This window comes from Dipodomys spectabilis, unplaced genomic scaffold, assembly GCF_019054845.1.
Source record: "Dipodomys spectabilis isolate Male_0828 unplaced genomic scaffold, ASM1905484v1 ptg000141l, whole genome shotgun sequence".
Classification (NCBI taxonomy): Eukaryota; Metazoa; Chordata; class Mammalia; order Rodentia; family Heteromyidae; genus Dipodomys; species Dipodomys spectabilis.
Genome location: NW_024870818.1, coordinates 4,404,241 through 4,465,188, shown reverse-complemented (window position 1 = coordinate 4,465,188; position 60,948 = coordinate 4,404,241). Strand labels below are relative to the sequence as shown.

At 40.8% G+C, this 60,948-nt stretch overlaps 2 protein-coding genes across 4 annotated transcripts; one reads left to right on the top strand and one right to left on the bottom strand.

The window, feature by feature from the left end:
- Nucleotides 1-1,182: 1,182 nt before the first annotated feature.
- Tmem17 (transmembrane protein 17) lies at nt 1,183-7,538 on the bottom strand. Its single transcript, XM_042691218.1, has 4 exons — nt 7,324-7,538; nt 3,410-3,513; nt 3,180-3,293; nt 1,183-1,878 (listed from the first exon to the last, which is right to left on the bottom strand). The coding sequence occupies exons 1-4, from the start codon at nt 7,421-7,423 to the stop codon at nt 1,600-1,602; spliced, it is 597 nt and encodes a 198-aa protein (XP_042547152.1). The 5' UTR covers nt 7,424-7,538; the 3' UTR covers nt 1,183-1,599.
- Nucleotides 7,539-20,815: 13,277 nt separating this feature from the next.
- LOC122117470 (endogenous retrovirus group K member 5 Gag polyprotein-like) lies at nt 20,816-24,598 on the top strand. Of its 3 annotated transcripts, none has more exons than XR_006149168.1 (3): nt 20,816-21,053; nt 22,026-23,794; nt 24,475-24,598. XR_006149168.1 is itself a non-coding variant. In XM_042691217.1 (3 exons), exons 2-3 carry the CDS (start codon nt 22,195-22,197, stop codon nt 23,716-23,718), a joined length of 1,446 nt encoding a protein of 481 aa, XP_042547151.1. In that variant the 5' UTR covers nt 20,816-21,053; nt 22,026-22,194; the 3' UTR covers nt 23,719-24,598. The 3 variants fall into 3 exon arrangements, 2 of the variants coding, with proteins under 2 accessions (XP_042547151.1, XP_042547150.1); XM_042691217.1 differs by having other exon boundaries at nt 22,026-23,635; nt 23,714-24,598; XM_042691216.1 differs by having other exon boundaries at nt 22,026-24,598.
- The last annotated feature ends 36,350 nt before the right edge of the window (nt 24,599-60,948 follow it).

The window sequence follows — 60,948 nt, the reverse complement described above, 5'->3', positions numbered from 1 at the left end:
TTGCCTAGCACGCATGAGCCCTGGCTTTGATTCCCTAGTACCACACATATAGAAAAAGCCAGAAGTGGAGCTGCAGCTCAAGTGGTAGAGTGCTAGCCTTGAGCAAAAACAGAAACTTAGGGACATTGACCAGGCCCAGAGTGCAAGCCCCCAGGACTGGCAAAAAAATAAATTACATAAAAAAATAATAGCAGAAATAAGTGAACACAACAGTTAGGACAGGTGTGACTGGAAAGTGAGAGTTTTAGATAATGACTAGGTCTGGATACATGGTTCAAGTGGTAGAACACCTTGAGTTCTAGCTCTACTTCTCTGCGCGCGCGCACACACACACACACACACACACACACACACACACACACACGTGTACACACACACGTGTGCACAGGCACATAAACCTTACCCCCATCCAAGTAAGGTGAAGCATAGAGATCCTAAGGTGAGCATGAATTTCAGAAAGAGAAAATTGGAGGGAAAGATTTGTAATGTTGCTGCAACTATTCCCTCAGTAAAACACGTTACTTAAAAAATATCTATGTACCTATAGGAAAGAATACCCTAGAGAAAAATATGTCCCTAAAGATAATCCAATAATTGTTTCAAAATAATGTTCAGATATACTCAAGCAACTTTGTTCTCAACCACATTTCCTTAAATAGATTCCTTTATTTACAAGGGAACATCTCATTTTGGAGGAGGAGTAGAGTCCCTTTGGCCATGTTAGCTGTGTGTCTTAATAGGTACGTGGGTTTTCAAATCAGCCTCATGTGAATTTAGTAGGTATGTTACACTTCTTCAGAGAACAGTGACCTAGTAGATGAGATCACAAGGGTCTATTTAATGTGCCGACTAATTACCTACTACAAATATTAGAGAAGCATCTCTAATATATTTTTTTCTCTTCTCTTGAATTGCTTTAATAGAAATCCATAGTCAAAAGGATTACACAAGACAAAAATGGCTTGTGGCTGATTTTTTTAAACATAAATAGCTTATACTTTATTGTCAAAATTTGCACATCACCACCATCACAAATACTGAACTTGATTTTATGAAAGTTACAATTCTAAGGCAAGATAATACTATGAACATCCACCTGGTCTTCTTTTCTTCAGTGTAACAGCCAAGACTTGGGTTAGAACCTAACCCAAGCAGACATGAAAATTTGGTCTCTTAGTTTTTAAACAGTCTAATACACATGCATATGGACTAGGAAGCATTTCTGTGTGCTTCAAGAAACTTGGTCAGATATGGATAACCGACAAGTTTAAAAGACATACATACATGTCTAGTTACAGATTCTAACTCAGTACAGTACAGTAAAACAAGTAAGCTGCGACTTTTACATACTTGAAAAAGTTGACAATATCAAAAAGCAGATTCAAGATCAGGCAGACAACATCTAGGTTTTAGGAATACTTCACACCTTTCACAAGCCATATGACGCCTTACCATTGTGCAACCTGGGAATTTCAGAGCTAGAAAGCATAATCTTAAAATAATTGCTTTGTCTCTTTTCTTACACTGGATCCCTGATGTTTTCCTAGCTCTTGCAGTCTTCTACAATCATCTTTCAGATTTTCACCCAAGGGCATTGAATCATATCTCTTCTACACATGACCTTATCCTTCTCATGTCTCCCCTGTTTGCAGAGAGCTGGTCAAAGTCCTGGAGATGGAAACGAACTGCCAACTGATTGACCATTTTCCTCAAGGTAAGAAATGCAGAAATAACTTGGAAAGTAAGGAAGATAGTGAAGATGATATGTATTGCTTTTTCCAAGGGCAGATTAGTTAGGCCTTCATTTAAGAGCAAGAACAGAATTAAAGGCAGCTGTAGTAGAAGGCTCAAAAGCCAAAAGCCAGCCAACTCGGGAACCTGCAGTGATAACACATAAGGATAGTAAGATCAGTAAAATGTAGTTTTTTTGTTTATATACACAAACAAGTACCTAGTACTACTATGGATCAATATTATAGGTTTTAGGAGTAAGCCAAAAGGAATATGACACAATCATTTCCCTTAAAGGCCTTAGTCTAGACAAGAAAAGTAAATCCTAGCTACTCAGGAGGCTGAGATCTGAGGATGGCGGTTCAAAGCCAGCCCGGGCAGGAAAGTCTATGAGACTTATCTCCAGTTAATCACCAGAAAACCAGAAGCAGTGCCTGTGGCTCAAGTGGTAGAGCGCTCGCCTTGAGCTGAAGAGCTGAGGGACAGTGCCCAGGCCCAGAGTTCAAGCCCCACAACTGACAAAAAAAAAAAGTAAATGGGAAAACAGTCCTAGAACAGCATACTTCAGTAAATAATTAAATGCACCATTTAGAGGTACAGACCAAATGTTACTAGAACTAACAGTATTAGGGCAGGTGAAAGACTTCAAGGATATATACAGGCTCTTAAAAGTGGTGCAGAAGAAGACGGAAGAAGGTTAAGTAACCAAATGTGAAGCAAGTATGATTGGGAATCAACATAACCTGGCCTGGAGAGTTGGGTTAAGACATGGCAAGAAATTTTTTTAATGCTGTAAGATATGGTAAAGGAGCCAATTTAAACCCTAGAAAGCCACAGAAATATTCTAATATTCTAGAAATTATAGATGGCTAGGCAGCATGATGATTCAGAAAACATGGGCCTAGATTAAAAAAAAGTGTAATAATTCCCCTTCTACTTCTCAGTAAGGATCCAAAGAGACATGATGAATTAGTCAAATATTTTCAAGACTGCTAAGAGGGAAAACTATCAGTTATTGTATACTGACTCTGTTTTGGTTCTTTATATAATGATTTTACTTCATCTCTACAAACTTGGGAAATAAATATTATTTTCCTTATACATGAGGAAACCTGAGCTCAAGAGATTAAACAAATAGACTGCAGTGGGAGAAATGGTCAAGTTGGAGCTAGACCTTAAACTCAGGCCTGTGTCTTTCTACCACACTCACTGCCTTGTACCTGAACAGACCTTACTGCAGGGCAAAGGAAAGTTGTGTGGGGAGGGAGAGGGAGAAAACAAGGGAGGGGATAACAATGTCTGACAAGAAATGTACTCATTACCTTACTTATGTAGCTGTAACCCCTCTGACATCACCCTTACAATAAAACAAAATTAAAAACAAACAAAAAAGCAAAAACCTTACTGCATTAATGCATTGGATTGAAAGGAAGGGAAGAAGAGCCTACCTTCTCCTGTAGGTTGCCCATGTAGCCCAGGTACAACCGGATGGCTTCAATTAAGGTGATTAGGATGATAACAGTGATCACAATGAATTTGTAGTAATCAGGCAAGACTGAATACTAAAACAAACAAAAAAAAAGCAAACCATGATTGTAAACTCTTACATCTAGTAACACTCTAGCACAGACAAAAAGAAAAAAGAACTGCTGCTGACAGTTAGGAAGGACAGACTCACCTTCATGTGAAGCATCATAAGGCAGCTCACCCACCAAAGTGGGAAGAAGTAAGTGTTAAAGTAAAGTGACATCTGCAGTGCCAAACTGGAGACCATTTCATTATCTACAGAAGAGACCAGAGAACAAATTCTTAATTCTGGTTGATATCCTATAAATATTTCATTCCCAGAGAATTAATAACTAATATTGGTGTGATAATTTCAGGCCACTTATAAAAACAACAGTGAAAAGAATATTCATCCTAATATCTTTTTGTTTAAATATTGGTTATCTGGAACTATGCTTCATATTTTTCAATTACTTATTTTACCATTTCAGTCCATTTCAGTATGCTGACTTTTTTTTTTTGCAAACTACTGGTATAGATTGAATGTGGAATGTCAATATGAATCCTGTTGAACAACTGCCTCCTTCATAGACTTCTTAAAAGAGCCTATAAAATCAATGTATAAAATATATAAAACCAAATCTTTTATAGGTTAGTAATTGTTCATAAAAAATTTAAAATTTATAAAGTTTTATAAAAATCTCCTATAAACCTTGTATAAAATTATAAATACAGCCTTCTTTTCAGAAAATCCTGTCCTACTTAGTACCCAATGCAATGATACCTTTCCATAATTCTTTCTTGATCATATCCTCTAACTCCAGAAAAAATTTTCTTTTCCCTCCAGGTACTTACCACTTTCAACTATGTAAGTGCTGACAAAAAACCCAAAAGAACAAAAAAGCCCATATTTCCCTCACCAAGACACAAGCTGGTACATTGAAAAGACTGTAGGCTTTGGAGTCTAAATAAACCTGGAAGCCAGATTTGTGATAAATTATATTATTAATGTGTGTGTGTGTGTGTGTGTGTGTGTGTGTGTGTGTACCAGTACTGGGGGTTGAACTGAGGACCTCTTGCTCTGACAGCTGGCTCTACCACTTGAACCATGTCTCTACTAATAGTTTTTTTTGCCAGTTAATTGGAAATAAGAGTTTGGTGAGTGTGTATGTCTAGGCTTGCTCTAACATTTCATTCTCAAGGATTAATACTAAGGATTTTAGGTATCAGTACCAAGGATATACAGTCACATGAAAGAGCCAATGGTACTTGGCCACGATAAATTATTTAATCTTTTTGAGGCTTAACTTCATCATATGTGAAATGGGAACACTAAGACTACTTCACAGGCTGCTCATAAAGGTTAGGGATATTATAAATTATTTCTCCCATAGTACTGTGGCATCCAGAGTTGACACTAAATAGTATTAGTCCACTTTCCTTCTCATCTGTGTCCACTTATACTCTTATGTAAGCACAGACCATTTCCAATCAGATTTAAGACCCTCCTATCACTAATAACTTGATTTATACATTGTGAATACTAAATACACATAAACAGAACTTGTGAAAGCACACTGTCATAGGACATGACCTTTGCCATTGTGATGAGTTCCAATTATTGAACACCGACTACATAATACCTTTTGCTTTTACTTAAGGGCCCTCAATTAAGAACCAGATTTTAAAGGTATAGTACTATAAAACACATCCTAAATGCAACTAAATTCTGAAGAGTAGATATACATTTTAACATTCTCTAAATGTAAGATTTTACAAAGACTTTAACATTGTTGTTGATAGCATTATTGCTGTTGTTGTTATTTTGGTTGGTCTTGGGGCCTGGGCGCCTGTCCCTGAGCTCTTTTGCTCAATGCACTCTATCACTTTGAACCACAGGACCACTTCCAGTTTTCTGGTGGTTTACTGGTGGTTTATTAAAGAGTCTTCCTGCCCTGGCTGGCTTTCAACTACATTCCTCAGATCTCAGCCACCTAAGTAGCGAGGATTATAGGTGTGAGCTACCAGCACTCAGCAAGACTTTAACATTTAAAAAATAATTTTAAAATTATCTTTAAGAAGCTGTACATAGAGGTTTCAATTCAATATACCCATTTGAGTACAATATATCTTGAAGATAATTTTTAATTTTTTTCTACAGCTAAGTCTTTTTAGCTATCACAATAATTTTAAAATGTAAGAAATAATCATGGTCTTTCATGATTATTATCATCTATTTTTCCTGAACTAAGTTATTAAATTGCCAATGATAAAGCAATGAATTCTTAAAATGTTTAACCTGGAGACAACTTACCATCCTAGAATTTTTTTTAATCCATAATGGTATAATTTGTGGTCAGCTGTAGATATGAGAATGACATAAGCTTGTCACTGCAGTATAAATAAATCTACTTTAAAAAATGTGGGGAAATAATGATAAATTGGTTAAACTAAACATGGTAGTACTTTAGGGGCAGAAATTATACTCAAAAATTTGCCCAGGAGGTTAAGGCAACACAGTTAATAAAAACCCAACTGAGTGAGGGTGGCTCATGCCTATAATCCTAGTTATATTGGAGGCTGAGATCTGAGGATCAAGGTTCCAAGCCAGCCTAGCCAGGAAAAGTCTATGGGACTCTTATCTCCAGTTAACCACTAAAAAGCTAGAAGTGGAGCTGTGACTCAAATGGTAGAGCGTTAGTCTTCTGCCAAAAGGTTCAGGGACAGTGTCCAGTCCTTGAATTCAGGTCCCAAGACTGGCACAAAAAGAAACCCCAACAACCAAAACTGTTAGGGATGAAGTTCAGTGATAGAGCACTTACCTAGCATGAGGGTTCAAATTACACAAAAATTCAAGTTGAGTTCTATGTACATAATTTAAATTAAAACATCAAGGTAGTTGGGCAAACTACTGGCCAACAATGTTCTTGAACTGATAGCTAAAAACATGGTTTTCTCATGGTTAGATGATTGAATAATGTTTTGTGACATATCCGAACCCTATGAAATTCATATTTTGGTGTCTGTAGCTACAGCTTTACTGGAACAGGGCCATGTCCATGCAAGCACTACAAGTACTGTCTATGGCAGTAGCCACATACAACCTATGAAATGTAAAATATTATCTGGCTTTTCCAGTAAACATGTACTGACCCTGTACAACAGGTATCATCAGAGTTTAGTGCCTATAAAGCCTCATTTTAAGAGTCAGAAATATAGAAACCTAATCGTTGACATTTTTCTCGGTGCATCATCCTAAATCCATAATGAAAAAAAGCCTACATCTGAGGATACGCAAATGATCAAGGAGCAAAAATGGGGACTTTTTCCTCTGTCCACTTAACAAACAAAACAAAAACTCCTCACAGCCAACCTTTTCCGAAAGGAAAACAATTCAATGACTGAAAACCATATGTGTTTGGCTGACAGTGTGCTATCATGACGACTTAGGAGGCAAAGGCGTTTTGGAGCAAACTGTATTATCACTTGTCATCATGCTGAAGGTGGTGTCCGGGTTTTTTGTTACTAGATTTAGGAGAAGAATTGTATCTAGACCTGGGAGAAGAAGGCAGGCGGGGGAAGTGTGGATGCAGGTTCTCATACATGGCAGCTGTCCCTGGATATGGACAGAGGTTGAAAGTGACTCGGGAAATGGTCTCTGCTGGAAAACAGCTCCAGGGGAAACGTGGTTCCGGCTGGGAGAACAGAACGGGTGACGCCGTTTCACTGGGGAGGGGACGGGAGGCCAGGAACGGGAGACTCTTCCTGCGGACTCCACCCCGGACGGCAAAGCCAGGGCAGGCCTTGGCGGATGGCTGCGCTGCAGAGGACGCTCTTTATGTTGGTTATTTGCGTCTCCTCGCAGGCAGCGCTGGGCCTCACGGGGCGGAAAGGCTGGCACGTCCTCCGGCGCTGCGCTGGCAGGGGGCCGGCCCAGTGCACCCGACCAGCCCAGGCCGGGCTCCAGATCCCTCCTTGGGCCGAGTTCTCCGCACTGCGGAGACGGGGCTGAGGCCGAAACCGCCATTTTAGGTTCGGGCAAGACATGAACGTTCCAAAACCCGTGCGTGGGCCTGGGCCACTCACCGGGACCCTCATGGTGCTCCGGCTCCGTCCGGCTGGAGTCGCTGAACACCGTCCGGCTGAAGTTTCCCAGGCGCTGGCGCACAGGGTCTGGCAGCTCCATGCCTGAGCCCCCTGTCCCCCTCGACCCCCGGCAGAGACGCTGGCGGTTCTGCGGATTCCACACAGACGCCCGCTCGGCTGGTTTCCACGGCAACCACGGCAACGCCGCGGGCGCGCGTCTGCCCCGAGTTCGCGTGCACGCGCCGGCAGGGGAGGGGCGGGGGGCGTCGGGAGCGGCAGAGCGGTGCTCCGATGCCTGGAGCCTGCGGAACGGCAGATCCCCTGTCCCGTGTTAGGCCCCACCGTCTTAAAAATAAAATAATAAACTGCGTGGGGTTTACTATTAGTGGGAATGCACGTTGATGCAACATGTTTAAAAGAGGGAAATGTAGACCAAAAGCACAGCTTAAAGACTGTTGGCGACCCCACTCCCCGGCTCCTCTTCTATGGAGGCGGAGGATTAATAAAGGAAGGAGATGATTTAAAATAGCAATGGCAGTTCCTTCTAGGTGGAAGGATTGTGAATGATTTAAAATACTTTGTATCAATATTTTCCATCTTTCAAGGAAAATATATTAAATATGTATCACTTGGAAGGCAGGGGCAGGAGGATCCTAAATTCAAGGCCGCTTGGGTTGCATAGTGAACTCCAAGCCAGCTTGGATTACATTGCAACACCTTGCAAAAATTAAAATAATGTCAGGTGCCAGTGGCTCACACCTTTAATCCTTGCTCCTCGGGGCACTCGGATCTGAGGACTATGGTTGGGGAGACAAAGCTGTGAGACTCTCATCTCCAGGTCAGCAGTGAAAAGCTGCAAGTGAGGGGTGGCGCGCGTGTGTGCGCACACACACACACACACACACACACACACACTAACCTCATCTATAGTTGATAAGGATTTTCTAGGCTGGAGTAGCCATAAGTGGTGATATTTTAGTGAAGCATGCATGCATTCATGTTGAGTGTATGAGTGTATACTTAGGAGTAGAATTACTGGGTCCATTACTGTAACAGCCAGCTTTAATAGATGCTGCTAAGAGGTTTTCAAAGTGAAGGTACCAACTCCAGCCATACATGAGCATTCCTGTTACTTGTGCTCCGCCAGCACTTGTGATTTCCCTTTTCCTTTTAGCCTTTCTATGGTTGTGTAGCAAATGGCATCATCTTTTTACAGTCAAAAGGAAAACCACACAGGATTATATAAATATCATCAGGAAGGTATGGGAAGAAATAGATATGTGGCTGGAATTTAAAAGTAATTCAGCGAACGTTGGATACACTTCTACTTACTTTTCAGGTGCTATACTAGGCTAATTAGGGATGTGGTTCCTCTTCACCAAGCTCAGCCCAGTGAGAGAGTGACTGACACAGAGGCGGTAAGTACGGTACCCTGCATGGAGCTCTAATAGAAGAACATGGATGAAGAAGCAATTAATTCTAGTTGGGGACATTAGGGAAAAGCTGGCTTTTTACTCTCTCATTTCAAGATGGGTCTCAGGCCTGCATCTGCAAAAAGGTTCTAAGCACACTTCTGAAGCTGACTGAGGTGTCCTCCTCTGTAATGAACAAACATCTTGTTGCTTTGGGCACACAATTAGTCTCTCTGTTGCATGACTGTCTAATTACATGTCTGTCTCTATTACTACTATACAAGCTCTTTGAGGTCAGAGGTAGACTTCATCTTTTTTTTTTTGGGCCCGGTCATGGGGCCTGAATTCTGAGCCTGGGTGCTGTCCCTCAGCTCTTCAGCTTAAGGCTAGCACTCTACCACTTGAGCCACAGTGCCACTTCCAGCTTTTTTCTTATGTGGTGCTGAGGAATCAAATCCAGGGCCTTGAGCATGCAAGGCAAGTGCTCTACCACTGAGCCACCTTCCCAGCCCTAAGACTTCATCTTTTGATACCTAGCCTAGACTTAGAGCTAGGTGATTACTGAATGGACAATGGGAAGAAAAGGCCTAATGACCACTCCCACAGCTTATTGGATAGTGCAAGGATTTACCCAGCCTTTGTGTAAGGTATACTCTGAACAGCACTGAATTATAGCAGCCAAAGGTAAATAGGGCTGGGGCGTCACTCAAATGGTAGAGTGGCTGTTTAGCAAGCATAAGACCTTGAGCCGCCAAAAAAAAAAAAAAAAAAAGCCCCATTACTAGTAAAAAAAAAAAAAAATTAAAATTAAATAATATGCAGTTTAAAGCAACTAAGAGTCATCTTTTAGCTATCAGTGAACGAAGAGCTGGTCACTGGTGGCTCACACCTAGTCTACTCAGGAGGCTGAGATTTGAGGATGGAGGTTCAGAGCTAGTCCAGGCAGAAGGCAAAGACTCCATAGTCACCAGCAAAAAGCAGGCAGGAGATGTGGCTTACGTATTAGAACACAAGCCAAAGGAGTAAGCCAAGCAAGCATGAGACACCCACCTCATCCCAGTTCAAACCTATGTACCACAAAAAATACATAAGTAAATTAATGAAAAAAAGAGGCAATGGTGATGTAACAATAAGTTAAAGGACAGAATTTAAGAGGAAGGCAATGTGCTTGGGAAATAGTTGTGTCTTATGGATTCATAAATGATAGAAAGGGCTTCTGTTCTTAAAGTATTTAAAGTCATGCAGAGCATTCCATGCAAGATTCGTACCTAGTTCTACAAAGTTAACCTGTTTAGTTTTTATACCAATGTTAATGTTAAGGATAATTGCTATTCCTTCAACTAATTGCTTAATGTGTTTCATTGGGGTTTAGTTACATTTATGGTTCGCTTATTTATCTTCAGAAAAAAATGGAGGCTCATATGATGACTCATTTTGCTTTAACAAGAGGCAGAGTTGTTTGGTATTATTATTATTATTATTTTAACCAGTGCCAGGGCTTGAACTCAGGGTTTGGGCACGTCCCCTGAACGTCTTTATGCTCAAGTCTAGTATACTACCACTTGAGCCACAGTGTCATGTCTGGCCTTTTCTGAGTAGTTCATTGGAGAGAAGAGTCTCACTGACTTTCTTGCCTAAGCTGGCTTTAAACTGTGGTCCTCATATCTCAGCCTCCTGAGAGTAGTTAGGATTATAGGTGTGAGCCACCAGTACCCAGCTGGTATTATGTGAAAAAAACTGATTCAGTGAATTATTTAAATTACTCCTTGGCATAGTGAAAATATAAAATCTCTCCATTTGATACTAATAGTTGAGAAATAATACCTTATGAGAGTATGTCACTCAGTTTATTGCTTAAAACTGATCTATGAAAAATTTCTAAGAATGTAGATAAATGATATATTTTGGGTATAATATCTTCAAATATGGTTCCACATCAAAATTCACGTTAAATTTTTTAATTCTAAATTACCTGGAAGGTAATCTATAATCTTCCATTGTCAACAGATAATCAAAGCTTTTTGAATCCCTCATACAATATATTCTATTCACAGTACTTTTCAAAGGTTTATAAGAAAGCACCAGGCTATGAATTACAGAGAAAGACAAATCTCATGAAAGGAAGTTTTATATTATAGTAAGTGATATTTCAAGGCTGACTTTAATATTTTGCCTTAAAAGTCACCCCATTGAGTATTTTTATTAGAAAAATCCTTTCCCTGTTAAAATGCTATTTATATTCTAGCTTTTGGTTGTGTGGCATTTCTTGTGTCAGCCTACCATACTGTCCTCTGCTGCGCCAGGCAGCTGCTCTGTGCATCACATATGAGGGAGAGAGCAGTGTCAAGCCGAGGGAGAAAGATCAGAAACACAAAACCCTTATGGACACCTCAGACCTGCTGAGTAATTTGTGATTCTGAGTAGAAGTGAATGGTTATTTTATTGAATAAGTTCCATTTTTAGTAGCAACAGTCTTACTCTACTAAGGTATGTGTAAAGCATAAATTATGTCCCCTTTTATGGCAGAATATTTATTTATTTGTTTGTCAGTCATGGGGCTTCAACTCAGGGTGCTGTCCCTGAGCTTTTTTTGTTCAAGGCTAGTGCTGTACCACTTTGAGCCACAGCCCTACTTCTGGCTTTTTTGGCACTTAACTGGAGATAAGCATCTCACACACTTTCCTAGCCAGGCAGGCTTTGAAGACCCTCAGATTTCAGCCTCCTGAGTAGCTAGTATTACAAGCATGAGCCACCAGTGCCCAATAAAATTGATCCTCATTATTTACTCTGGCTTTTTGGTAGTTTATTGGAGATGAGTCTCACCAACTTTCCTGCTCAGGCTGGCTTTGAATTACAATCCTCCGATTTTGGCCTCCTGAGTAGCTAGGATTACAGGTGTGAGCCACTGGGGCCTGACCACTGCACTAACTATGGATGGTTTATTCCTTGTTCCCATTGGCTGGTCTTAAATTGTGGTTCTGTGCCTTTTGTCTTCAGTGAGTTGAATTTTCATATTGCTTAGTGATGTTCAATTTTCTTCCGTAATCACATCAATGTTGCAAGGACATAAATGTTCTAAATGGATAGGCTAGTCTGAAAAGTGTACATACATGTAAAGAGTTCAAATAAATTTGAATTATTATATATGTGTATGTGACATTATTGGAAATGATCTTTACAACTTTGGTGTGGGGAGGAGGTGGGGGAAAGAAAGGATAGTAGGAAATAAAGGAGAGAGTAACAGTGTTCGAAAAGAAATGTACTCATTACCTTACTCTGTACCGCATCTTTACAATAAAATGAAATTTAAAAAAATCGAATGAGGTACATACTAGTTTATGTGCTTTGATATATTTTGGATTCAAAAAATCTTGTGTATTATCTCTCCAAATGTTTCTTCCTCCATTTTCTTTTTTACTTTCTGTTTTTGGAATTTCATATTTAAAATTGAACGTTTTGTGGCAACACATATCTCTTCAGCTTTAAGAATGTGTTTTCTCTCTTTCCCCCACTCTCCATGCTTGGTCTGTGAGTATATTTAGCAGTACAACTGTTGCTTCGTTGGCAGGGCATACTTACTGAGAACAAATCATGTCACTCTAACCTTCGTTTTCTGCTTCGTCAGAATTAGCCCCGTGGTGAAAGTAGTCACATCAATCAGTCACTGAGGATTTCTTTCTGGATGAAAACTCCTCCCACCCCCCTACGCAGGGAAGCAGTGTTAGGCTGTCTTTTGCATAGAGGTGACCCAGCCCAGGAGTCCTCTCCCTGATTCCGAGTAGGATAGTCTAGGAAAAATCCTATCGTTAATTTCAAAAGGAGAGTAAACAAATCCTGAATCAGAAGCCTTTACCATAGGCCGCAACAGAGACACAAGAGAAGACTTTTTCCACAACTGCCTAGCCGTTCCTGGAAGCTGTTTAGTGCTAGTACAAAATGTATCATCTTACAAGAAATCTTATTTCTGAAGGTGGTTTGAATGAGTCTGTTCTTTACACTCAAAAGGGAAATATATGTCTTAGCTTTAGCAAAATATTTCATTAAAACATGTAATACTTTATGTATATTTTTGAGAAATTTTCACTTCTTGCTGTGACTATGTATAATAGTCCTTTTGACTTTATTCTATTGAACACTCATCATCACTTCTGTTGAAGGCATACTTTATCAAATTTACTGAAGAAAATCATTTTGTTTAACCAGATCTTATAGGCTGTAACAATGGTTAAATCTAGTAAAATAACACAATAGACAATTTTGATTACAAAAATATTTTCATTTTTAAATATTTAGAAAGTTATTGGAAAAAGTAATTTTGTACTTAATAGTCTATTTCTTGTGAAAATAACTATGATTATAGTATTACTTTTTAAAGCATTAAAACCTATTTTTAATTTTTTAAGTTTTTTAAGGCTGATATTTATTTGGAAACAAACTATAATAAGAGACAATAATCTTCTTACAAAATAATTATTATTCTAGTACAACATATTCATTTGACTAATACCTTCTCAGAATAATACTATAATTCTAAATTTATTTTTGCTTAAAAATTATAAAGTTTTTCAAACCATTAAATTCTTTCAATTGCATTATTATACAGTGTGGGTTATTAAACAATATGTTGTTATACAGAGGAAATTAAAATGATTTCCCCTCTTTTCCTGCCTTTAAGATTACTGTGAACAATCTGTTTTTTGTTTGTTTGTTTTGTTTTTTGTGCCACTCCTGGGGCTAGAACTGAGAGCCTATACATTGTCCTTGAGCTTCTTTAGCTCAAGCCTAGTGTTTTACCATTTAAGCCATAGCTTCACTTATGCTTTTTTGGTAGCTAGGATTACAGGTGTGAGCCATCAGCGCCCAGCTAAAGATTTTCATTTTTCGGAAGTTAAGGCTATCCATTTGATTGCTTTTGCCTTTTTGAAGATATCTTCAAACTGTATAACTATTTTATCTTTTTACCTTAGCTAATTAATACTTAATATAAATATGCAAAAGTCTGGCTCATAGGTTCAGATTACCAATTAGTAACCTCTGAATGAGGCAGTTATGATGGTGCCAGCAAACTGCGTTGGCTGCCAAAAAACTACTCAGATGTTGGGTTTTGTTGACAGAGGTTAAGGTCCAGAGGCAGGGAGGCCACAGTCCTGGCCTACTGACAAAAGGATTGAGCCTGACAGAATATTTGATTTAGATATGCTGTGGTTATTCATTTTGTTTGCTAATATTTGACCAATTGTCAGGGAGAGCTTGTGTGGTGAAAATAATCCCTCATCTTCAAGACAGAGAAGACATGTTTTCATAGCAGAATAAAGCACATTCAAACATAAAGCTTCAGTAGTTTTTGTTTAGACTTCTAAGATAGCTTCAGAGATTGTCTAATGCAAATTTTACAGGCATTACATCTTCTCAGAAAAACCTCTATGCTTTTCATAATGTCAACTCAATTTCCAAGATGTATAGTGCAGGCTTAACAAGTTAAATTTTCATGAAGTAGGGATTACAAATACAAAATTTAACACTAGATACCTTCGTGGTAAAAAAATAACAAAGACATCAGGCTCTGGTGGCCCACACCTGTAATCCTAGCTACTCAGGAGGCTGAGATCTGAGGACTGCAATTCAAAGCCAGGCAGGAAAGTTCATAAGGCTCTTATCTCCAATTAACCACCAGAAAACCAGAAATGTAGCTGTAGTTTAAGTGGTAGAGTTCTAGCTCTGAGCACAAAATATCAGGACAGAGCCCACACTCTGAGTTCAAGCCCTCACAGAAACAAAACAAAATTCAAGTAAACAAAAAAGAAGAGAAGCAAGCCTGCACCTGTGCCTCTCTTTTATTCAACATTTTAAGAAAAGAAAAAGAAATAAACAATGTAAGAATAAGAAATGAAGTAGTAAAGTGTCATTATTCAAAATCAGAATTTCATATGCCTCAACTTCTTAGTGCTCATTTAGGCAATTTCATTAGCCATATATGTCACATTTCAAGAGTGTTAGGCAGAAATAAACTGTAAAAGTTTTTTTTTTTTTTTGTCGGTCGTGGAGCTTGAACTCTGGGCCTGAGTGCTGTCCCTCAGCTCTTCAGCTCAAGGCTAGCGCTCTACCACTTTAGCCACAGCACCACTTCCAAAACTGTAAAAGTTTTGTAGGAAAATAATCATGGTAAAAATGAAAGGACATTAAAAACCTAAAATAATAGAAGATTTGGAAATATTTGAGCTGGTAAAAAGATTCACAGAACGGGGGCTATGGCAAAAACAACAACAAAAAAAACAAAATAAAAACAAATTAGCTTGCCTAAAATTATATCTCTATCTATCATCTATCTATATGGCACTTGAATATATATATTCAACAGAAGTAGGCAAGAGGAAGAGAGAAAGAGTGCTTGCCTTGCATGCATGAGGCCCTGGGTTCAATTCCTCAGCACCACATAAGCAGAAAAAACTGGTAGTGGCACTGTGGCTCAAGTGGTAGCCTTGAGCTGAAGAGCTGAGGGACAGTGCCTAGGCCCAGAGTTCAGACCCCACAACCAACAAAAATTGTGGCAGATACCTTAAGAGTAGAAAATTCACTGTTACTGGAAGTTTTCCGTCAAAGGCTGAGGGACCATGTGGTAGGATTGCTGTAAAAACAGAACTCATATTACCTGCCAACCCACCATGTTCCTTTACTAAGCCATGCACTAGCTCATTCAATCTTGACAACACAATGAGGAATGTTTTATTTCATCTTCATTTAGCAAGTCAAGCAGAAGATTCACACAGAAAACCTGAGTTCAGGCTTACACTGTTTCCAAGGCTCTTACTCTTAGTTGATAAACCAAATTATTCAAAAAGGATGGCTAACTTCTGCCACCTTCAAGATTTCTTCCAACTCTCTGGTTGTATGATTGTATGGGAGAAAGGGGTTAATATAAACTATAAATTTTGTTGACAATGCCAGGTGGCTCTTACTTCAGCATCTAATCTTTCAGTTAAGAATAAAAATGATTGAAATCTACCCATCATTTCTAAATTAGAAAATGGGTTGGATATTCACATACCTACCAGGGTACAAACAATGGCTTCAATCCCATTACAGATGCTCCGGGGGCTCTGGCAATAAGAGTAAGCATGTAAATACCAAATGTGGTATGTCTTACCAAATCAAATATCAGCACTTTCTAAGCAATGGGTTTTGGTTTTCTTTGTTCTGCTAAGCAAAGCCAGAAGTTGATGTTGGGCTCCATTTATATCATATCTTAGTAAAATGGCTATGTTTAGCAGTTTTAAATGTTACATCACAGACTTATAAGTTATTTCATGACAGTAACAGAATATGTTTTAAATTTGCAGTTAGGTGTGTATGAATTTCTTTCTAATATAAACTAGATTAAATAATACATAGAAGTAATGTGTGTGTAAGAGATAAGTACAAAGATTGGCTAAACGCCATTGTTATTAAGCAGGAAAGGCATACACACTGAGAGTTTTAACAAATTATAAATGCCAGGAAGAAAATAATATGGCTGTGTTTGAAAAGATCAAGCTATTTACTTGATGGACTCTGCCAGGGCAAAGTTACAGCTGTGGCCCTGCTTTCAGATCATTTAAACAGGCTTTTCTTTATGTCACTGGCACTTTGGTCATATCCACAGGGCTTTGCCATCAGTAAACAGTAATTATTTTGTGAGAAGCAGCTCCAGTGTTAACACCACCACCACAAATGAATCAACATAAACACATATTAGTTCAGATGTTTCTTATTTTTTTTCAGTCTACCAACATCAGCAGGCTTATTAAAAGAATCGAAGAAAATACTACAGCTTTTAACTTAAGAATTACAAACAGTGCTATAAACTCTACATATATGTGTTTGCATATACATCTACTTGAAACTTCATTTTAATGTGTTTTAGTGACCCTCTATTAATATTCCCATAATTTTTGTATTTGAACAATTCTCTATTAACATTTCATGTATTTTATTATCTCTGTATTTATTTACTTGAGGAAACAGAGTAGTATGAAGAGTGAGAGTTTGGTTTTAATCATCCTTACCTTACCAACTTACATTGCTTCACTGAGACTCAATATCTTCACTTATAATAATACCTGTTCAACTGTTGCTTATTGTACTGATGAAAGGAAATAATGAACACAAAAATATTTGTAAACTGTTAAGCAGCCACACCCAGGTCGATTCCAAAGGTTCACATCTTTTGGTTTGATCTTTGGTAGAAACTCAAAAGATCTTCGAACTATCTGTCAAGTACAGTTACAAGTACAGTTACCCCTCACAATGATGGGTTCCATATCCATAGATTCAGCCAATTATGAATTAAAAATATTTGGAAAAAATGAGCTCAATAAAACACAATACAAACTTTTTTCTTTTTCTTCTACATCACACAGAACAATAATGTAGCATTTACATTGTATTAGGTATTGTAAAAATCTGGAGATGATGTAAGGTGTGCAGAAGAATGTATGTAGGTTGTATGTAATTTTATATAAGGGTATTGAACATCCTCAGGTTTTTATGTCCACTGGGGTGGGTGGAGATATGTCCTGTGGATATTGATGGATGGCTACACCAAATGAAATAAATATGAAAATGAATATTCATGGGGATCAAGGAAAATATTTCATTTAGCTCTATTCTGTTTTTCCTTATTTTAGCTTTCATGGTGAGTTATGCAGGCTATGGGTCATCGAGTCCATCAGCTATTCAATACTATGGGAAAAATACCTGAGAGAATGACTTAAGGGATTGATCTTGGCTCCTGGTTTCAGTCCATTACTGACAAGAGGGTGTGGTAGCATAGAGCAGCTCATATCACGGCAACTAGCAGGCAGCACCGGAAGGAATTCTTGGGCTCCCTGGCTTTATTCCTTTCTCCCCTTTATTCCATCTAGCTCCCCATCCTATAGAATGGTACTGCCCCCATTCAGAGCATATCTTTCCCTCCAGTTTAGTTAATCCTCTTTGGAAAAGCCATTACAGACACACCCAGAGGTGTACCTTACTAATCTCTTGGGTACTTCTCAACCCAACTAATTTAAAAATCAAGATTAACCATCATGATCATGTTTATTTTAGTGAAAAAAAATCAATCACTGTGGTTGTTTTTGTAGTTGTTGGTTTAGTGATCCAAGAAACACTAGAAGCAAATTGTTGGCCCTGTGGGGGAAGGGAAAGAAGCAGTGAGCACTTTCCTGCCTATCACAAAAGACAAACTGAGAAAAATGTAACAAATTTACTTGAGTATAATTTTATGTGATGTAAGAGTGTTCTGATGGAAGGCCCCAAAGACATATACAAGTCTGTTTTTATACTTAGATTTGATGCTATGTGGATAGCTGTGTAAAAATATAATTGTACAAAAAAATGTATGAGCTAATACTAACAGAGTGGAGAAATACAGAAAGGCTTGTCTGTTTAGATTTTTCTTGGCCTCAGATTTTTCTTTGCAGCATTCCTTCCTCCTGTGTATGTGGCAAGACCCCTTCTGAAATGAGAGCCTTATGATATATTACTGGACAAACAGATTAAACAATTTCTTTATGTCCATCTCTAAGACAGAAAAGTAGGGAAGATGGGCTTCATGACTTGCTTTGGGGAAGAGAAACTAGTTTCCTAGTTTGCCTTGGAAAGATGAAAGGAAAATAAGAGACAGGAGGAAAGGAGGTGTGTGTGTGTGTGTGTGTGTGTGTGTGTGTGTGAGAGAGAGAGAGACAGACAGACAGACAGACAGACAGAGACAGAAACAGAAACAGAAACAGAAACAGGGAGACAGAGGGGGGAGAGGGAGTGAGAGATACTGCTTTTTGAGGTTTGCTTCTGAAGGCTTTGCTTTGGAGCCCAATGATTGCTAAAAGGAGAAGACATATGTCTTTGGGATTTGGTTCACTTTTTTTTTTTTGGGGGGGGGGTCCAGTCGTGGGCCTGAACTCTGGGCCTGGGCGCTGTCCCTCAGCTCTTCAGCTCAAAGCTAGCACTCTACCACTTGAGCCACAGTGCCACTTCCGGCTTTTTCTTTTTGCTTATGTGGTGCTGAGGAATCGAACTCAGGGCCTCAGGCATGCAAGGCAAGCGCTCTACCACTGAGCCACCTTCCCAGCCCCCTTGGTTCATATTTAATGAAATGATTAACTATAATTAACCAGTGCATGTACTCCGTTCCTGATCTATGTTAATCTTTGAAAATTTAAGGGGGTGAGATGTGGCTTGGCGATTATTTTGAGGTTTCCTTTCTCAGAGGTTATTTGGCACTTTGGTCCTACAGGAATAGGTAGAGTAGCAAAACATAAAATTTCTGAAGTGTTTTCTTTGTGTTGTTGTGTTGTTGGTCTTGGGGCCTGAGCATTGTCCCTCAGTGTTTCAGCTCAAGGCTAGCACTCTATCGCTTGAACCATAGTGCCACTTCTGGCTTTTTCTGCTTATGGGGTGCTGAGGAATCAAACTCAGGGCCTCATGCATGCAAGGCAAGCAATCTATGACTGAGCCACCTTCCCAGTCCTCTGAAGTATTTTCTTGCTTGAAACCTTCTGGAAGGTCATCCCAGACTTCTGGGATACTTTCGTCAACGGGAGGGCGCCCCAGAAAACTCAGACTCCAGGCCCGGAGATGCAATAAGCAAGAGGAGTTTATTTGGCATTTGCCCAAACGGGCTCTCTGTCCTAGGCAGACAGGAAGCCCCGAGCAGCGGTTACAGGCATTTTTAAAGGCAGGAACCCCAAGATTTACACAAAACACAAGGCGTCTGGTAATTAGAGGTCACTATACACTCTAGCAATCATTTTTTACTACAGGGAGAAGTTTATAACACTCTTTGTAATAAAACAATTGGCACGGATGCTCAAACGGAGATAGTCACTCTGGGAGATAAGGGTCAGGGAGTTTACAGAATTACAGGCTTGTGATTGATTAACATTTTGCCTAGTTTGCTGGACTTGCCAGGTGGTCCTTATCTTGGGTCCTTATCTTGGGTCCCTATCTTGGGTCCCTATCTTGAGTCCCTATCTTGGGTCCCATTTGGCCACTTAGGGAATTTTCAAACAGGAACCAGAAAAACATACCTGTCTTTATCTATGACCACAAACCTTGTCCCAGGGGCTGGCATCTGGGCTCCGAGACTTCTTACTCAATTCCTTATTTCATGTGCAGAAGGGAGGGGGGTTAGTGCTAGGGCGAGCAAGTTTACAAGAGCAAAACCAGCAGTTAGCAATTGTAAAATGTAACTCTAATTTTTAATTTTTCAACATGACACTGGTTGGGGTGGGGAGCAAGTGGCAGAAAAATGATCTCGACTTTTTTTTCACAAGGTGACTAAAATTTCAAATTGGCCTCTTTACAACAAGTTAGTTGGATTTTTCTTCCTCTTGTTTTTAAATAAAAGGAAACACTGATTGTTTGAAAGCTTTGGAGAGGGACACTGGGATGGAATACTGTTTCAGATTTGAATGGCATGACCCTGATCTGTGCTTATAGGTCTCTGACAAAAGTTTTCAAGCCTGAAACCTTGAGGGATATCGTTCCTGGATTAGCTATGTGGGCAAGGGCAGGCAGGGGCCGAGGAGGAGGCTGGAGAAGGCTGCTTTCCTAGTTAGAGAATGAACCATGCATTTGTGTTACTTTTCTGTGATAGCCAAACTGCTTTAATTCAGCCTATGATTTGTAGAGGAAAAGGAAAAGTTTTAATTCTAACTACACAGACCTGTATGAGAAAAGCATTAGTGTGGCTTGGTTCATATCTCTGTATATCTTTGACAAGTTTACAAGAATTCCTTCCATTAGTATGAAGTTTTAGCATTTTTAAAGCTCCTAATGAAAGCGGTAAGGATCCGGACAGCCGCCATTACAGGAAGGCAGATGATTGCCCCCGAGTGACCTAGGGCTAAGAATTTCAGTTCCTAGAAAAACCACATAATGTTCCACCCAACCCATTCTTTAGAGCCCAGGGCGAAACTTGCCCTGCATACTGTTGGCCCAGGTGTGCCTCAAGAACAAGGACCCATAAAAAGAGAACAAATATTTTTCTGTAAAGGTCAACCAATCACGTAACGGCTTGTGTGGCAACCCCCTAAACTTGTTTGTTCAATACTATACAAGCTGTGCTGATTTTGTGCTCGGGCCTCTTAGAGTCACGGGTTACAGTGCGCAGAGGACCAAGCTCAAGCTTGCAATAAACGTCTCTTTGCTGTTTGCATCGATCGTGGTCTCTGGTGGTCTGTGAGGGGGCATCCGAAACTGGGTACTTCATCTGGGAGCTGTTGGGGATGCCCCTGCCCCAAGCCCACCCAGACGCCTGATCAGCAAGTCATCTAGCTGCTGGTAAGTAGGGGTGCAGCTGCTTCAGGCTGAGTGTCTCGTGTCTGACTGGCAAGTAGGGTTTTGTGACTGGCAAGAAACCTTGGCGGTCGTGCTATGGTCGCAAGCGGCCGGTGGAAGACGTTCCCTGGACCCCCGAGGGGAAGCCACCTCCCGGGTGGGGACCCCGGGCCTCCCCGGGATTGAGGGTGGACTCCAGATTTGCCTTTGGGCACCGACCCTTAGGTAGTCCTGGCGCGCATGCTGTCTGTGTCTCGTCTGCGTTTGTCGTTCTGATGTGGCGCCTCTTTTCCTTGTTCATCTTTCTGTAAGGTCCATTCCTGGACGGCGAACAGACCTCACCCAGTACCTGCGTTACCTAGGCAACTGGGATACCTGGAAGAGGTCACATCCGCATCCGCTGAGGTCACATCTTAACTTGATGTGGCCACACCTTTCTCCGCCCATACCCTACATAAGGCCTAGCCCAGGCCCAGACTCTCTCTTTTTTTCTCTCTCTGTTCGTTTCTAGCTCTTGCTCTTGCTCTTCTTTTCTAGCTCTGTCTGCTCTCTCTCTGCTCTAGCTCTTTCCTCTCTCTTTCCCAGCCACGTGGAGTGCCAACCTTGCCTGGTCCCAGCAGGTCTACTGAATAAACCTACCCCTTACCTGAATACCACGTGCGTGCTGGTGCTGTTCTTACTCGGCTACCTCTTTTTAAAAACCTAACATAAATGGTGCCGTGACTCGGATAAAGGGCTTAAAGTCAGGATAGCTGGATTCCCCTCTGTTTTTTTTCCTTTTCTTTTCTTTTTTTCGTTTTTTGTTTGTTTTCCCCTTTTTGCTCTGAGGAATACCCACAGTTCTGACGGCCTTTTATGAACCCGTCTATCTGCTGCGGACACAGTGCATCAATTCTATTGCTGGCCTCTGCATCTTCCTCCACACTTCTACATTTTGGTGAGTGACCTACTCTCTAAGGGTTCTCTGTCGTTCAGTCTCTTTCCAGATACCACGCCGGAGAACCTACTAGGCCTTTACTTGACTCTGGTTGCTCGTCACTTCTCTCTAGAGGGCTCGGTGGTAAGTTGGGACACCGCTTCCATTCAGTAAGCCCTCCTTCACTCACTAAATTTTCCTCTTAAGTTTTTCTCTTTTACATTTCCAATGGGTTGTTGTAAGTCACGCCCAAAGGAGGAAACTCCATTGAAATGCCTCCTGCGTTCCCTGGATGTCTTGTCTATTGACTGCATCAACAAGAAACAACTGATTTATTATTGCACTCAAGTTTGGCCACAGTACCAACTGGATAATCGTTCTCGATGGCCCAAAGACGGGACTTTTGACTACGTCATTCTCAGAGATTTAGACGATTTTTGCCGTCGTAATGGTAAATGGTCTGAGGTCATTCATATTCAGCCATTCTTTGCTCTCCGGGACAACCCTGCCCTATGCCAATCATGCCCGGCCTTTCCACTCCTCCTGGCACGTGGAGAACCCAGCTCTGATAGCGCAGGGCCCCATCCGGAGCCTGATGTGGCTGACCCTCTTTTTGACTCTGCCCCTCTTCCTGCTGAGCATCTGGTGCCTTCCCCACCTTCTTCACTCTCCTCTCCTTCACCCTCTCTCTCTTCCCCCCCTGCAGCTCACACCCGGTCTCGCACTGGTGGCACACAACCTCCACCAGACCCCATGTGCCCTTTGCGAGAGGTGGCAGGGGCTGAAGGTGTAATTAGGGTGCATGCGCCATTCTCAATGTTTGATATTGCTCAGATTGAGAAGAGGCTGGGATCTTATGCCCAAGATTCTAATAATTATGTTAAGCAGTTTAAGAACCTGGCTCAGACCTATGACCTTACTTGGCAGGACATATATCTAATACTATCCTCTACCCTTACTGCTGAGGAAAAAGAAAGGGTGTGGACTGCAGCCCAGGCACATGCCGATGAAGCTCACCGCCTAGATATTAACTTTCCAGTGGGAGCAACAGCTGTGCCTAGGGAAGAGCCCAATTGGAATTATCAACATAATGCTCCTGGGCGGGAAAGCAGAAATAGGATGATAACTTGCTTAGTGGCTGGCCTTCAAAAGGCAGCCTATCTCCCTGTTAATTATGACAAATTAAACCACATTACTCAAAGGCCCAATGAAAACCCGGCAGAATTTCTTGAGCGCCTTACAGTAGCGCTCCAGCGCTATACAAGGCTGGACCCAGAGTCACCAGAGGCTAAGGTGGTTCTCAATACGCATTTTATTGCCCAATCAGCCCCTGATATTAGGAAAAAGTTAAAAAAGGCTGAGAACGGTCCTCAGACCCCTCAACGAGATCTGGTGAGTATGGCATTTAAAGTTTTCAATAATCGAGAGGAACAGGAGATTGCCGATAAGACTGCCCGTGAGAGGGAGAACTATCAAATCCTGGCTGCTGCCATCCGGCCTCCTCTGAGGAGAGGCACCCAACATACACCACCTGGAGCATGCTTCAAGTGTGGGCAAGAGGGCCACTGGGCGAAATTCTGTCCCTCACCACGACCTCCACCTGGACCCTGCCCAAGGTGTGGGCAGCAAGGACATTGGGGAGTCGATTGCCCCTCCTCACCTCCACAAGGTAGGCCAGCCCCTCCCCCACCCCGCCCACCCAGGCAGGCGGAGCCAGACAGGTCGGAGATTTTCTGCTTGGCTACAGAATGAAGGTGCCCAGGGCCACCTGCTCCCAACAACCAGACCATCACAATGACGGAGCCCAGGGTGTGTTTCTATGTAGCCGGTAAGTTAATATCTTTTCTCTTGGATACGGGAGCGACTTACTCGGTGCTATGTCAATATACAGGCAAGACTTTTCCCTCCCAGATCTCGGTGGTGGGTGTAGATGGCCTACCTACCTGTCCCCCAACTACAGGACCAGTATCATGTAAAATAGAAGACTTTCCCTTTTCACACTCCTTCCTAATCCTACCTCACTGTCCTACCCCACTCCTAGGAAGGGACTTGCTCTCTAAATTTCAAGTCTCCCTTTCATTCCATATCCCCAAACAGCCTACACCTGTTCTACTTTTATCTTTAGATGAACCTCCACCTGTAACTTCCCAACTAGATCCTTTCCCTTTACCTCCAGATCTTGTCAACCCTCTTATCTGGGATACTTCCACTCCTACTATGGCTAGACACCATACTCCTGTCCTGATTAAACTTAAAAACCCTACCCATTTTCCTGGTACTTCCCAATACCCCATTTCCCTTAGGCACAGGCAAGGTTTAAAACCCATCATCCTTCGCCTTATTAAACAAGGACTTCTCAGACCCACTAACTCCCCCTTTAACACCCCTATCCTGCCAGTAGTTAAACCTGATGGGACCTACCGCCTAGTCCAGGACCTGCGCACTATTAATGCTGCAGTCCTTCCCATTCATCCTGTTGTGCCTAACCCATATACCCTCCTTTCACAGATACCTCCTGGTACCACCCACTTCTCAGTGCTGGACCTCAAGGATGCATTCTTCACAATCTTGCCTCCTCCAGACTTCATCGAAGGACTCAACACCCAAGTGACAGCTGCAGCCTGCTGCCTTCTCCCAGCATGGACCACATCCCAGCCTTTTACCCCTACGACGCCCTTTGCCAGCAGGAAGTAGCCAGAGAGAGTCTTCGCCCTTTTTCATAATTATCAAAAGGCTGGAATGTAAGGTCCATTCCTGGACGGCGAACAGACCTCACCCAGTACCTGCGTTACCTAGGCAACTGGGATACCTGGAAGAGGTCACATCCGCATCCGCTGAGGTCACATCTTAACTTGATGTGGCCACACCTTTCTCCGCCCATACCCTACATAAGGCCTAGCCCAGGCCCAGACTCTCTCTTTTTTTCTCTCTCTGTTCGTTTCTAGCTCTTGCTCTTGCTCTTCTTTTCTAGCTCTGTCTGCTCTCTCTCTGCTCTAGCTCTTTCCTCTCTCTTTCCCAGCCACGTGGAGTGCCAACCTTGCCTGGTCCCAGCAGGTCTACTGAATAAACCTACCCCTTACCTGAATACCACGTGCGTGCTGGTGCTGTTCTTACTCGGCTACCTCCTTTTAAAAACCTAACATAAATGGTGCCGTGACTCGGATAAAGGCTTATAGTCAGGAAAGCTGGGATTTCTCTTTTTTTTTCCTCTTTTTTCTTTTTTTGTTCTTCCCTTTTTGCTCTGAGGAATACCCACAGTTCTGACGGCCTTTTGCGAACCAGTCTGTCTGCGGCGGAATCAGCGCATCGATACCATTGCTGCCTTCACATCCACGTCCACACCACTTCTCTACTCTGGTGAGTGAAACTACTCTACGGCTCTCTGTTACTCAGTCTCTGTCCAGACGTGGCGCCACGCCAGAGAGCTCCTACGGCCTTTAGCTGAAAGGCCGGTCACCTCTGAAGCCGAGGACGCTTGGCTTTGGGGGCTTGGCCATTTCTCTCTAGAGGGCTCTGGGGGAAGTCGGGACGCCGCTTCTGCCTGGTCAGCTCTCCTTCACTCACCAGACTGACTCTACTCATTTAATGGGGTGCTACGAATCACGCCTGAGCCGTGAAACCCCTTTTAAATGTCTCCTGCGCTCCCTGGAAAGCCAGAGAGCCTCATTTTTATGCCATTCTCAGAAGTACAGTTTTTGCTACTGCAATGGTAAATGGTCAGAAGTTTGTTTAATTTCAGGCTCTCTTTGCTCTCTCTCTGCCATTCATGTGCAACTTTCTACACTTTTTTTCTACAACTTTTTGGCTTGTGCCTTGAAGAGTGCGACGCAGGCTGGGTCCCAGGGACCGCCCTCTAGGTTCCCTCTCAAAGGCTAGCCAATGTAGGCTTAATCTATTCAGGCTTTCTTTGCATTTTTTCAGAAATTCGCCATCTTGAATTCGCCATCTTGGCCACGTGGTGGGTTAAGGGTTTGGCCCCATCTGGCCCTTAACCTTCCACTAAGTTTACTACTCCATCTATTCTAAGGTGCCTTGCTAACAAGTTGCTCTTTTCACAGGCCCTGGTAACAGAGGCCCAACCAGCTGAAATGCTTTGTTAGCAAAGATGTCTAAACGTTGTCGAAATTTTAGGTTTTAAGTTTTGCCTTTTTTGTTTTGTGTTGTGTATTCTACTACTGACTATGTGGTTCTAAAATACTGGGTATATCTGTGCTAAAATTCTCATCACATCTAATGAGTTTCATCATTTCAGAATATTTGTTGGCAATTCTTGATAAGAACCAGGTAAGCTCTACTTATTCTACTTGATCTCCTTGTTGCCTTAATTGGAAATAATAAAGGGCTTTTGTGGCAAAGATTTCAGTTCAAAGCCAGCTCGGGCTAAAAAATCTCTAAGACTCCGCCTCCCAGCTGAACTCTGCAAGTGGTACTATAACTCAAAGTGGTTCAGTGCTAGCCTTGAGCAGAAGTGCTCAGGGACAGTGCCCAGGCCTTGAGTTCAAACCTCCTTGAATATTAGTGGTACTATAACTCAAAGTGGTTCAGTGCTAGCCTTGAGCAGAAGTGCTCAGGGACAGTACCTAGGCCTTGAGTTCAAATCTTGAATACCAACTGGGACAAGCCATCCCAGCAATGAGCACCTAGACTCAGCCAGTCTGGGGAACAAGGGAACATGGAGAAGAGTAAGAGGAGATAATGTCACATCAGCTACTTTGTGCCTGCCCTTTCAAAATTAACCAGAGCCGGGAGGTCAGTGGAAGTAAGAAGCCTACCCAGCCAATGTCTATACCTGTGTAGCTATTAACTGAACAGGAATTTATATTCTTGCCTTTGTCCCCTGACTTCTCTACCTAGTCGCCAGATGTCAGAAGTATCTAGGGACATTTCTACCAACATTTTCAGCCCCAAGTCCTTCCTCTTGCCATTTATTTGCTGTTTAGTATTTTTTTTTCCAGCCCCTCAATGCTCATGAGACTTCTCCAGACTTCACCTAAGGACTCACGCCACCAAGGGACAGCTGCTGCTCACTGCCTTCTCTGGGAGGGGACCAAATTCCAGCCTTTTACCCCCATTGTCGACGCCCCTTGTCAGCAGGAAGTAGCCAGAGAGAATCCGCGCCCTATTTCATGATTATTAAAAGGCTGGAATGTAAGGTCCGCTCCTGGATGGTGAGCAGACTCCACCCTCCTCGCAGCAAAGTCTCCACCCAGTACCTGCGTTACCTAGGCAACTGGAACACCTGGAAGAGGTCACATCTGCATCCGCTGAGGTCACATCTGAATTTGATGTGGCCACACCTTTCTCCGCCCATACCCTACATAAGGCCTAGCCCAGGCCCAGACTCTCTCTTTTTTTCTCTCTCTGTTCGTTTCTAGCTCTTGCTCTTGCTCTTCTTTTCTAGCTCTGTCTGCTCTCTCTCTGCTCTAGCTCTTTCCTCTCTCTTTCCCAGCCACGTGGAGTGCCAACCTTGCCTGGTCCCAGCAGGTCTACTGAATAAACCTACCCCTTACCTGAATACCACGTGCGTGCTGGTGCTGTTCTTACTCGGCTACCTCCTTTTAAAAACCTAACACTTTCATTTTCAGATCAGAGAGCATCCTGGAGCCCCCCAAAACGGGCGGCCAGCGGCTTCTTTCACCCCAGCCGCTCTCCCATTTTAATCCTTTTGGAATTTCGACTTATTCCCCAGAAGACATCTTTTTGTGCGCCTGAGTCACCAACCCGCGCAGGCGCCGACTTTATCAATTCCTTCTCGGGTGCCTCATCCTTACAGTAGTTTCCTCCTTGGGTTGGGTCCTTTCCCACTCCACAATGGGACAGGACCAGAGCAGTCCAAGGACTCTCCTGACTAACCATTTCAAGGATGCTAAAGACAGGGCCCACAATTTAAGTCTTGAAATCAAAAAAGGCAAGTGAGTCACTCTTTGTAGTTCAGAGTGGCTGGCCTTCGAGGTGGGCTGGCCCCAGAGGGCTCCTTTAACCTGTTATTCAGAAGGAGAAGCACAAAATATTCTTGTCTGGAAAACGGGGACACCCGGATCAGATTCCTTCTATCCTGGTATGGGAAGATCTGGTAGAAGACCCCCGAGGTGGGTATCCACCTACCCGTTCCCCACTCCTGGTGCATCCACCATATTGGCCCTAGAAGGCCCACAGGCGCCCATTCCATCAGCGCCCCCTCCTGTTCTGGCGGAGGGTGATCCGAATCTCCTCCTCGATACTCCGCCCCCACCTTACCCTGTCCCACGACCTCTGGCAGCGCCTTTGGCCCCCGGGAGAAGCCGGAGCAGCGGCAGCTGGGGGAGAAGACAGAGGGGAAGACTTAGAGGGCCCTGCGGGGAGGACGCGGCGCCGCACCCTTCGGCAGCCAGTCCGCGCCCTGTGGACTCGACCATGGCCTTGCGGCTTCGGGAGGTCGGACCACCCGATGACACGGGGAACCCCAGACTGCAATATTGGCCCTTCCCAACCAGTGATTTATACAATTGGAAGTCCCCAAATGCGAACATTTCAGATAACCCTAAGGATCTGATCACTCTTTTAGACAGTGTAATGTTTACTCATCAGCCCACCTGGGATGACCGCCAGCAGTGGCTCCGGATCCTGTTCACCATTGAAGAAAGAGAGAGGCTCCAGGCAGAGGCCCAGAAACTAGTCCCGGGGGATAAGGGGCAGCCCACCATCAATCCGGATCTAATGAATGCTTCCATCCCCTTGACCAGGCCCCCTCCAGATGATTGGGATTACAATACGGCTGCAGGTAGGGAGAGGCTACAGGTCTATCACCAGACTCTAATGGCGGGTCTCCAGGCGGCTGCTTGCAAGCCCACTAATTTGGCCAAAGTATATTCAATAATGCAGGAGAGGAATGAATCCCCCTCTAGTTTCCTAGAAAGATTGATGGAAGCTTTTAGATAGTACACCCCCAGGACCCAGGTGCCCCCGAGAATCAGGCCGCAGTAGTTATAGAGAAAGGGGGGATAGGCTGGGAGCATACTGGGAGGTAGATTTTACTGAAGTCAAACCTGGAAAGTATGGGTATAAACCTATTGGGGTTTGTAGATACCTTCTCAGGATGGGTAGAAGCTTTCCCCACAAAAAAGGAAACGGCTCAAGTGGTAGCAAAGAAGTTAAAGCAAAGAGGATATTCTGCCCCTATACTGTTTCCCCACGATGATAGGATCAGACAATGGGCCTGCCTTCCTATCCAAGGTGAGTCAGGGTTTGGCTTCCATCCTCGGGGCGGATTGGAAATTACATTGTGCTTATCGCCCCCAGAGTTCAGGACAGGTAGACAGGATGAATCGAATCTTAAAGGAGACCTTAACCAAATTGACCATGGAGACTGGCGGAGACTGGGTGGCCCTCCTTCCTTATGCCTTATATAGGGTTCGCAATTCTCCCTATAAATTAAGAGCTACCCCTCTTGCTTGGGCTTGCCCTCACCTGTTATTCCCAGCCTATCTAGTCATCTAATTGTGGACTTTGATGATTCAGAACTGTTGCTCTTGTGGGCGCTACAATCAAGACGTGTGGCCGCGACTCAGAGCACTGCATGAGACAGGACCTTCTCCCCAGCCACACAAGTTCCAACTCCGAGACCGGGTCTACGTCCAGAGACACCAACAAGAGACCCTGAAGCCTCGCTGGAAGGGACCCTGCGTGGTGCTTCTCACCAACTCCCACCGCTCTCAAAGTCAACGGCGTCGCCACCTGGATTCATCATTGTCACCTCAAGTCGGCCCATGTGAGAGACTACTTTGTAAAGGGACAGGAGCCTGAGTGGGAACTGATTCCAGGCCATAATTCTAACACCCTAAAGTTAAAATTGCGCTGCAAAGATGTGGCAGGGCCTAATTAGTTTAATAGGGGTTTTTGCAGTCCCTTGGGTTTTGGCCACTCCCCACACATCTAAAGAATACATATGGCAACTCCAAAGAACTGATTCTGGGGAAATAATGCACAAAACCCAGGCCTTGAATCATAACGTCGTTCAATTTAATACAACTACCTGTGCCTTGGTCCCTGTAGACCCCTGCTACTCTTATAGCCCCTTTTACATGTGCCCTAGTACGATCTCTTCTTGCAATCAACCCGGACATTACTATTGCGCCCACTGGGGCTGCGAAACGATAGCTTCTGACTGGGGGGTCGATAATGATCCAGATATTATAGTGGGAAGATTGCCCCAACAGGATGATGGACTGCCTACCACTATTGGAGGAGGAAAAAAATCCATCGGTACTTGGGGTGGTACCAGGACAGGGACGCCTCCCTGTCAGCTTACTAGTGACATCTTCAGGGGCAGCTATTTCAAAGATAAGGGTCATAAACCCTGTACCCACATTTTTATTAAAATAAAAAATCCCTTAGACCCAAAGTGGGCCTATGGAAAAATTTGGGGCCTAAGATATTATGAACTAGGGACCGACAGAGGGGGTCGGATCACTATACAGAGGCTAGAAGTACAGACTCAGCCCCAGCGAGTTGGTCCCAGCCCTCTACTAAACCCTGATCCCCGGCCCACTCAACCCAGTAATTCAGATATGGTATCTCCCTCAACCCTCTCTCCCCATTAACACCCCCCCCCACACACACACAAAGGAGATAAGAGCACAGGATGAAAAGGGCCTTATGGACTGTTTCTTTCCCTTAATTAATGCCACTTTTGGCCTGCTAAACAGATCTAACCCTAATTCCACTTACAATTGCTGGCTTTGCTTAAGTTCACAGCCAGATATGGGAATTAGCACAGATATCCCAATAGGAACAACAGATCAGGACATTAAAAATAACAGTTCCCCTTCACCCTGTAAGTGGGGACAAACACCCCAAATAACCTTGGGAGATATGCAAGGGCTATGTATTGCTACCCAAAAGGGAAAAACCGCTTCACGCCATGATAATTTTTGCAATAGGACCGTTGTTCCAAAAACCTTTTCCACTTTCCTTGTCTCACCCAAGGGAATATGGTTTGCTTGTACCTCAGGGCTTACTCCCTGCCTTAATCTAACCTTGTTTAAAAATAGCTCCTGGGAAGAACTGTGTATCACAGCCTATATTATACCTAAGGTAGAGTACCTGGAGGACACTGACGGGCCACTAACTATGGTTCAAGACCTAAAATGAAACTGGCAACAGTCCCTGTGTTGATTCCAGTACTAGTAGCTGGGGGCGTAGCAGCCTCCACGGCGGTTGGAATAACTGCCCTAGTGCAGACCTCTGAATTCTCCTCCTTAGCAGGATAGATACACTCTTTGGGAAGTGCATAAAACCATTGAAGAGCTGACAGATTCTCTAAACTCTGTAGCTGAGGTGGCACTTCAAAGTAGGCGAGGACTAGATTTACTGTTTCTAAAAAAGCGGGGGGCTATGCGTAGTCCTAGGGGAAGAGTGTTGTTTCTGCTAACCACACAGGGCCAATTAAAAACAGCCTTGCGGCCCTAAATAAAAGACTCCACGTGTGCGAAAGGAGGCGAAGAGTCTCAGGGACGGTTTGAGTCCTGGGTCAACATCTCACTGTGGTTGACCACCCTGCTCTCTGCCTTCACAGGCCCCCTTCTACTTCTCCTACTTGCCCTTACTATTAGGCCCTGCATAATTAACAAGGTTTTATCTTTTATTAAGGAGAGAGAATCAACAAGGTACATTTGATGGTGTTGCGGACCCAGTATCAGCCGCTCACCGAAACTGGCCCTCACATGGATCTGCAACCAAGGAATCCATGATTGGCTCCTTGGGCCTGCAGAGAAAGGGGGGAATGAAAGAGGTAAGGAGCCGGACTGCTGCCATTACAGGAAGGCAGATGATTGCCCCCAAGTGACCTAGGGCTAAGAGTTTCAGTTCCTAGAAAAGCCATATAATGTTCTACCCAACCGATTCTTTAGAGCCCAGGACGAAACTTGCCCTGCATACTGTTGGCCCAGGTGTGCCTCAAGAACAAGGACTCATGAAAAGAGAACAAATATTTTTCTGTAAAGATCAACCAATCATGTAACCCCCTAAACTTGTTTGTTCAATACTATACAAGCTGTGCTGATTTTGTGCTCTCGGGCCTCTTAGTGTCACCGGTTACTGAGTGCGCAGAGGACCAAGCGGGAGCTTGCAATAAACGTCTCTGCTGTTTGCATTGATCGTGGTCTCTGGTGGTCCGTGAGGGGGCATCTGAAACTGGGTACTTCACCTAATACTCTTAATCCTCACAATAAACACTGACAGGAGGGTACAGATGGCTTCTCACGGTGGCTTCACTTGACATCCCTGCTTTTATGACATTTATCAGTATAAATACAACCCTCTCAGTTTGTCAAATCTCACCCTGGTGACTGCCTGACTTTTCTCATAGGTGACAGAGAAAAATCTGTGGGTGCTAAACATAAAATGGGGGAGATTTTTGATTCTGTGAATGCAGGCATAGGTGAAGCAAATCCATATGCATCTGAATTAGCTAACACTCTTGGAAAGACATTGTTCTTCCTTATGGAAGGACTGTCCCTAGACAATAAAGGAAGTCTTTATTTCCAGCAAGGCCTGGGTGTAGCTCTTTATTTATTTTTAATTTTATCACTTTGAAAACATGACCTGTTCAGGAAAGAAGCCATGCAACCAATAGAATTACACCAATTAATTTGCCCTCAGGATGTGAAAAAAAAAAAAAGAAGAAGAATGCTACTACAGGCACTTGAGAATAATGCTGCTACAGGTACTTAAATGAAATTGGTAATTGAAGTGGAGGAAGATAAGAATGAACTGGAGAAAAAAGGAAAGATGGAACACTAAAACAAGGGAACCCCTGAACATTCTAGGAAAGTTCTAGTCACTGAATCTGCAATGGTAGTTTCTTGACAGATGTCTCACATTTTTATCATAGTTTGAAAGTCCTAATAGTAATGAAACATTTATTTGCTTCAAGGAGATTTATCAGAAAAATAAAATACCTTTTATTGGAACTTCTTTGGATATTTTAAAAAGCCTCAGCCAGTTGAGGGGGGGAAAAAGAATCCTCTAAAAGGATCACTTGGAACAATGTCCTTTTCCTTACAAACGCAGTCATTGTAAAAGCATGTGTTTATTTGTCATAATTGACTTTGCTATTTGGTGGTATATAATTGTGTGTAATGGGGCTCTGGAAACACTATCTTCATTCATAACCTTGTAGATAATAAAGGCTTAACTTATTGAGGCTCAACTTGCAACCAATATCCAGGAATACATTAAATGATAAATACTTTCATGTTAGTGATGGATAGATTACAAACCAAGAAAGTTATGCGTTATCTTCCTAAAAAAAAACAAAAACAAAAACAAACCCCCCACCCCCAAAACAAGCAGAATCTTGGATATTTCTTTCCTTTCTTCACTTGAAAAACATCTGTTTTTCACAGACCATGTAAAAAATATCCAGCTAACATCTGAAGGACTTTAGTCTTAATATCATGGCCACTTCGGTTGTGGGGCCTGAACTCTGGGCCTGGGTTCTGTCCCTCAGCATTTCAGCTCAAGGCTTGCACTCTACCACTTGAGCCACAGCGCCACTTCCGGCTTTTTTCTTTTTGCTTATGTGGTGCTTATGAGGAATCGAACCCAGGGCTTCATGCATGCAAGGCAAGCGCTCTGCCACTGAGCCACCTTCCCAGCTCCTCTTTTTTTTTAAGGTCTGAGACTAGGACTCAAACTACACCTTCGCTCATTGGCTAACACTCTAGCAATCTGATGAGCCATGCCTCCAACCCTTATTATTCCTCTCTCCCTCGGCTTTTAACCTCTTAGTTTTTCTGCTTCTTGTGAACCTAACAAATCAGAAGGCAGCAAATGTTTGTGTCTGTCTTAATCTCTCTTTCTTTTGTCACACATACTTTATTCACCTAATTCCTCATATTTTTTTTCCTCTAAAAGTTTTATTCCCTTTCTACGAACCCATTAAACATCCAATCCACTGAAATCTACTATCAACTATACCATTCTTTTAAAGTCTTTTTCTCAAATGCCCAATGTGTGATGATACTTAAACATTTTTTCTGTTGTTATTGTTTTATTTGGACTTCTCAGTGATAACTAGTATCACCAGTGATTCTCTCTGTGTGTATCTCTGTCTCTTTCTCTATCTCCAAGCTGTCCCTTCCCCACTCTGTCACTGTCTCTCTGTTTTATGGCTAATTCCTAAGTATATCTTACTGGCTGAAAAACTTCTTTTTTGAAAGAAGAAAACCCTAGGTAGAAACATTGGTAGTGGAAGCTATAAAGTATCAACAATACTAAGGTCACTTTGCTTCCCCCACACAAAGGAAGTTTTGGTCATCTTTGGTTGCTTCTTTTTTCTTGAGGAAGTCATCCACATCAATCTGAATTCTTTTGTCTTCCAGCAAATTTCCTGCTGTGTTAGCTGCCACTCCTAGTTCTCTTCCCAGATCACTAGATCAGGACATGATTCACCCAGATTTCAGGGAGATCTTGCTCTGACTCTGATGAGAGAGAAAGCATTGACATCAACTTTTAAATCTGCTTTTTAAATGGCTTCTAAAAGAAATAAAAGCTTTTCTTTGCATTAAAGTTTCTAGCTAGGCTTCTTAACCTTGCAGAACTATAGGTGACATTGGAAGAACTCAGCATCTAAGGGGACCTTAGAAGCAACTTGAGGGAAAATGTAGGCCACTTGACTGCAGATTGGGGGTTAAATGAGGAACTCTGTTTATACTTGGAGCTGGCTTTGGATGAAGAAGCTTCCAGAGTGAGACATGAGTGGCTTACTTTGACTCTAGAGGACTATTAACACTTAAACACAATATAAATACTATAGAGATAGTTGTGATACTGCACTGTTCAGGGAATGATCATGGGATAAAGTAAGTTTGTATGTAATCAGTACTGATGGATTGAAAATATTTTCTATCCATATTGGTTGCATCTGTAGATGTGGAACCCACTGGATAACATGACTGTTCATTGTCCAGTTAGTGAAGAGTCTTCATATAGTCTAGATAGCATCTAGTCAGGCTCTTTTTTTGAAGGAACTGCTTCTGCCCCATTTCAGATATCTCACAGTAGGAGAGCAATGTTGTTATTACTTCCTTTTCTATGGACCTTTGAGATTTCTCTTTAAACACTACGGAGCTATGTTCCTGTACACTACACCGGGAGAGCCATGCTGCTGCTGCTGCGTCTACATGCCTCCTTCGGGTATTCTTTCAGAGGTTGTTCTGGGCTTCACTGATGACCACAAATTCTCTTCTAACTCAGGGTGTGTAGGAATGTGCCAAAGTGTCCTTTTCTTTCTGGTCATATTACATTTTATAATAGGGATTTTATAGCAAAAAGAAAGCACAGGAAAACATCTTTTAATTTTGTTTTAAGCTCATTAGTTTATAATCACCATATTTCTGGGATCTGATCAGCTTCGATGTCTACTGTAGCTCTGCCTTCCAAATCCTGCCACCAGAAGGGAGAATAACTTCTAAACCTTATATAGTTCTGAGGTTTTGGGTGCAGATGGTCATATGTCACCTACGAATAATGAGTGTTTATTAGAAAATCCTAGTCCCCCTGTATGAGAACCAGTTGCAAAGAGCCATGAGATCAAAGAAAGAGGCAGACAAATCCAGGATTGCAGGGAGACAAATGGATCCCAGTACCTTAAAGGTTTTACTAGGTAAATGTATGCCATGCTGACCAGAATATACTTGATCTTTCTCAAAAAAAAAAGAAGTTCAAATGTCAGTTAAGAAACAAACAGGCATCATTGGCTAGCACATTATGCTCAGCTGACTGTCCTAACAATTTTGTTTGTCCTTTAGTGCTTGAGAGGCAAGCTAGGGTCAACTTGTAGTTAATATGGTAGCTTACAACCAAGATGGCTGTAGTTGTGTCAAGCTGGATCCCTAAAGCTTTATATGTTTCTATCCATGTATATGTGTTCATTTATTTTATTCTTGCTTTATTTCTATTTTATTACTGTTAGAAAACTCATTGTTAGCCCTTTTTAAGTAAAAGTATTTAAGGCTGTAATTTCTCAATAAATGTATTTTTATCATTACATATTACAAGTATTTTTAAATTTCCACTATAGTTTCTTCTTTGCTTCATACATTAGCTAGAAAAAGAGATTTCTATTTCTTATATGTGGACTTTTGTAGTTATCCTTGTAGTTATCCTTCTTAGTTATCCTTCTTAGTTGTATTATGATCAGAAACTGCATGTGATCTGCATTTTACTCTCTTTATAATGGTTGAGGTTTGTTTTGTAACACAGCATGTGCTCAGTTTTCAAAAATACTTGTTGGTTGAAAAGAATGTGTGTCTGCAATCATTAGGTAGATATGGTGTTCTGTACTTTATTCAGTTACAGCCAGCTTGATAATTGTGTTCTTCTAATCTTCTATCTTATTACTGATTTTATCAACTTGATCTAAGTATTTACAAGTTTAGAGAGCTCTTACATTTTCTTGCAGAACCAAACCTTTTATTTTTTTGAAATGATTCTCTTTATTTCTCATAAAGCTTTTTTTCCTTATAGTTTATTTTTTCTGACACTTATATAATACCAATTTCTTTCCATAGTCTGCATAGTATAATTCATTCATACTCTTATTCTCATTTATTCAAAATCCTTTTAAATGCAAGCAAAAACCATATATCTGAGTTTAAAAGAGATATCGTACTTGTAATTGACAGGTGCTGGTGGCTCACACCTGTAATCCTAACTACTCAGGAGGCCAAGATCAGAAGATCCCATTATGAAGCCAACCAGAGCAAGAAAGTCTATGATAGTCTTTTCTCTAATAACAAAAACCTCACAAAAAAACCCAAAACAACAAAAAAACCACCCCTAAAAAACCCCAGAAGTGGAGCTATGGCTCAATTGATAGAGCACCAGCCTTGAGCAAAAGAGCTCAGGGACAGTGCTCAGAGCCTGAGTTCAAGCCCTAGAACTGGCACATCAATAATATATCTATAGTGTCTGTAATAAATGTCGGCCTTGTAAATTTAGAAATTAACTTATTTCTAGTGGGTTTAATTTCTGACCTATTTAAGTTTATTTCTACAATCTTATTTCATAATTTTATGTGTCTTGAACCTTTTTTGTGTGTGTCTTGAACCTTCAATGTTTTATTTTCCCTCCTTTCTCATTTAAATTTTATTGATTATTTTTCTCCTTTTCTTTTCAACTTTTTTAGTTACAAAGTTATATATACTCTTTTGTTGGTTATGCATAGTTAATGTTTCTACCATCTTCCTAAGCAATAAACATTCTAGCTTTGATGGTCTCTCCAAATTTAAATGCTATTGACTGTTGTATGTTTGATTCCTATTTTTTTAATTCCTTAAGAGATCATTATTTTTCTTTACCCTAAAACTAATTTATAGTCAGCCACATAGTTAGCACTCTCCTTACCCCCCAATCTTGTGTTCAGCTCTGTTCTTCCCTGTTTCCCTTCTTCCCGACTAAAGAAAAGCCTTTAGAATTTCCCTTAGAGGGGGTCTAATCATGGCAATAGTCTTTGTTTCTCAGTTTCTATTTGTTTGAAAAGTCATTGCCATTGTTTTTGAAAAGTAATATACAAATTTAGTTTGTCAATAATTTTCTTTCAGCATATTTAAAGTTATAGGCTTGTTCTGGGTTTCCCAGTTGTTAAGAGGTCTGCCTTGTTGGTTTTTGTCCATATTTTATTCTTCTGGGAGGCTTCTCATTTTTCCTCTTTGTTTTCTATTATTCTATAGGTCTACTATCCTAAGTGTGAACTTCCTCTTATTTATTCTTATTGAGCTAGTTGTATTGTCAGATGCAATGTATTTGCATCTTGACGAAACACCAACACAGGCATGACTAACAAAAGAGAAAAGTTTATTACCTGAAGCAGGTAAGTAGTACAGGAGGTATTTCTAAGGCAACACTGCCCTGAAACACAGGAAGTATTGGGATATTGTTTAGTCTCTACATACTTATATAGGCAAGCACTGTAGGGGTAGCAATTCCTGAGCTTGCTTGGCGTAAGATCATAACTCAACAAGGAAAAAGGTTTGATATACATTTGGGCATACTAAGCTCAAGTTCCTGGAAAACATGTTTGTAAGATTAAAATGGTAGACCTGAACACTTTCAGACATGCTCAGTTTGCATCATAAAGATGGGAGACATTCCTCTGATGTTCATAAAATGTCCTCATGATGATTTAGCTGAAAAAAAAAAAAAGGAAATGGCACTGAAAATGCACAAATAAAGGATTTTGCCCTTAAAAGTATTTGCCTTACTTAGCAGGTAATAGTGGGGTAATAGTGATTTGCCATTTCTGGAACATTTTCAGTTGCCATTGCTTCAGTTCTAGACTTTAACCTTTTCTTCCTCCCCTCTGCAGTACAAATGTGGGCTGCAAGGCTGTGAGGGTTGGCCATGTTACAAATACCCAGGGGAGAATATTTTTGTCCCTCTGTGTTAAGTTTCAAGGCAGGCAATTTTCCTTACAATTCTCAGGGGCAAAGGAAGGCAGTAGGTTTATTTGTAATGCATCCTCACACAAAGCAAACAGTCTTTGGACTCAGTTTCATGTAGACATGGAAGGGTCCACAGTTGTTCTTTGCTTTATATGCAATCTGACTACCATATTCATTCATGAGACAAATGTTCTTCAGGCCAAAGCCTCTGTAGGCTTCTGCTCATCTCTGGGGTTCTTCACTGCATTTAATGTTTTTTAGGTTTTTTAAAAAAATCTTCAGCCAGTATAAAAATGTATTTCCAAGATTAAACAGTACTTCATTGGCCCTTTGTAGTAGTCTTCCAAGATAACTAGTTTGTCACATTCTAGCAATAGAAATCCCTGGTTTTGGCTCTGCCTGAAGGTTAAAGTTGATTTCCAGGCTTCCTCCAGGCCTCCCTCTCTCCTTATTCCACTGAGACAGAACGATTCATCCCCACTATTTTGTTCCTTACCAGTTATCCCCAAACTCTATGCCTATATATTCATTTGCTGTTTCATCACACATTTGGTCATTTAAAACAATACATACTTATTAAGTTCTAAAAGACAGAATCTAAAATCTACAGTGCTAAAATTGAGGTATTATCAGGTTAAAGTTGATGTATCAGTAGGTACCCATTTGTGTGTGTGTGTGTGTGTGTGTATGCACGCGCGCGGTTTGTTTCTTCCAGCTCCTAGAGGCTGCCTGCATTCCTTGGATTGTGATCCCTTCCTCCTGTACTCCCAACCCATGTTCCCACTCTTACATCCACTCTTCCCTCTTCTCTACTCAAAGCTCACTCTGTTCATCCGCTCACCACTTGAGCCACAGTGCCACTTCTGGTTTTCTAGTGGTTTTTTGGAGATAAGTGTCTGGCGGACTTTCATGCCTGGGCTGACTTTGAATGGGCGATCCTCAGACCTCAGCCTCCTCAGTAGCTAGGATTACAGGCCTGAGCCACCGGTACCAGGCCACTTCCTGTTTTCTGGTGGTTATTTGGAGATAAGAGTGTCAAGGACTTTCCTGCCTGGGCTTCTGCCTTCTTTTTTTTTTATTTTAATTGAGATTAAGTGATTACATAAATTTCACAGTATTGTGAGATAGTGATTATTAGTTAAAGTCACCAAATTGTCATTTGGTCTATAAAGTTTGTGAATTCTAGGAGCTTTGACAATACAACTATTTCTTCCACATCGGGTGATATGTACATTTCTTTCCTTTCGTTTAGTGTAAACTGTTCCCTCTTTCCTTCTCATTCCCTCTCTACCATCACTTGGTTTGCATAGTTTGTTTTCATCCATGTCCAGTGCTGCTGGTAGTCCCCTCTGTTGTATATTTTCCCGTTTCCCTCTGATTCTGTGTCCTCCTCCTAGCTTCCCTCAGATGTGCACATACATATACCATATATGTGGTCAAGAACGTGGACTCATTTAGTAATGATACAACAAAATGAGTGGAGGTCCTTTGTTTCTCAAGTCCTGTTTACTTTGTCATATCTTGTATTCTGGATTCAACATCCACATTCAATATCCACATCCACATGGTCTAGGGAGACCATGTGCTGTTTGTCTCTTTGCTCTAGGTTTACTTTGCTCAAAATGATTTTTTCTAGTTTCATCCATTTCCCTGTGAATACCATTATTTTGTCCTTTCTAATGATTGCCTTCCTTTATAAAGACACTTGTGATTACATTTGGATACTCCAAGACCATCTCTCTATCTCAAGACCCCCTAACTTAACAGAGTCTGCAAAGTTTCTGCAAAGATAACATTCACAAATTCTAGGAATTATAATCTGGATGTCATTTGGTATCATTTTTTTCAAATCTTCATTTCCAGACTCAGATGTTCAATTTATTTCCCAACATCTCCCATTAGCAGTCTCCCTCTGCTTCCAACTCATTTACTCTAAAAGTGAACTGTAATTGACCCTCTACATATGCAGGCTAAATATTTTTGTGTGTGTTAGCACATAGTATCTAAGAAAATCAGCTTAAAGGAGGGAAGATTATTTTTTGCTTATGGTTTCAGAAGTTTTGGTTTATGATCACCTGGCCCTGTTGTGTTTGGGCCAGGGGTAAGACAGAATACCATTGTGGGGAGCATGTGGGGAAGAAAAGCTACTCCCCTCATTGCAGCAAGCAAGCAAAAAAAGATGGAGAAGGGAAGAGTCTAGGGACAGAATATACTTTTTTTTTTTTTTTTTTGGTCTGTCTAGACCTGGGTGCTGTCCCTTAGCTCTTCAGCTCAATGCAAACACTCTACCACTTGAGCCACAGCACCACTTCCAGTTTTCTGGTGGTTTATTGGAGATAAGAGTCTCATGGACTTTCCTGCCTGGGCTGACTTTGAACCACAATTCTCAGATCTCAGGCTCCTGAATAGCTAGGATTAGAGGCGTGAGACACTGGTGCCCGGCTAGAATATACTTTTAAGAGCACACAGCTACGGACCTCCAACTAGACTCTAGCTCCTAAAGTACCCACCACCTCCCAATAGGTCACTGAATTATAAATTCATCAATGGATTAACTCACTGATGATGTCAGAGCCCTCATTATCTAACCACCTCTCAAAGTGTCACCACTGAACACTGCTGCATTGGGGATTAAGCCTTCAACACATGAGTTTTTTTGAAGCACACTTCTAATCTAAACTATTACATGCCAATCACAGATGTAAAGTATTATTATTTTTTAAATAAAAAAGGTGTGTCTGAGTCCAGCAGGTGGCTCACGGCTATAATCTTAGCTACTCAGGAGGATGAAATCTGAGGATCAGGGTTTGAAGCCAGCCCAGGCAGCAATGTCTGTGAGATTTTTTTTTTGGTCCGGTTGTGGGGCCTGAACTCTGGGCCTGGGCGCTGTCCCTCAGCTCTTCAGCTCAAGGCTAGCGCTCTACCACTTGAGGCACAGCGCCACTTCTGGCTTTTTTCTTTTTGCTTATGTGGTGCTGAAGAATCGAACCCAGGGCCTCAGGCATGCAAGGCAAGCACTCTACCACTGAGCCACCTTCTCAGCTCTGTCTGTGAGATCTTATCTCCAATAAATTACCAAAAAAAAGCTGGAGATTGAACTGTGGCTCAAGAGGTAGAGCACTAACCTTGAGCAAAAAAGCTCAGGACAGTACCCAGTCCTTGAGTTTAAGCCCCAGGACTAGGGGCTTGAAAAAAAAAGTTTTGTTTGTCTGTATTGAATGTGTACTTTTCCTTATCATTCTTCCCTATATAAAAAAATATAACAACTATGTACAAAATACATTGCACTGGGTATTATAAGTAATGTAGAGATGATTTAAAATACACAGGAGGAGATAGCTAAGTTATATGCCAATAATATGCTAATTTTGGAAAGTGACTTGAGCACTTGCAGATTTGCAGGGGTCTTGGAACTAATCCCAGAAGATACCCAGTAACACTGTGCTTTTATTTTTTTATTAGTTATTTTAAGTCCTCGTAGATAAATCAACATTTCTCAATTGGCCCATAATTTTGTACTGTGATTTTTTTAAAATGAGATTATTCTTATGAACAGGGACCTTGCACAAAATATTTGCTTGTGGCTCTACATGTCCTGATAGTGTTATACACAGATACTTTTGAATACTCTTTAATTGCTTCCTAAATTTTGTTTTATGTGTACTCAATATTTGACATAGGCCATTTTTTAATAAAAAGAAACACACAATAGAGGAGGTAGAACTAGCAGAGAAAGTTCAAATGAGCAGTTAGGGGTTAGAAGAAAACAAACCTAGAGAAATAAAAAATATTTCTGAATAAACCATGGATGAATGACCACGAGAAAGTTAGGAGAGGTTTAGGGCATGAGATATGATTGTATTTGTAACTCAGGTTGTTGAATTGTGTATTGATTATACATAAGATCTGAATTAATTTAGATAATCCTGCTCCCTTGAACCAAAAGCATTTAATACCATCCATAATACCAATCTAAGGTATTATATTCCAAACCATAATCATCTCATAATGCTTTTAAAAACTTTTTTTGGTAAAAAAATTAGCATATTGCACTTAAGATAATAAAAAGTTTAGGACTATACTGTTCTAAAATACTGCCATCATTTAGGAACTATAAACATTTTCATTTACTTTAATGGTTTTCCTTTTAAAATTTTGTACTAATTTAAAGTAAGCTCATGAAGATAAACAAAAATTGATGTGTGTATAATATCATCTCCTTTAGTTAGCTATTTCGCTTTTATGGTTGGCTGGTAAATAGTCTGTTTATAGAATACTCAGCGAATGATGAAAGTTTTATCTTGTACTTTTTTTTGGTCTCTTCAGTAGATTACCAAACCCTCTTTTTCTTTAAAAAAGTAAAAAGACTTAAATGGATTTTTTCCATCAATTGTTCCTTACACCTTAGGAATTTTTTTTGGAACTTTTGAAGGGTTGTCTGCACCATAAAGTTATGGTCTCTTCTGTATCAGGGGAATCTCACTACAACCTTTTGGAATGCCTAGGAATCTCCCTTTCCCTTCATTATCTTCAGCAGCTATTCTAAACTTTAAGCTCACCCCCATTTTTAGCCTCCCCTTCTCCTTTTATTCACAGTAAATGAGTTTGCTTCCTCTCCCTATCCTTCTTACACACACACACACACACACACACACACACACACACACACACACACACACACACACACACTATACATACAGGCTTCCTGATAAATATCCAATCTTTACCACCATCAAAGTTATCTTCTCCCCTTTCCTCCCATTTCATTCTAAGTAGAATTTTTCATTCTATTCATGACGAACTATTTGAGTGTGTTCTGATCTAACCTCTTCCTACTCAGAAACCTCATATTCTCTACCATCTTCTCCTGTGTCCCATACATGTTCTACAATTTCATCCTCCCTGATTGTTCTTTTCTACCAACATACAAATACTTACATAATAACTGAGCCCATGTATTATATACACATATATAATTCTTTCCTCAACCCAGGTCCCCTTCAAAACTAGTAAACGTGCTCTGAACTGCATGTCCCTGCAAATAATGTCTCCTAGAATTGACCATTATACAACCTGAACAACTCTATGTCATGTCCTTCTTCACATTACCCATGTCCCCTTCCTTTCGAGTCATGGTGGTGGTAAGAAAATTCTGCTTCATTATTTTCTACTTCCTCATATCTGACCGCAAGCTGGCTTTTTTGCCTACTACCTCACTGTACCCTCAGATGCTAAAGCCCACAGTCACTTATGGACAAATTGAATACACAGCTTTCTGTTTTTATCTTGCCCAACTATTATTTGAGTCAACAAACCATTCCTTTCTTGACACTCCTGTAACTTATATCTTGCTGTTCCTTTCTCTTACTTCATTGGCCAGGTCTTAGATTCCTTCAAGGAGATTCCTCCTTTGATGTGAGAGTTATGTCCTAGGTCTCTCTCCTCTTCACCTATTTCAGCTGTACGGCAACATAGTTGAAATATTTGTCATTCCTTTTAATGACATCACATTGTGAGACAGATATTTTTGTTTTTGTTTTTGTGCTGGTCCTGGGACTTGAACTCAGGACTTGGGCATTGTTCCTTAACTTTTTCCCTCAAGGCAGTCACTCCAAGCCATAATTCTACTTTGCCTTTTTGCTGGTTAATTGGAGAAAATTCTTATAGGCCTTTCTGCCTGGACTGGCCTCAAACTGTGATCCTTACATCTCATCCTATTGAATAGATAGGAGGTACTGGCACTGACTAAATCTGGTAGTTTTGAGAGTTGGTGTAGAGAGAGAAGGGTAAGATATAATACAATATACTCTTGGAAATTCCTACCATAGCTTCACAGTTTTTCGTTTGGTGTCAGAAGAGATAATTGCTGGCACCAGTGGCTCACACTTGTAATCCTAGCTAACTCAGGAGGCTGAGATCTGAGGTCGTGGGAAGTCTGTGAGACTCATCGCCAATTAACCAACAGAAAACTCTTTTTTGTTATTATGGCTCTATAGAAGAATTTGAAATCTGGTATTTTGATAGTGACTGTATTGCTGCCTTTTTTTTTTTTTTTTCCTAAAATTGCTTTGGCTTTCTGTGTCTCTTGTTGTTCCCTATGAGTTTTTGGACTGTTTTCTCTATCTTGGTAAAGAATGTCATTGGGATTTTGATGGGAATTGCACTGAATTTGTCTATCATTTTTGGCAGTGTGGCTATTTTCATGATATTGATTCTACCTATCCATGAACATGGAAGGTCTTTCCATTTCCTGGTGTCCTCTTTGATTTTTTTTTTTTTTTAGATTTTTATAGTTTTTGTTATAAGATATTTTACATCTTTGGTTAGGTTAATTTACAAGTATTTTATTTTTTGGAGGCTATTATAAATGGGGTTTGTTTTCATGATTTCCCTTTCTGCTTGTACGTTGTTGGCATACAGAAATGCTACTGATTTTTTTTCCTTTTTGGTCGGTTGTGGGGCCTGAACTCTGGGCCTGGGTGCTGCCCCTCAGCTCTTCAGCTCAGGGCGAGCGCTCTACCACTTGAGTCACAGTGCCACTTCTGGCTTTTTCTGCTTATGTGGTATGGAGGAACCAAACTCAGGGCCTCATGCAAACAAGGCAAGCACTCTACCACTGAGCCACCTTCCTAGCCCAAATGCTACTGATTTTTGTGGGTTAATTTTTTTTTTTTTTTTTTGGTCGGTCGTGGGGCTTGAATGTGGGTTAATTTTGTATCCTGGTGCTTTTCCAAAGTGTTTGATTTTCTCTAGGAGTTTGGGGGTGGGGTTTTTTGGGTCCCTTAGGAATAAGATAATGTCATTTGCAAATAGGGATAGTTTAATTTCTTCTTTCCCTAAGTGAATACATTTTATAAGGTATATTAAGTAGGTAGGTTTCATTAGGTAGCCAATGAAGAGAATACCATGTGCTGTTCAGGCAGGAAAAGAAGTTTACTTACTGAACTGCTGCCCCAGCCATGCATGGTGGAGAGGCGATGGCCAAAAAGGGGAGGCCCACCCCCAGGCCAGAACTTATCTATGCCAGGGACAGGAAGAGGTGAGGCCAGGTAGGGGAAAGCTGTGGCCACATTGGATCTTGATGTGCCCTGAGAGTCTGGGACCCTCCTATGGTCAGTTGGGAGGCCTGACCAGAAGCTGCCCAGGATGTAACTTAGCCGGAAGGGAAAGTGACTGCTTCCTGGTGTGCCAGTTACCTAGGTAACAGATACTGGGTGGAAACTTAACTGAGAGGTACTGAGGTGTCTGCATAGAGCCTGCATGGCCCAGGGCAGACCTAACACCTGTAATCTCCTTTTCTTCCTGTACGTCTTTTTAAAAGATGCATATCCATTTATATTAATATTTTCTAGAACTAATTCTCTCTGCTCCCCCCACTTTACCTCTGAAAGTGCTCCCTTTTCTCTTATTGCCTGGGAAAATGATACCTTTGTTCAAGCACCCAAGCCAAATGCCTATGAATCATTCCTGCATCTTCTTTCCATCAGCATCCACATTCCATCAATAACCAAGTCATATTTATTTTACAAACTTAAAACGATTCAAATCCATTCCTTTTTCTACCTCTCTATCTCTCTGCTATTGCCTCACTCCATTCTCCTGCCGTGTGCTGTCTTTTCCAAGAATTATTGCAAAAGCTTTAGATTGACTTCTGCTCTGTCTAATCCTTATTTTATTCTATTTTTGGAAACAAGACAGAAACAGTGTTGAGGGTTCTTCTAATTTGATGCCAAAGCATTGTTTAATAGATCTATCTGATAATTATTTAATTATTGGAATATATAAGGTAAGAGTACATAGGTTGTGTAGTTGCATGTAAACTTGTAGATTATTTTCCCAGTAGAGATTCAAACAGTTTATTTTGTAGAAGAGATAATCCTAATATTTTGTTGGCCTACAATTAGCCAGATCTATTACTAATTTAAAAAAGAATAAGCTTACTTTGTTACCTCTATGGCCTATATAAACTTTGCATTTCTCAAGGTCTTTGGGACCAGCTTACTCAAATTACTAGGTACTGCATTAGACCAGTGTCAATTAAAAAAAGATGTCTACAACTTTAATGTAAAGTTCCAACAATAGATAAACAATAGGGAAAAAGACTCTTTAGCAGGGATCTTATCACAGAACTTGATGGTCAAACTTGTAAAGACAGTGGTCAAGGGAACAAAAGACAAAGAAATGGTCAGTATAATTAGAAGAAAACAAAGAGTAAACCAACTAACCTCCTCTACCTATTGAAAGGAAAAATAAAAAAATAAATAATGAAACTTTGGTATTTTTCCTGTGAAGCTGACAACGTGGGGAGGGATCCAACTGCTACTAATGTAATGGTACAGCAATATAATGCACAAGGTCAAGAATTTGAACAGATTCTGAAAGTCTTTCAATCATTGAGACCTGTAGAGTTAGAAATATGAATGCATTGAGATTTTAAAAGCTTGGTATTGAAAGTATACCTTGGTTTCTGGGTACTGATAGTTCACATCTGTAATCTTAGTCACTTCAGAGGCAGAGATTAGGAGATTGTGGTTCTAAACCAATTTGGGGGAGGGGAGGAGTAGAAATACTCATCTTAACAGAAAAGGCTGGGTGTCACGGTGCTTGTGGCCTTGTCATTCTCGTGTGGCAGGAAGCATCAATAGGAGGACCCCGGTTAAGCTGGCCAGAAAAAACATGAGCCCTTATTTGAAAAATAATCAGGGCAAAAAGAGCAAACCTTGCTATATAAATGTATATTTTTATCACTTTCATTTCTTTATGAGAATAACAGTATAAAGAGATATCTGCAGCTTGCTCCAAATCATCTAAATATCTAATAGTCAGTGGTGACCTCGACCTTAATCATGAGCTGCAAAGGTACTACTTCTAGCTAGGATGTCTGATCTAGGCTCAACTCCAGGACCTCACCCATCCTTCATGCTGTGTTCTCCAATAATATTTAATTCCAATTGCATCGTTAACTTGGCAAGCAAGTTTGAATACAGTAATAAGATCTAGTAGAAAAAGGAGCAGCAAGGATAAAACATGCCAGACTGTGTCAGAAAAGCAACAGGAAGATTTGAATAATGCTTTGTGTTCAAGTCAGACGCAAGGTGGCTATCAAGTCCCACAGCTCTGCAGAGTGCTGTAGATGTTTTCCTGTTCCTTGGAAAAACAATCTGTAATAAGCATGTTTGTTTGAGAAAAAATGCCGTATTTGCTTGATTTGTCTTTAGTAACCATTTCCAAATTACTTTACATTTTGTACTTTGTTTGAGGGCAGAGTACATATCAGTCAGGATGTGTTCATAGCTGATGAATTTCCAAAATGATTCTCATGAGGCCTGCCTAGCTTCTCAACAGTTTCCTGTGGTGGTTTCACTGGGAGGCCTGGATACTCCCCACAGGTCTGCAGCCTTCTAGATCATACTGAGTTCAAGATCCCCATCAAGAAATTTTTTCAATCAGGCACTGGTGGCTCATGCCTGTAATCCTATCTACTCAGGAGGCTGAATTCCAAGGATCAAGGTCCAAAGCCTCCTGCGGCAGGAAAGTCTATGAGACTCTGATCTCCAATTAACCACCAGAAAACTGGAAAGTGGCGCTGTAGCTCAAAATGGCAGTATAATATCCTTGAGTAAAAAAGCTCAGGGACAGCTCCCAGGCCGTGGGTTCAAGCCCCACGAACAAAATCTTTCCCTAAGTTCTTTCCTCCTTTGGCACTGCCAACACAGACGGGAATATTCATTTTGTTTCTATTTGGGACTCCACAACACATATATAGGGTCTTGAGGATTATCAACACTATGGGAAGTCATTGTTTTTGTTTTTTTTTTCTCCTTTTTTGAAATTAATTTACTTTCTTGTTATTATAGAGGTGATGCACAGAGGGATTACAATTACATGAGTCAGGTAATGAGTACATTTCCTTTCATACAGTGTCTCTGTTCTCTTACTCTCTCCCAACTTCTCCCTCCCATCTCCACCCATGAGTTACACAGTTCACTTTCATCAGTGTCAAGTGAACTCCACTGCTGCAGCTTTTTCCCTTTTTTCCCTCAAGTTCTGTACCTTCCCCCTAACCTTTCCAAAGGCATACACTTGAATGCACCATACATGTGTTAAAGAAGACAGAATCATGAAAAACTAAAAATTAAAAAGAACAGGAAAATAAAGAGTTCTCTTGTTTTCATATCTTGGAGTTTGTTTCAATATTTATATTATTTTATGTAAATATGAAGAAGCACTCAGGCATTGCCCATTTGTGTCTCTCTCCTCAGAGTCTCCTCTTTTGGCCTCACTATTTGTATATAGAATCCTGTATAAGTTATCATATCCCAGTGTCTTTTAGATCTAATTTCTATATAACAAAGAGAACACGTGCTGTTTGTCTCTCTGGGTTTGGCTTACCTCTCTTAACATGATTTATTCTAGTCCCATCCATTTCCCTGCAAATGACATTTTATTTTTTCTAATGGCTATGAAAAATTCCATTGTAAATAGGTACCACATTTTTTGAATTCACACATCTATTATGGGGGTATCTAAGCTGTTTCCTTATCTTGGGTATTGTGAATGTACAGCAATGAACATGGATGTGCAGGTGTCCTCATTCTATCCTGGTTCATGATGTTCAGGGTAGATGTCCAGGAGTGGTATGGCTGGGTTGTAGGGAAGGTCTATGTTTACTTTTTTGAGGAAGCTCCAGACTGTTGTCCAGAGTTGTACTAGTTTCAATTCTCACCAACAGTACAGTAGGGTTTCTTTTTGCCCACATGCCCATCAACATTTGTTATTGTTTGATTTTACAATATTGGCCATGCTTACTGGGGCGAGGTGGAATCTCAGTGTTGTTTGGATTTGCATTTCCTTCATGCCCAGGGATGATGAGCATTTCCTCATGTGTTTCTTTGCCATTTTTATCTCTTCTTCTGTGAAGTCTCTTCTTAACTCCCTTGCCCATTTAGTGCTTGACTTATTAGGTTTAGGAGGGGTTAGTTTCATGAGCTCCTTGTATATATTGGATATTAGGCCTTTGTCTGATATAGTGCTGGTAAAAATCTTTGTTGGGGAAGTGGCGCTGTAGCTCAAGTGGTAGAGCGCTAGCCTTGAGCTGAAGAGCTGAGGGACAGCGCCCAGGCCCAGAGTTCAAGCCCCACGACCGACCAAAAAAAAAAAAAAAAAAAAAAAAAATCTTTGTTGGCTGTCTTTCTAGTTCAGTAACTATGTCCTTAGCTGTGCAGAAATGTTTTATTTTGATGTGGTCCTACTTCTCATGTCTCTCTTCTATTTGTTGTGCTCTTTGGACTCTATTCAAGAAATTTCTACCTATACTTACAAGTCCTAATGTTTCTTCTACTCTCTTGCTGAAGTTTCAAAGTTTTGGGTCTGACATTGAGGTCTTTGATCCACTTTGAATTGATATTACTGCATGGTGACAAACCGGGATCCACTTTTAGTTTTCTGCATATGGGTGCCCAGTTTTCTTAACACCAATTATTGAAGAGGCTATTTTTATCCTACTGCATGTCTTTGGCTCCCTTATCAAATATCAGATAACTGTAGGAATATAAATTGTTTTATTTCTGGGTCTTGTTTTATTTCTGGGTCTTCTAGTCTATTCCATTGATCTTTGGGTCTATTTTGTGCCAAATTTTGTTATTATGACTCTGTAATAGGGTTTGAGGTCTGATATTGTAATATTACTTGCATTATTATTACTATTATTAGTGAGTTGGTTTAATTTCAAGATGATACAGAATTCAAGAGAACAAAGAGCAGACTCTGGAAGGACTCTAGGCTGGGTTTACTTTAAATTCACAGCTGAGGTATGAATGGAAGACACAATGGCTAAGTAGAGACTGAGCCACTGTTGGATTTTTTTTTCAACGTTGTTCTTAATGTTCATAGAGTCCTAGATGAAACTTCTTTCTACCTATAGGTGGCAGAGATGTTATGACAGGAAACACAGATGTTTAATGGGAATGGAATCTGATGGACAAGGAACAGCTTATTTTATTTATTTTAATTTTTTGCCAGATTTCTTAATTCCACCTGTGGCCAGAGGTCTCTTCTCGTGGCCTTCACTTTCAGTTCCTAGAGTTTCTTCTGCTCCTCTTTCTGTTTCCACTCCTCTTTCTCATCCATCTCCTTGGGCTGCTTCAGGGGCCTTTTGCCATGTTCATGGCTGGACATGATGCCAGCCACACCTTCGCCAAGACCCTGATCCAAACTGGAAGCAAGGTGACCTACAGCTCTTGGAATTGCTTTTTTTTTTTTTTTTTTTTTTTTGCCTAGAATTGCTTTGGCTATTGTTGGTCTTTTGTTGTTTGGTATGACTTTTTAAATTGTTTTCTCTGTCTCAGTAAAGAATGTCATTGAGATTTTGATGGAGATTGTATTGAACTTGTATGTCCTTTTTGGCAGTATGGCCATTTTTACAATATATTCTACCCATCTAGGAACATGGAAGGTCTTTCCATTTCCTAGTGTCCTCTTTGATTTCTTTCTTCAATTTTTTTTTCTTTTTTTGTCAGTCATGGGGCTTGAACTCTGGGCCTGGGCACTGTCCTTCAACTCTTTAGCTCAAGCGAGTGCTCTATCACTTGAGCCACAGCACCACTTCTGGCTTTTTTTCTGCTTATGTGGTAATGAGGAATCGAGCTCCAGGCCTCATGCATGCAAGGCAAACACTCTACCACTGAGCCACCTTCACAGCTCCTTTCTTCAAATTTTTATAGTTTTCACTGTAAAGATCTTTTACATCTTTGATTAGGTTAATTCCTAAGTAGTTTACTTCTTTTTGAGGCTATTGCAAATTGAGTTGTTTTCATGATTCCCCTTTCTGTTTGTACATTGCTGGCATACAGAAAGGCTACTGATGTTTGTGGGTTAATTTTATATCCTGCTTCTTTGTCAAAGTGGTTGATCAGCTCTAGGAGCTTGGGGATGGAGTTTTTTTGGGTCCTTTAGGAATAAGATCATGTCATCTGCAAATAAAGATAGTTTAACTTTTTCTTTCCCTATGTGAATCTCTTTTATGTCCTTTTCTTGCTTTATTGCTTATGACTAGGAATTTCAGAACTATATTGAAGTGGAGAGAGTGGAATTTCATGCCTTGTTTCTGATTTTAGGAGAAATGTTTTTAGTTTTTCCCCATTTAGTCTGATGTTGGCTGTTGGTCTGTCATATATAGCCTTTATTGTTTTAAGGAATGTTTCTTCTATTCCTAGCTTTTTCAAAGCTTTAAAAATGAATGGATGTTGTATTTTTGTTGAAGGCTTTTTCTGCATCTATTGAGATGATCGTGTGGTTCTTGTCTTTGGCTGTTGACATGGTATATTACATTCATTGATTTGCATATGTTAAACCAGCCTTTCATTTGTGGGATGAAGCCTACTTGGTCATAATGTATGATTTTTAAAAATTTAGTTCTGGATGCTGTTGGCTAGTATTTTATTGAAGAGCTTGAATCTGTGTTCATCATTAGTCTGTAGTTCTTTTTTTTGTTGGATCTTTATCTGGTTTTGGGATGAGTGTGATATTGGCTTCATTGAATGAATTTGGAATTGCTCCCTCTATTTCCATTTCACAGGAAATCTTGAAGAGTATTGGTGTTAGTTCATATTTAAAAATCTTATAGAATTCAGTGGTGAATCCATTCAGGCTTGAGATTTTCCTTGTTGAAAGACTTGATTACTTCCTCAATCTTAGTGCATGTTATTGGCCTGTTTAAGTGGTGGTTATCTTCTTGGTTCACCTTAGGCAATTTTTATGTCTCTGGAAATGTGTCCACTTGTGCTAGGTTTTCCTTCTTTTCTGAATATAGGTTTTGAAAGCAAACCTTTATAACCATTTTGGATTTCTTGGATGTTTGTTGCAATGTTTCTGGTGAAATCTCTGATTTCATTGATTTGAGTTTTGTCTCTTCATCAATCTTGTTAGTGGTCTGTCTTTTATTATTTTTTTTTTAGAAAAACAGTCTTTTGTTTCATTGATTTTATGTATAGTTTTTTTAAAATCTCTCATTAATTTCTGCTCTAATCTTTGCTATCTCTCTCCGTCTAGTAGTTTAGGGTTAGTTTTGTTCTTGTTTTTTTTTTTTCTAGCAGTTTTAGCTGTACCATGAGGTTATCTACTTGAGCTGTTTGTTTTCTTTATGCAGAGCTATAAACTTTTCCCTCAGCACTGCCTTTTCTGTATCCCAGAGGTTCTGTTGTGATGTGTTTTCATTTTCATTGAATCGTTAAGAACTTTCTAATTTCTTTTGTGACCCAGGTGTTATTCAGTAGTGTGTATTTGAGTATTTTCTGCAATATGTTTTGTTGTAGAGAACTAGTTTGATTCCCGTATAGTAAAACAGGATGCAAGGAGTTATCTCAATCATTTTGTATTTGCTTAGGTTCCTTGTATATTCTATGATATTATCAGTTTTGAAGAATGTTCCATGGGCTGCTGGGAAGAATATGTATTGGGTTGTTATTGGGTGGAATATTTTGTAGATATCTGTTAAATCCATTTGTGTTATGATGTCATGTAATTTAGAGGCTTCTTTGCTTATCTTTTGTTTGACTGACTTGTCTTTTTGTGAGAGCACAGTATTAAAATCTCCCACTATTATTGTATTGGGGTCTATCATGTTCTTTCAGTCCAAAAGTGTTTGTTTAATGTATTTAGGTGCTCCATTGTTGGGTTCATAAATATTCACCACTGTCAATGTCACTGTCATGGATCATTCCCTTTATTAATATGTAATGACCTTCCTTGTCTCTTTGTACTGATTTTAATGAAAAATCTATTTTATCAGATACCAATATAGCTAATCCTGCCTTCTGCCTTCTTGCAGGATTGCCTTTTCATGAAGATCTTTTTCCATTCCTTCACTCAGAATTTGTTATCTTTGACTATGAGATGGGTCTCTTGGAGACATCAAATAGATGGATCTTGTTTTTTGACCCAATCTGCTTTTCTTTTTCTTTTGATTGGGGAATTGAGTCTGTTAATGTTCACGATTATTATGGAGCAATGGGTCATGTTTCCTGCCATTTTTTTGTTTTCCTGTATTTTGTTTCCTCTTCCTGTGCTTATTAGTCTTCTAGTGATTTTTGTCTAATGTATTTTCTTGAATTTGATTATTTTCTTCAGATTGTATGTTTCCCGTTAGTATTCTTTGTAATTCTAGCTTAGTGCACAAATCATTTTTTGAGACTGCTATCCTAGTTTTAAGCCCCTCTAGGGCCAAGCCCTGGCACAAGATGCTGAAACTCAGGGTGTGTGTTACAAAGAGCGTCTTCTAGACTGTGCTTGGTATTCCAGATTGAGTGCTACTCTGAGGGTGAACTACGGCAGACCCAGTTGATGATCACTGTGACTTCAGTGGGGCCATTGTTCTTCCTAAGCACCAGGAAAAATCACATGATATATGGAAATATGCACTGGCTTGAATAGGAGGTTTGAAGATGTGAGACAAAGCAGCATTGCTCCTTTGACAAAATCCACCTGTGTATAGTTTTATTTGCACAGCATCACACATGGAAGGCATTGAGTCGCAGTGCTAGATGCTTGCATCAGGAACTTCCACAATGCTCCCAAGTTTAGGTGAATAATATCTTCTTAGCTCCTTCTATGGCTTTAGCTGACCCAGCTGCTATTAGCACATATTCTGCTTTGAGGAAGTTTAAGGATGAGGCCTAATGGGCTGAATCTACTAGCTGGCACAAAAATCACCTTATAGTTGTCTGCAGTGGCGAACAATCCTCACACAAGATTCGCTGTGTTTTTAATAATCTTAAGAGAAGATTTTTTTTTTGTCGGTCATGGGGCTTGAACTCTGGGCTTGGGCGCTGTCCTTGCACTCTTCAGCTCAAGGCAAGTGCTTTACCGCTTGAGCCACAGTGCCATTTCTGGTTTTCTAGTGGTTTATTGGAGATAAGAGTCTCACGGACTTTCCTGCCTGAGATAAGAGTCTCACAGACTTTTCCTTTCCTGGCTTTCATGGACTTTTCCTTTCCTGGCTTTGAACCGCGATCCTCAGATCTCAGCCTCCTGAGTAGCTAGGATTACAGGCATGAGCCACCAGCACCTGGCTAAGAGAAGATTTTTTTTGAGACATAAAAGTAGAAAGGGCACTATTTGCAAATCAAGAGTGGGGAGAGGGTACAAGGAAGGGTGAATATGATTTAAGTACATTATATATATGCAAATGTCATAATGAAGCCCGTGGAATTAATATGTACTAATGAAAAGCAATGGAAAAAGATTTGTGTGATCTGATGACTTGTGGCTCATTTCAAGAATCTGAATGCCACCTTATTTTTAGTTTAATAATTAGTTTACCAATAGTGCTTAAAGTTCCCCATCTCTACGGAGTGCTCTGAGCGGGGAAGTGTGTCAGTTAGCCAGGAAGCTTCTTTGCAGGGCAGGGCTAATCTCACAGCCATAGCCATGTAAGTCTGCCAGCCAGTGTCCATTCTCTCTTAGTAGGAAATGCAGGGTTTCCCCTTTTGGAAGATTATAGTTTGACACCATACTGTTACTAATAAATTACTTTTAACTTGCTTGTCTGATCATGTTCTTTATCTGTCTACATTCCGCTGTGGTTCTCTGTAACATTAAGGACTGGTGTCCACATTCTTTAGCTTGATACTCATGTCCTTTGTGGGCCAGGGCCCTGCCCACATTTCTAGCCAAATCTCCTTACATTTCTTGATGAACATTTTATATTCTTTTTTGTTGTTGTTGTTGGTTGTGGGGCTTGAACTCTGGGCCTGGATGCTGTCCTTCAGCTCTTCAGCTCAAGGCTAGCACTCTACCACTTGAGCCATATCACCACTTCTGGCTTTTTCTGCTTATGTGGTGCTGAGAAATTGAACCCCAGGCCTCATGCATGCAAGGCAAGCACTCTACCACTGAGCCACCTTCCCAGCCCCGAACATTGTATATTCTAACTACATGGCATTATATAAAAGCAATGCTTGTGCTTTTTGCCTAGGCTGGCCTTGAGCCACAATCCTCCTACCTATGCCCTCACCTTCCTTAGATTTTTATAGGCTTGTACCACCACATCCAGCTTCTTTGCTGAGAATGAGGTCTTGCTAACTTTTTGCCTGGGCTCACCTTGAACTGTGATCCTCCCAGTATCTACCTCTTGCATAGTCTCTGTTCCTTGTTAATGTGACAGAGCCAATGAAAGAAAATAAAATTTTTATCATATTAATGTTCAATAGAAGTTGTTTCTTGTTTCCCCATTAGATATTCATAAATATATTGAGATTTTATTCATACTTCAAGCTTTGCCTATAGTCAAAATAAATAGTATTTATAAACATGAAAATGTTTCATTTTTCCCTAAGAAATCTAGAGGAAATGGTCATGGATTTCAGGCTAGTTTTCCACTGGTATATTAGGTATTTGTGGTCCTCTTATAATAGTGCATGCTACAGCCTCACTCACTGTATTGTGTGGGCTTTAATTCTACTTCCCTCACAACCACTTCATTAGGCTCATCTGCCCTAAAGACGTTTTATTGTATGATTTCCTATTGACAATTGTTTTTCTTGGGCTTTTCTAAATGCTGTACTGTTTGCAGCAAGTTGCTTCCTCTTCAGCAGAAAACACTATTCATTAAAAAAAAAATTCCTAATAGAAAGAATCCTAGACTTGAAGGCTGAATAAGACAAAGGACAATTGCACAAAGGCTAGAACATTGTATGTGATGCTGGTGGAGGGATTATGTCCCATGCTCCAAGGCCCTGGGTTTAATTTCTAGAACCCCAGGAGAACAAGAGAGCTTTGTATGTGTGATTGACCTCAGGCTTCAAGTAAAGCAATCATGCTATCAGGGTAGATCCCATTGTGCTTTCATTTGCTTAGAACCATCTTTAGATTTGAAGGTTTTTGACAAAAATGTGTTCAGCCCTGACACACTTTAAGTCCTTAGACCTTTGTGGAGGTGTATAATTCTCTCCATCATTAGAACATCATCAGGGGTTCCATTGTAGTGATATATTCCTATAATCCCAGCTATGTGCAAGGAGAAAGTAGGAGGATTGCAGCCCAAGACTGGCCCTAGGCAAAAGTAGAAGACCCTACCTGAAAACTAAAATCAAGCATAAGGGATTGGGAGTGTGGCTCAAGGGGCAGAGCACTTGTCTAGCAAGCATGAGATCCTGAGTTCAAAATTCAATACCACTAAGAATAAGTAACATTATCAGGAAAGCTGAAAGAGTTGCTTGATGGCCCCACTTAGACTATGTTTCTTTAGCTAAGCAAATTAGTGGACCTTTTTCAGATTTCAAAAACATGTCTCCAGTGATAGGAATATTTCTTCATAATTATGGTAGAATTGTCTGGATGAGTAGTTTTAAAAAAGTTTGGAGTGTTCAGATTCCTTAAGAATGTCTCAGAATCAAGAGGGGTGAGTAGAAGGGGTTTCCCACCCCAGTTTTTCCATGAGCCGCTCTATTTTTGGTTATTTTATATGAATTGGTTTATAATACGGATTTCATTTGGGAAAAAGCATTCCATTGCTTAAAGATGTGTGTGTTTTTTTTAAAGGCAACTGAAATAGAACATTTTTTTTGGCTTCTGCCGTTAGTTTACATTGCATAAGAACAAAGTAGGACTAGGATATTCATATATTGCTGTTGTTTAAGGCAGTGATAGATTTAAAAATATTCATTTATTTTGCGAATACTTACTGAGCTTCTGCTACATGCTCAGCTAGAAACTTGCTCTCAGGGTCAGTGGAAAGAGAGGTGGTTAAGTAAATAAGTGCAGTCCTGTGAAAGCCAGGTGCTAGTCCTTGTGCCTAGGAATTAAGAAAGGCTTCAGGGCTTTGTGAAGGAGAAGTGGAGGTGTTAGAACATTCGGGAAAAAGGAATGGTATATGTAGAAGTTTGTGGGTGAGAGAGAGGTCATGGCTTTCTTGAAGAACTGAAACCAATCAATCAACCAACCATGTTTTAAGTCTGAATTATTGAGTGCAAGTTAGAGAAACCTTATAGGCAACCTCAAGGAATTTTATCTTAAGAGCCATGGGAAGCAGCAAGGAAAAGGGACCCCATTACTGTTTCTAAACGTTCAACCAGAATGCAGAACAGAATGAAGAGAAGAGTGAGGAAGCAGAGTGTGAAAGTAGTCTCCTCTACTGTTCCAAGTGAGAGAGCGAGAGATGGGCAAGGAGCAGAAGTGTGGATGGAGAAACATGGCCATGTTCCAGAGACAATGTAGGGTCTGATTCAATTGAGTCTAATGATTGATGCTACGGGCCTGTGATACGGAGGAGGGGTGCTGAGGATGTGACTCAGTTAACTGAGCATTGTAACATTTATGGAGACAAGGAACACAAGTTTACAGGGAAATGGATGAGATTTGTTTTGGGCAGATGAAGTGGGGGGCCCCCCTTGGGGCATCCACATGTAGAAAATGTTCAGACAGTGTGATAGGCGAGTGTGTAGAGTTAGAAGGCAGACAGAGTTAGAGATACAGTTAGAAATGATGATGATAAACTCACAAGAGAATGGAGTGAATGATTTGAATGCTATCTCCCAATGACGGAAGAGGCTGCCAAAAAGAGATTACCTTAGGAAGGTGGCCAAGAATTAGAGGACAGAAGGGAGAAAATAAGAGAATGTTGTGTCATAGATCCAAGAGAAGAGGGCTGGCCAAGGACAACCAAGTGAGAAATAGATTAAATGTTGTAGAGGTCACAATTGGAAAAGTATCTTTAAAATGTAAGCCTATTAGAAGAAGTATTCAAGAGTTCTCTATTTTATTTTGTTTCTTAGAAAAGTTGTCTATACTAGTCAAGAAACAAACATCATATGTAATTGTACAAAAGTAACTAGGAAGGAGGGCATCTTTTATTCTCAGGGGACTGTTACATCACTTTGTAGTTTCTACAAATATCAGAGAAAGTTTAGATACCAAATGGCTAGAGATTGAAATATCCATATTCACACATGTGTGCAAGCAGCAGAAGTACTTGCTGATGTGATTTCTTCCCCCTAAAACCACCAAACTGAAACTCTACAGGCTGTACTTTTTAGGTGAGTTATAATGGTAGTATTATATAAGAAATAGTAGATATAACTTGGAAATAAGCAAGTAGAAAAATATATGACCTAACCAAGTTTGCAAAGTCATGTTAGCACACAATTACAATTCTCCCAGACTTAAGTTCACCTTCCACCTGTCTCCCCTTACCTTCTGTTCTTTATTCTCTTTTCTACTTGCCTTTTTTGTTTTGTTTTGTTTATGTAAAGGGAACTATGGTTGCTGCTGATGTGTTGAGTTTGGGATTCTTCCCAGAATGAGGGATAACATTTCCCACGAGGTAAGTGACTTTTACAGATGTTCGCCATGCTATAAACCACATGGCCAGGAGGAAACCTGGGGCGTATGCAGCCCACTAGTTTCCTTTTATAGTGGAAGAAATTAGGGTAAAAGAAATTAAGTAACTTGAGCAATAACACTTCCGGCACTGAGTAGGTAGCTGAAGTTGGTTCATATTCAACTTGTCCTGTGTGTACAAAAGCAATACATCTTGGAGATGGCAGAAAAAACTGAAATATATTCTGTCCTATTTCATATTACAAGACTAAATCTGTTTATGCCAAGTTGTTAAACCATTCAGATATAAATTAAAAAAAAATAGCTTTCTATGTCTGAGAGATATTGCAAGAAACAGACCAGACTGATGAATTTTTCTTTTATTTCCTCTTTTACTACATTTTGTGCAATATTTGGTTTCCAAAGAGATAAAAGATAGATACACATTGTAATTCTTTGTGGTGCTTATTAAATTCACTATTGATAGAAGGCACAGGGTCTTTTCTACCATAGGCCTCAAGATTATCTACAACCCCATTTCCAAAGGGCTTTGACCTTCCTATGAGAGCTCAGGACTTCATGTGGCTGTTGGGGTAGGATTAACAATGGAACCAGGGGAGACTGAACCAGGCCAAATAGTTTTTCTAGCTGTCTCTGTCTTGGTTAGTGTAAGTGAGGAAATGGCTTTCTGTGGACAGAAGTGTAAGGTATATTAAATAGGTAGGTTTCATTAGGTAGCCAATGAAGCAACTCTTTTTTTTTTTTTTTTTTTAATTTTATGCCTGTACTAGGGTTTGAACTCAGGGCCTGGGCTCTATCCTTTGCTTTTTTTGCTCAAGGATAGTGCTCCACTACTGGAGTCACAGCCCCACTTGTAGTTTTTTGCTGGTTAATTGGAGATAAACGTCTCACAGACTTTCCTTCTGCCGGTGGCCTCAAACTGTAATCCTTAGATTTCAGCCTCCTGAGGAGCTAGGATTACACGTGTGAGTCACCAGCACCCAGCTCAGTTGCAACTCTAAGCTGCTGAATTTGGTGGGTCAGCAAAGGAGATTAGAAATCCCAAAACTATAGAAAAAAATAGAACACAAAGTAAGATCTTGGACTCTATAGAGTTGATGGACCTAGCCTAGAATCAAAGCTGTACCTCTTACTATCAATGAAACTTTGAAGATTTATTTTAACTTCTCTAAAAGCTATCACTTCCCTCATCTATAAAGTGTTGTTCTGAAGATGTAGTGAAATAATGGGTATAAAAATCCAGGAAGAAGGCTTGGTAAATTTTAGTTCCCTTTTCTTTACCTTGAGTTTTTTTAGTTTCTTTCCATCTCAAGCTTTTTCTTCATGTTCATGTGAAATTACTAAAGAAAGACTCATAGATAGGCACCGGTGGCTCACTCCTATAATCCTAGCTATTCAGGAGCCTGAGATCGGAGGATCAAGGTTCAAAGCCAGCCCAAGCAGGAAAGTCCGTGAGTCTCGACTCTATCTCCAACTAACAACCAGAAAACTGGAAGTGACGCTGTGGCTTAAGTGGTAGAGTGCTAGCCTTGAGCTGAAGAGCTGAGGGACTGTGACCAGGCCCAGAATTCAAGCCCCACAACGGACAAAAAAAAAAAGACACATGCATTTTATGATCTATTCTTGAAAGAAGCCTCCTTGAGTTTGGACTTACAGTTTCAGGAGCTGGCATGTTAAGCCAACAAGACTGTGACAGGCAAAAAAATTACTTGCGACAGAGAAAAATCACTTGTAATTTACAATGCCCAGCTGACTGCAAAGGAAGTTTCTTTGATGGGTGTAGGGATGCAGAGTTAAGAAAGTCCATAAATTATTCTGTATTAGTAAAAACAGATGGATTGACTGATTGCAATGGAGGCCATGATAAAAGGGAAATGAGTGAGATCCAGGAGAACCAGAGAAAACCTCGAGCCTACTGTGGGCAGGATTGAAGGGTGAGAAATTGGCTTGGGCAGTGTCAACTTAGTAGGACCTGAGATGTTAATAACAATGTCTATTGAAAAGTTTGTTGTGTGGTACTTGACAGAAACCAGCATACGTCTCTGTACAAAATCCTCAGGGAAACCTATGCTTCTTGTTAATATGTTGGGGAAGGCAAATTTGAAAAGGGTAGAAGTTGTTGAGTGTCTGAGACCAGGGCAGGGCTGCCTGTGAAGGTTTATAGTTCTGAAGTTAAGGTAAAATTTATATGGCAAAAAAAGTCCAAAATATTTGGTTTCACCCA

Bases quoted from the DNA above. Each gene is read 5' to 3' on its own strand.
- Tmem17 (XM_042691218.1), bottom strand. From the start codon at position 7,423: ATGGAGCTGCCAGACCCTGTGCGCCAGCGCCTGGGAAACTTCAGCCGG. The intron at 3,514-7,323 runs GTGAGTGGCCCA...TCTCTTCTGTAG, and splicing joins GGAGCACCATGAGGGTCCCG to ATAATGAAATGGTCTCCAGT. The intron at 3,294-3,409 runs GTGAGTCTGTCC...TGTTTGTTTTAG, and splicing joins TTATGATGCTTCACATGAAG to TATTCAGTCTTGCCTGATTA.
- LOC122117470 (XM_042691216.1), top strand. From the start codon at position 22,195: ATGGGTTGTTGTAAGTCACGCCCAAAGGAGGAAACTCCATTGAAATGC.